The sequence below is a fragment of the Aotus nancymaae genome, unplaced genomic scaffold (assembly GCF_030222135.1).
Source record: "Aotus nancymaae isolate 86718 unplaced genomic scaffold, 86718_ANA_hifiasm-v0.15.2.pri h1tg000022l_1, whole genome shotgun sequence".
NCBI lineage: Eukaryota > Metazoa > Chordata > Mammalia > Primates > Aotidae > Aotus > Aotus nancymaae.
In genome coordinates, this window is record NW_026988435.1 from 30521892 (window position 1) to 30593980 (window position 72089).

The window sequence follows — 72089 nt, forward strand, 5'->3', positions numbered from 1 at the left end:
TCTATTGCTTGTTCTCATACACTGATATTCTGTCTGGCATTCCTATAGCCGGTCATAGTCAGGCACTTCCCTAGTATCCTACCTATATAAGCTCTTGTGTCTTCTGTATCTTCTGCCTCAATCTATTCATCTCCAATCTCTGAGCTCCCATCTTGAAACTGCCTAAAAATACAACTAAGGTCCTAGGAGCAAGGTGTTGCTTTGAATATCTTTGAGTATTCAAAGCAACATCTTTGAACAGGCAGAGGGATGGTAAAGGAGCTTGACAGTAAGGAAATGATCTAGGTACCAGACATATGTCTAGTAGGTACCAGATATATTTGGAAGATGAAGAAGATAATGCTTCTCAACATTTTTGTAGATAAAATACTCTTTTTAAATCTAAAACGTGGCTCAGCCACTATTTTTGAAAGCACTCTACGTATAAGTGATTAAGAAATATTCTTCCATGCTTTCCAAAATTTAGATGCTTTTCATAATAAATAACAACAATAAAATGTCTGTAACTCTAATTCAAGGCAAATCCCAATGGAGACTTAAATAGGGAGACAAAGCATTGTAGGCAGCTGGAAGTAGAAGGAGAAACCTACATTGCAGAGAATGTTATGAATGCACGTTGGAGTGTGGTCTTGGGCTAGACACTGCCCCAGATGGTTAATCATTCTGAGATTCGAGTCTCCTTATGTGACAGACATGGAAAGGAATTAGAAAAAGCAGGGATATTCCACTATGCTCCCTCACCTGTGTCTACAGAATAATATATAATCATTTATCTTGTGGGAAAATATGAATTTAATTATACAGATAAAACACTCAATAATATATCAAAAAAGACCCAACAGCATGTGAGACTTAGAGATGATTTGGACTTCACAAACATGTAGAATTCCATTTCTAAGCATCTCTTTTGTTCATTCTACTCCTAATCTAAAAGCTACCCCCATGACCACTTTTATGCGTTTGACTTTGTCTGACCCAACTTATTACCAATCTGTAAGGTAAAATAGCGAACTTAAAAAAGCAAAACAAAACAAAGAAACAACAACAAAAAAACAAAGCAAACAAACAACAACAACAAAAAACCCTCTTACCAGCAATTTCTTAGTTTTCTAAATCAAATTATCTGTCTTCTCTCCTTAAACAACAATCCTCCATGCTACCTCAGCTCTGGACTCTATTTTTACAGCTTGCCTAATTCTCCATAGTTTCCTTACCATTTTCATTGGAATTTTAGGATAGCTGTTGCTTTTACTCAGGGGGCTGACGCATAAGGGCACCTAAACGCTTCCCTCCATTTCTCTAATCTTGCGCAGTCAGTCCTCCAGCCACCCTGCAATCCCTCGCTCAGATTCACAGTCCAAAAGGATTTAAGACTCAGTGCTTCCAGAAACCGACAATTGAAAACAACCATCTAAGGTGCTTACAACAGTGATTGGCACTTGGTGAAACCTATTCAGTTGGTGTAAAAGGAATTGCAGTTTTTGCCATAAAAGGAATGGCAAAAGAGGAATTACTTTTGCACCAACGGACTAGATAATAATTAATGGCTACTATATCGTGACTGTTATCTGTAATATGGAATCTTAATACCAATCTCACCAGGGCCAAAATGCATGGGGAGAAATTTGTAGTAGAAAGTTTGTGGGGTGATTACTACAGGCCCTAATGCAATGAGAGGTTGAATAAATCTTAGCTATATTTTGATAGCTAGTGTATGTGTGTGTGTGTGTGTGTGTGTGTGTGTATGTGTGTGTATATATTACCATTTAAAAAAAATATAGATGTTTTAAATCATTTTGTTAAAAGTATACATCCTCCTAAGGAGAAAATTTAAAGTACCACAATTCTAAAATACTATTTGATATGAGAGGGAAATTCAGTGTTTGAAATGTATGCTAAAAAGTAATGATTTCAGCTTTAAAGGGAATTAAAGCTCTGTGGAAGCTTAATGTTATAAATGTTATAAAATAGACTTTTGCTAGTCAATTTTAGATTTTCTAAAAAGCATTTCTATGCACGCATAATTATCTCAACTCTTTATATCTGGACTAAGTTTAGATATAAAAAATAAAAATGAAGTGGTAGGTTACGTTGCTTGCTGTTTCTAGTTTAACACCAGAGTTTTAATAGTACACAGTCTTCAGGGGTTGACAGTCTGGTAAAAAGAACTAGAAGCAATAGTTTCATGAAACTTTAACTAAGGTAAAGTATTAATTATCTATGACAAAGAGGGTGAGCAATGATAGGAATTACAAAGAGCCTGGGGCTTCCCTGAGACCCGGCTGGGTGCTACCACTGTTATGAGAAAATTAAAAATAAATGGACAATCGTTTCCAACTCTAACACATATTATATGCAGTACATACTTTAACCTAGTTTACAATTTATATTTATTATGCCCACTGAAACCACAAAAGCAATGTTTAATTTTACAGTTTAAAGTCACACATAGGAAAATGCTTTACAAAATAGGATATTGTTCCTCAATGAAAAATATTACAGTATAGGTCCCAAACGGCTTAGTTCAAGTGGTTTACCTGAATAACAGAGCTGTTGTGGAATGCAGGCTACAAGACATAGTAATGCTTTAAATAGTTGATTAGGATTTGAAGGTTGCCGAAGCTGAGAGACACTTTAAACAAGACCCGTCTTAGTTTTCCAAGATTTTTGGTTTTTCAACTGCAGTATATGCCATTGCTTCTGGAAAATTGAGGGTAATAAGCAGCTTACAATTTACATCTTATATACAGTATGTAAATCTTCAATGATTTTCTCCACCATCAAAGCAAGTTTCAAGGTTTAAAAATCTCAATTATACCTACTTAGGTTTATTACTTGACTTTACTCACAGATTCTAATATGGAAACCAAATATTTGTGCCATTGCTTCTATCAAATGCAACATATTTCAATCTATTTAGTTATCTTCAAAGTCTATTTACAATGCATGTGTATGATTTCCTCTAATAGGTCATACAAATGTGTAAGTAGTGTTTGTCAACCCCTAATTGTAGCAAGATGAACCATCAATGTTTATGTCGTGCCTGAGTGTGTAATGCAAAAATACCATCCAGAGACTATGTATTTCTTAATCAAAAGTCTAGCTTTACAAAGTCACACAGTGTGGTCTTCTATTGTAAATATATTCTTAGTATAGGTAGACATGTTCCTAATATATTGTGAGTCGTTAAAGAAAAGGCTGAGATATAGTCACCAAGTGTTTACTATTAACTTAAACTATTGCAAAGCTTGAAAAAAAAATCAGGCCAAATATACATGAAAGTTTACGTGGAAGGCTGAGGACTTAGTGAATGCTGAAATATGACTCATCTAAAAGTCTGCTACTCTGGCCTGATGCTCTTCAAGTTTTAATGACCCCTTAAATGTCCTCAGATGCACATACATTTTCTGTCACTGACCACTGTTGGTCAAAACAATCATTGGATGGACTTATTTTCCAAACTTTGAGTATCTAGTTGTGCCCTACCCTGACAAAAAGCTTAGAGATCTTCCTTGCAAACTGGAAAATCATGTAGAAAAATAGTAACTCAGAAATACCACATTTGACATTTGGTCATGAAAGATGTTAGCACCTCAGTAAAAATTACAATTTTTCATTGGATGTGCCAAAGGAAAGTGAAAAAAAAGTTAAAAAGCATGCCCTGTTTTTCTGTTTTTTCTTCCTACAAATCACAGTTTTCCTCACAGTGTTAGACTTTTAGGTCACGCTGATGTGGCAGTACATTGTAGGATGATGGGCCATTACTTATTTTTTCATCTGGCCTTTACAGTCCACATGGTCTAGTTAGTTAGAGCCACAAAATAAGGACCAGAGACAGCAACATTATTGCTAAAGTGCAAGTATATTAGTAGGATGCAATTAACTGGGCTAACTAATGTGTATGTTAATGTCTTACTTTTTTCAAAACTGGCATCATCTAATAACATATTCCTTTAGTTTTCCCATAAAACCTGCATTAAGAATGGTATCATGGCCCCCAGCAGGCATTTGCCGGAATGAATGTTTTACTGATCTGAACACCACCTGTATTCCATTTTTTTGGCTAATACATGGTTTAGTTTTTCAATATGCTCTTATACATTAAATAAATGGAACACAATTATGCATTATAGAGTTGATATGCATCATGATATAATTTGAGAAATTATCCCCATAGATTATGCTAATAGATGGTTATTAGGAAGATTTCTTTCCATGTACTAGCCAGTTAAGTTGATCTATCTGTTTGATAATCTAAAACTATAGATTTTTGGCAAATGAGAAAAACGATAGAGAAAGCATACAAGTTCCTTTTATGTGTGTCTAAATGATACATTGTCTTGAATTTGGTTCTATTAAAGCTTTAGATGAGCATTTCTCTACACATGGCTATTTCATTTATTTAGTAGTTTTGAAATGTTAGCAAATATAAGATATTTGTATAGCATCATTTCATTATAAAGAGATTCGTAATATTCACTGATCATGCCAATGAGATTATACACTCTGCCAGAGACTATTAGAAAAATTTGATCATTATTAAATTCAATCTTATTTTACAAAGTATGAACTCTAAGTAACAGCATAAGTTCTGGACTTTGAATCTGTCTGCTGTCCTCACCTGAACCATTACAATGATCTTGTTAACAAGGATGGAATCAATGGGGAAATATCACAACCAGAGATTGGCTGTGTGTCCCAGCGTGCTTTGTCTTACTGCCAGGATCAGGCTTTGAAATCACAGAGGCAAGCTGATATCATCAGAGGTGACTCTGCCTACTTCAAGTCCTATAATCACTCCATAGCGTTCAACAGTAGTAGAAAAACATCACATTCTCTTAATCGACACCCCATATTTGTAGAAACAGTTATAACTACTAGCATCTGTTATACAAATCTAATTTATTTGTGCTTGTCTGTAGAATCCTACAGACACTAGAGACTAAATGATGTTAATTTTAGGGGGCGTTTCTAAAGCAGAAAAGGACAACACATGGTTTTATTATCATTGTATCCCTCAGAAGTTGTGTGTACACAACTTTCATCTAATATATCGACATCAACTTGTCCAAGTTCCTCGATGAAGTGAAGGGATCTGATTCGTGACTGTGTCTTAACATCTACAGGAAGCTTTTAGGCTATCTGTGAACCCAAATTTAAAACTTGTTTCATTGAGTGTTTCTCTTATTTGTGACTGGGAAAAATTAGTGCTAGTGTGATGTAGAAGACTTACTATCATAGCTACAAGTAATGAACACTATTAGTCATGAAAGATTAAAATTTCCTTGGAAAGAAAAATGATAGTATCAGAATAAGAATACATGAGGAATATATACATATACACCTGTTTCACACAGAAGCTTTCTGTAAAAAAATACAAAAGCAACCAGTGCTGTATATTATGTAAACTCACAAAGTGTAAAAGTGTACTTTATACACAAACATGAAGCATAAATTAAAAAGTAGAACAGCAAAACATTTTAAATATAGAAAAATTTGCACATTTTTTTGTTAAATAAGAATAAATAATTTTATCACACAAATTCACATACCAGTTGCAAAAACAATAAATTACCTTTTTTCAGTGCTGCAGCTTTTTCTTTGTGATTCATCCCTAATTCCTAGTTTAGTGGGATAAAACTGTTTCCACAGGAAGGCAAAGGAAGCTAACTTTATTGAATATATTATAACAATGCCCTTATATTTCTAAACAGCAAGGCAGGGCTTAATTTAAATTTTTTGTTCTAGAGGAAATGAATGTCATTGTTTTTCTGGCTCCCTTTGTACTTAATAAAACTTATTACGAAGTGCTTAGTTACATAAGTGCGATTAGATTCTTACAAACCTGAGCATTTTCAGGCAAATTCTTTTTTTTTAAGAAGTAGCCCCTAGCATCCTGAATTCTAGATATTTTTTTAAAAATTCAAGGTGCATCAACAGAAAGTTGAAAGACAGTACAAAGTCTGTCTGAATTAGATTGAGTTGTATAGAATTTTCCCTTTGTTCATAATTCTTGGTATCTATTGAACACTCCATTTCTTTGAATTTCAGTTTCCAATCCATATCATCTTCTCCAGGAATTTAAACATACATTCCTCAGTCAATCCAGTGAGATTCATAAGGAAAAGGTAGAGAAAACTACTTAAAAGCATGGAATAGTGGTTTATTTGCTCTAAGCTCTCTAGGATTGTTTCCATGAGAGGTGTAAACCATCACTATTTGGGGGAAACATGAATCATTGATATCATATTAAAAATTTATGAGTATAGTAAGAGAAGCAGAGTAGGAGACAACTACATTTATGGCTCAATTATTTTTTAATTGTTGGGAATATAACCACAAAAAATAAAAATAAATTTGGTCACATTTGAGTTACTTGATTAAAATTATTTCCAAAATGGAAAAAAGTAACATTAACCTCTCTCCTAATTCTCTTTGCACAGACAAATGGCAGTGGGATTATTATTATTATTATTATTTTCTTACTTATTTGACTAGTTGGCTTTCTGCCCTTGGCATTGTGTTATCTCCAACAGGTATAGGTTATCAGCCTTGTACAGGCCTCATTTCTCAAACTGATAATTTATTAAGAAAAAAAATGACCACATCTAAAGCAAAGTCAGTCTATGAAAAATCCAAAGGATGATTATTGGTTTTGTAAAACAATTATTTGTTTAAAAAGCAATTTCTTAAGAAAATACTTAAAACAGTGAGACATCTATTTTCCTGGCCCACTGAAATGATGTGATATAGTGATCAGTTACATAATTCTTTTATATTAAAAGTATCTTATAATAAAAATAAACTCTCATGAGCTTGTGGACCTCTAACAATGGTTCCCTAGCATCTTTATATGAAAATCTTTAACAGGCACATTTGGTATGATTACTATGATTTTTTGTAAAAAAATCAGCTTTGCAGTATTTCACAGAAAAAACAATCCCAGTGAAATGAAACACCTTAGATTTTTCTAAGCTGTGAGGTTGGTGATGAGGAGGTGTACATTTTACCATCTAAAAATATATTTTTAGGTGTGTGCTTATAAAATAATTTCCATGTCTAACTATTCAAATTTACAACCTACTTACACCTACCTAAACAGGCTATGGGAACAAAACAAGTTCCTGAAAATCATCACATTTCATCACTCAAACACTTACGGGTACAACCAAGCGCTTTCCAGTTGGGAAAAATCTTTAGTACAGTCAGAATATACTTAGATTTAAAAAATTAAGAAATTATTGCCTGTGGTGTGGAAACAGTCTTATTAATATTAACCTCTTTTCTACATTAACCACATTAATAATGATAACCATTTCTCAATGTGGCTAACTACCAAGTGATATTTAATGTTTCTAATAAACTAAGTCAAGAAGTACAAAATATTGTAGGTCTTACCAAACCCTTGAACAAAACAAGTAAGCGAACACAAATGCATTTTAAAGGCTTGCTGGTAAGAGGTATACCAATGTTGAAGATATTGGACATGATAGAAAACTTGCTGTGTGTTTTGTATGTATATTATACATTGTGAGACATCAGATGCTGGAAAGAGAAAATAGTTGTGAAAATACAAATTGAAAACACAGTGAAATATGATTTCTTTTCCTTTTAAATTTCCAACACAAGGAAACTAGTTTTTAGACTCTTGAGTACTGATCACACACACACACACACACACACACACACCCTACTTCTGTATCTGAAATTACATATTAATTTGGCTAGCTACCTGAAAAAAATATAGGCAGTCAAAGGTTTAAGTAAATGAACCCGTGTATGTATTCAAATGACTAGATACACTGAGATCTATTTACTTTTCAAAATTTCTCAGAAGATACTTGCTGTCAAAATGGTTGTTTGACTGAAACTTTACCTCCTGTAGTCACAAAATATACTAAATCTTATTAAAACAGCAGCAAGTTCTTAATTTCCAGTAAAATATCCACAGCTCTTTCTGGAAACTGAAGGAAGTTGAAATAGCTGCAGACCTACTTTGGTCAAACACTTTTTTTATAGAAATATATATATGTATATTTTAATAGAACCAAGGGATATAAAGTGACATACCAAGGGAGAATGTACTTACAAACAGTAAAAAGAAGCTACTGTGTATTATGGGTGAAAAATGATTATGATGCCGTTAAAGACATTCTAAAGAGGTAGGTGACAAGGGGGAGACTGTTCTGCCATCTTCAAATGTCCCCTGATTCTACATTCATCAGTGTTTCTTTCTTTCTTGTAAGCCCAGGGGGTGTTTGATAACTCCCAAGTGTTTCTATATTGCAAAGTCGCCACTGTCACGTGAAGCAGTGCACATCCTCTTTTGGTCACAGAGAGCAGATTCTGCCCATAAGTGGACTCCTGTTGACAATGTCACTGAAGCATGACTTTCTGTGCGTTCTGTAGACCTCCTGTTCACCACAGCTGCATCGGTGCTGAATCCTCCAGTTATCTTTGTGCATAAGATCATAACCACAGGCTAACATTTCTTCAGCAAGCATTGCTTAAATGCAGAAGGCCTTTGGGAGAGAGGACATCCTTTTGCTAACTTCCGGTTTCCATCCTGGCACTGCACTGTCCTGGTGTGCCAGCCTGTGTCACAGGTCCTAGAGCAGGCAAGCCATGGGCCTGTGACCCACTGCAGCTGCGAAGTGTGTGATCCCACTTTATTGCTGCCATGACCACTGACAGAGTTTACTTTTGGAGCGGACTTCTTGGGAACAAAAAAGCTGTAACGGACGTCTAATGGTTTAGTGGGGTCTGTTGCAAGAATCTGCACTATTAGAATTTCCTTCGTGGCAGAGTAGCCCATGCCATGCAAGAAGTCATCCCTGTGGCTCCAACCGCTGTAGTTCATGACTGTTCCATTGATGTCAATGATAGTCTCCGAAGTGGAGATCATGTACTTTCCATTGATTAGGTACTCACCGTTTTTCTTTTTGAGGGCTAAATAGGCAGTGAATCTAGTCTGATCTTTGGCTTTGAACTGTCGAACTTTTATGTGGGTTGCTCCTTCAGGGATCCTCACCACATCAGTGTAACCCTTACTGGAAGTAGAAATATTCACAGGAAGTGGGGGTGGTAGGTAAACAAAGGAGAAAAAATAAGTAAACACTTAACAAATAAACAGAAATTCTCTGAAAGTCTTTTCTTAACACACAGTTTTAATGTATTTAAGAGATTAAAATTGGGTTTAAAAATTATTTTTTATGACAAAATTGCATTTAGACTACAATATTGTATACATTTTAATTGAGCTGTTCAAAATTAGGATGATGCTAACAACCTGCCTTTATTTTAAAAATTTATGGCCAGGCGTGGTGGCTCATGCCTGTAATCCTAGCACTTTGGGAGGCCGAAGCAGACAGATCACCTGAGGTCGGGAGTTCGAGACCAGCCTGGCCAATATTGTGAAACCCCATCTCTACTAAAACTACAAAATTAGCCAGGCGTGGTGACGCATGTCTGTAATCCCAGCTACTCGGGAGGCTGGCGCTGGAGAATCGCTTGAACTCAGGAGGCAGAAGTTGCAGTGAACCAAGATCACGCCACTGCACTCTAGCCTGGGCAACAGAGCCATCTCAAAAAAAAAAAAAAGTATGCTAACTTTCAAGATTTATACAACCATTTTCATCCTTATCAAATCCTATTGCCTTTACAAATCTACTTTACGTTTTTTCTGGCACAAAATGGAATATATTTAAACATAAACTGACAGAAATATGCCTTCACTTAATCTCATATAATTCTGTAATGTTTCTCAAATTTGCCTGCACATTAGAATTAGGGGGGAATCTTTTAAATCTTCTGGAGCCTACCCACACCCTAGACCAATTAAATCCCGATCTTCCAGGATAGGGCACAGGCAAGAGTACTTTTTGAAACTCCCCACATTGTTCCAATGTGCACACTAACTTGGGATCACAGATTTAATTTGATTTTGGACTAGAGATGAGTAGAGTCTCTGCATCCCTTTCTACTAGAACTCTGGGTTTTGTAGGACAGGCCACTAAATGAAGCATACAATTCTGAAATTGGGTAATGATATTACTAATACCATCATAAAAGGGGAATTTTTTTAATGACTTAGCAAATTTTTCTGAATTCTTAATGCCCATAAGATATGATAGATTGAGAAAGGCTTTATGATGAATGACATATGTCTTCAAAGAGCCATCATCTGTTCAGGAAAATGGGCAAAGGCATAAATATCTTTAATACCCATAAACCTGTGATGAATGCTTGGATGGAAATGCTAATTAAGCAACGAGGGTGAAGTGAGGAGTCAACTTTTGCCTAAATTTTTGTCTTTTAAAATAATTTCATAAGGTCCCTATATATTTCACTTTCCTAGTTATTTAAACAGGAATATTATTGCTTGCTCTGTTTGACTGACTTGCAGACCTGAACTATCTCATTTCCGGTTCTTATTCACATGCTAAAAATCCAAGTGTGTTTCCTTTACTCCAGAATATCCTCTGAATTGGAGAGGAAGCTTATTGCCAAGGAAGCCCCCTGTCTACAGGCCAATCTATTCTACAGTGACAGCCAGACAGCTATTAAAGCTTCTTACAGTGTTGAATAGAGATGATGCAATGCGCAGGGCATTGCTTATTCTGTTCATTATTTTCATTTTTGTAGTACATTACAGATCAGACTTTGTTACAGATGTTTTTTGTAGTACCTAATATTACAGATGTTTTTTGTAGTACCTAATATTAATAGAGAATCCATGAAACTACGGTGGCTTCAAACAAAGTCAAAAGGGATGTTGGAGAATTCCTTGAGGCCAAGAGTTCAAGAGCAGCCTGGGCAATATAGGGAAGACGTTGTCTCTACAAAAAATGAAAAAGTTAGCTGGGGATGGTGGTGCATGTCTATGCTCCTAGCTACTGGGAGGGCTGAGGTGGGAGGATCACTTTAACCCAGGTCTTTGAGGCTGCAGTGAGCTATGATTGCACCACTGCACTCCAGCCTGAGTAACAGAATGAGACCCTGTCTTAAAGGAGGCTATGTTGGAGATAAATATGTCATCTTACACAAAAAGGGTATGAAATCGGGATATATGAAAGTATTTGAACAAGTTCACTCCAGAGCTAATTAGTGGCAGTGTTAGGCTTAAACTCCAGGCTCAGCTGGGCGCGGTGGCTCATGCCTGTAATCCCAGCACTTTGGGAGGCCGAGGCAGGGGCATCACCTGAGGACAGGAGTTTGAGACCAACCTAGCAAACATGGTGAAACCCCTTCTCTACTAAAAATACAAAAAGTAGCTGGGCATGGTGGCCCATGCCTTAAATCCCAGCTATTCCGGAAGCTGAGGCAGGAGAATCACTTGAACCTGGGAGGTGGAGGTTGCAATCAGTCAAGATCATGCCACTGCACTCCAGCCTGGACAACAGAGTGAAACTCTATCAAAAAAGAAAGAAAGAAAGAAAGAAAAAAAAGCCAGCTTCCTGACTCCCAATTAGTGCTCTTTTTCACTATGTCCCAAGGCATAAAACCCTGACCCTTGCCAGTCGTGTTATAGCAGTTAAATGAAATTAAATTCTGGGTATGTCCAGAGTTTAAATAATGCCCAGTAAGGAGTAAGGAAAATAAAGGATAAGGATAAGGAAACCTTTTTTTGGTGTTTATCCTTGTTCCTTAAAGCTTGTCTCATCTTGACGAGAATCAGCGTGATGGACAGTATTGCTGCAGGTCTTCAAACTGAGTTTCACAAGCACTAGTAAACCTGAGTATTAGTGCCCTGATTTTTTAGTGCCTTAGTAAAAGATGATTCTCTTGGTATTCCTGATTCCTTTTCTTTACACCCTGCTTGGTATCATTTACACTCCAGACACTGACCAGCTTCCCTGACTACCATAAATGTATGTGATTTTCATATAACTCTGATAAAGTATGGCTGGCAGGGCAAGGGAATCTTGTTTTGTTCAGGGCTATCTGCACAGTGCCAAGAACAATGTCTGTCATGAAGAAATATATTCATTTGTATTCAAGCATGCTGTCAGGGAAGGGATGTTTTAGTCAACTCCCAGCAAACAAAGTATGTGGTGATATCAACTGATAAGAGCTGTGAGGAAACAGAGTAAGGTAAGAAGTTAGACAGTAGTGGTGAGAATGGAGGAGGTATCTTGTTCATTTATGGTAGCTGCTATCTGGGAAGGTGACATTTGACAGCGACCTAAAAAGAATCTGGAAGGTGTATTGCTTATTAATAGCAGAAAGTGTTCCAGGCAGAGGAAATAGCATTCACATACCTGGTGTCATGTTTTTGAGGTGCCAGAAAGTCCGCTGTGGTCAGAGCAGAGCAAGGGAAAGGGACAGTGTAGAAAAGACACAGAGGAGGGAAGGGGTCAGATCTTTTAGCAACTTGGAGATTACAATACAGTCTTGGGCATTGACTCTAAGTAAGATGGAAGCCATTGGAGGGTACTGATCAAAGGAATGCAATGATCTGATTTGGGTAATAGCCTTGGCTTCCCTTGCTTGGTAAGATGAGATTGAGAGGCAAAGGGTCCAGAGGCCAGCGAGAAGACTACACTGTTAGTCTAAGCAAGATCTGAGAAACACTTGGATTGCAGTGGGAGTGGTCACGGTGGTGAGGGGCACCCGGATTCTGGAGATCTGGAAATAGAACTGACAGGATCTGCTGATGGATGAATGTGGAGTGTGAGAGAAAATGAGATGCGAACTATGACTCCAAAGTTTTGGCTTCAATAGTGGAAAGACTGAGTTGCCATTTACTAAGATGAGGAAAACCGAGGGAGGGGTGAGTTAAGATTAGAGTCATATTGTGAATAGGCTTAAACTTGATGAAATATTTTAATATGTATTAACCCATTTCATCTTCACAACAGTTTTATTAACTGTATGATAATAATTACTGGTATTTCCACTTTACTTTTTTTTTTTTTTTTCCACTTTACTTTTGAGTAAATCTCATGGTAAAGAAATTAGGTAACAATTCAAGGATCACGTGGCCAAGGAATCAGCCAAAGCTTGATTACAAATATTCCAGCCTGAGATCAATGTTCTTTTTTTATAAATCATATAAGTTACTATGGCCTCCATAGGTAATTAATTTTAATGACTAAAACAGATCATTTGTACCATAATATAATTTTGGTCAAAACAATTTGCAAGTGATTACATTGCATACCATTTGCTGCTATAATGAATTTCTTCATCTTTTCTTGTGAAAAAATGTGCAGATATAAGTTGTCAACACAAAAACACTTAAAATGCTAAATTTAGCATTTTGAAAAGGGATTTATAACCTTATATAGGAGAGAAAATATACCATATAGTATATAAGGTATTGCTTTTTAAAAATATTTTTGTTTCTAATATGATTCCTGAATTCTCTCTCTCTCTCCTTCTCTTTCTTTATTTTCACCTCCCTCCCTCTGTCTCTCTTTTTTTCTTTTCTTTTCTCTCTCTCTCTTTCTTTCTTTATTCCCTTCTTTCTTTCCTTCTTTCTTTCTCTTTCCTTTTTCCTTTTTTTTTCTCAAAATGACCTGTGCAGTCTAGGGTTTCAGTTACGGTGTCTGCTCTTCTCTGGCTTTCATCAGCCATGGAGGATTGGCTAACTCCTAAATTTTCAGTCCATCTCATTTTTAAAACAAAAGGTTGAAGTGATCATCTCTAAGGTGTTTTATACATTTTAAACATATAAAAATGTAGGATATAATTGGATATGCAGGGTTTTTGACATAGAAGGTCTAACACAATTAATTAGGTGAATAATTGTCATTTCATTAGCAAATAGAATTAGTAATGCATATTTTAACTCAAAATAAATTTTTCAGCCATATATTTTCAAATCACATCAGAGATAATTTATAGTTTTTTTACATTAACATGTTTAATTATTTTAACAGATTCTATTGTTGATTTGGTTTGTATATTACTCTCAAGTTACAGACAACACAGATATATTCAATGAATACCACTCAGCCTAAGAGTGATTTGGAGAAGAAGAGGAGAAAGCCTGTATTTTATCAGACTCTAGCCAACTCAGCCATTCTACCTGATAGCATATTTTATGCCAGAAATTGGTACTTTATAAACTTAAATATTTAAAGTAAAGTGTAATCTAGTACCACAAGAGGAAGAAGGAGACACACATTGCTGTATATATTTCTTTAGAGAGTGGATATAAACCAGGATACTTCACTATAAAATAGGATTGTTGCCCACACCATTGCAGTGAACTTACATTTTGCAAGGAGAAATGTTTTCTTAAAAAAAAACCACAGTGTACAGAGAATTTGTTTTGAAAAACATAGTTAAGATAGAAACCAGCCAATCTTTCCTAAATTGTTTTAGGAATAACAATAGATCTGCAAGATAGCACTAAAGTAGAATGTCACCCACTTTTTCTTTTCAGTTTTCTGACTCTGCAAGTTATCGACTCCCATGGCTACTGCAGTTTATCTGCTTCCAGAAGCACCATGAGTTTTCCCTGAGCAACCAGAATTTTACTCATCTCCTCTCTCTTCCTTCTCATATTCAAAATTGTTACCAGAGCCACGTTAGACCTCCTCCTATAGATAACTTAAGATGTAATATGAGTCCCTCTTTATCAATTTTGCAAGAGTCTAAAGCTTTGTTCAATTCATATGAAGGCAAAGGTTCCATCATATTACCTTTTCTTAGTAAAGGTTCCAACAATCTTTGTACAGCTGGAGTTGTCTCCTCCACATACTCCGCACTTGTCATACTGCAGCTTTGAGCCGATGATGCCATCACAGCCAGTTCTCACACACTTCCCTCGGACACAAATGGAATTACTGTACGGCCTACACTCAGTTCCATCGGTCACCTGAATGATGCAAACACATTAGCAGTGGGAAATGTGTGTCGGTATTTGCTCTTTTGGTCAACTAGTAAGTTCTTATTTGTGATTTTTTGAGTTTGATTGGCAGAGACAATACATTAAGAATAAAAGCCAAAAAACACAGTTTCCAGTAGTATCTAACTGAAAAATCCTTGACATATTGGCAGAAAGCATTCTCAGATAAGCCTAGGTTACACATATTCTCTTGAGTGTACCTCTGAATTAGTTAGGAGACACGAAGTACTCATCTACGTTTTTGTATGTATACTACATTCTCAGGGTACAATAGTGACTTTTTACAGTGATAGAAGTAATCTTTTCACTTAGTGTTTTGGACTATTATTTCTGTGTAAAAGTGAATATGAGCAGGCTTGAGAATGCAAAGATCTTTCTTTGTTGCATAATTATTATAATGACAAATTTTAAAATCTAAACTTGACATTCAAAGCTATGTCATGGTTGGAGAGCATTCCCTATTACGTGTTGAACTGTCAGACACTGAAATAGAGGCAACCAAATTAGTGTAGAAAAAGGAGTCTTGGGAAGTTAGAGGAACATACTTCTGGAAGAGACTACATATTTTGAATAAAGGGATTAGCGTATAAGTAAAAAGCTAGTTATAAAACAGTGTGTATATAGATTGTGGCTTATGCATGTGAGTAAGTATATTTACACACACACACATATATATAAATAAGCTTATACATTTTATATTTATGTATACAGAAAACTCTTTTTATGCATGTGCGGGGGTGTGTGTGAATTGAAGTAGAATATACTTCATCAGGTTAATAGCTCTGTAGATGGTGGTATTTTCATGTGATTTTTATGTTTTTATTTCTATGTAGTACTTTTAAATAAAAATATATTATTTTCTAATAAAACCATGATATTTAAAAAATTATATAAGTTGGACACTAGCTTGTTTTTCAATAACATGCTATAAATCTCTGAAGACCAAGTTTTAGAGGTGACTTTAAATGTAGCAACTATTTACAAATTTATTAATTGCTGTATAATACTGACCATAAGAATAAAACTCTGCTATAGATTTAGAAAACACTCACCTGCAAAAATAAGGCATATTCCATACACAAATATTGTACCATAGATAACTAGAGGGACATTGATTCATATTAAGGGTTCAAGACTTATTCAAAACCCTGAGTCAGAGGTATATGATCTTGAAACCCATCCCCATGGCTCATCAAAGGAATTCTTAAGTAAATAATAGAAAAGCAGAGAAAGTTTTCTTGCCTTACAATCTCCTTTACAATGGCGCTTAGGAAATACTAGTTGTTTTCATGCTTACTTTAAAGTTAAGGTCACACTTTGCCTTCCTTGACAGGGAGCTACACCTTTTAAATATAGCTTTTAAAACATTTACTTGTTCTGTTTGTGAAATAATTTTTATTCATTGTATAAAGTTTGAAAATACAGAAGTTATAGAGATGAAAATAAAAACCTTCAAAAGTCTAACTGACCCCAAACTAATAACTGTTTACATTTGGCATCTGCAGGCTTCCTTCAACCAAATAATTTCCACCAGTACGCCTACTGCTTCTGAACAGTTGGTGTGTAGTTACCTTTGGAGAAAACACCACATAATAGCCAGTGCCCTTGGCTCTGCAGGTCAGCTTACACACATCCCCTGGCAGGACGCCTGCATATTTGGGAACCCACTCCACAAAAGTTTTGACTCCCTTTGCATCCGACTGATAGCCATTTTTGGCCTCACACTGTTCATGACGAAAGGATTTACCTAGAAAACAAACATGTTACAGTATTACCTTATCAGTTCTACAACCTAGATATATTCTTGTGTGTTTAAATTAGTTAATTATAAGGGAAACATGCAAACATTGTTTTGTTTCCCCACAGTCTTTACTCACCAATGTTGATGGATTTCATCTAGACATAGCGTTCAAAATGGTGATTATTTATTCCAATTCTCTGAATACTCTACTGCTTATAATAATAACTTAAAAATCACATATGTGTTTGTAATTGATCTGCATATGGGTGGAATTGTGTAGTATAAGATTAATGTTAGTTTCCCAGCTTCCCCCATTCATTATTGCTAGAATACAAATGACACGTAGCATGTGATGGTTGCTGGCACTTGGGGGCAGCGTACCGTTGGGTGGGCAGGGTGTGAGACTGCAGGAGCGGTAGATGGCCCTCTTCCCTGTGCAGTAGCGTCCGTTGTTTCTGGGAGCAGGGTTATTACAGTGGCGATAGGCAAACTGCACTCCTCCCCCACATGAGCGAGAACACTGGCCCCAGGATCCCCAAGATCCCCAGTTGCCATGGCTTGATGTCTGAAATAGAAAATAGAAGATATTTTAACTCAGATGAGAGAAAAACATTCAAAATGTGCATTTGGAAATCACTTGCATTTAACGACAGAGTGGAAACTTTGTCACAGATACAGTTATATTTTACTGAATTTAACATGATCATGCTTTGGAAATGCAACACATTTCCAATTCTAAGCAGTTCATCTTTTCCACCCTCCCCACTCCAGTGCCAGAGGATCTGAAAGTGTCATTCTAAGTACTGAGCACACCACAAAGATTACCTCCTGGTTTCTAAGGATCATTTTAAATTATGTCATCTGATATGGTCCATTTCTATTAAAATCACTGAACCATCATAACTTTTTGTCCACTCTGATCTTGGATCTTTATTGAAATATATAATGCTGAAGGATCTACGTGACACTGGGCATTATTTAATTGTGTTTGCATCTCTTTCTCTCTTTAGCAGTAAAACTCTGCAGTCCCTTTGTTGATATGCCACATTCTGTCTGTGACAGACTCTATGACGTGTACATAAATGTATCGGACGGACCCAACTTGGCTTAATTCCTAATTAGATGTGACAGAAGTACACTCTGAAGTACACTCAGGCCATGCGTGCAGGCACACCCCTTAAAAAAAAAGAGCCCTTTTATGGTAACCTAAGTCTATTTCTCTGGACACATTCTGGGAGGGAGCTTAGAGATTCTGAAAGGAAGAATATGATCAACTGCTTTGCTGAGAGGGTATATGTACTGCCTCTGACTGACTCAGTCAAGCTATCTGACGATGCATGGTTGGGTGATACCCTGAAAGACACAGGCAATGAGCACATGATAATCCTCTTCCAGGAACTTCGCAAATCTTGTGGGTTGAGAGGGAGTATATATTTTACTCAGGCCTTGAAAATTAATAGGGCAGTCGCTGACCTGAAGTTGGACTGTGTATATGCTGGCAGAGGTGTTTCCCTGGAGCAGCCATAAATTATTTTAGTTCCTAAATTTAGATTAACTTATTGTCAGGGGGAAGAAAGTGACATTTGGAGCTCACCAAATATGTACAAGAACCACGTGTCAGCTCTGTTATGACCTTCTTACTGAATTTAAATACTTATATTCTGATAACTTTAGCAAGACAAGTTTGAAAGTAAACTTCTCAAAAGCAATTAATAGGGTCCTACATGGGGTCTCAATTGGACAGAATCTGAGTTACACAAGTGTTTCTTAAAAGATGTAATCTGCAAAGAAACCCCTAGTATCTGCATTTTCCCCAGTATTTGATCCCTGAGAATGGCCACTGCAGGTGAAAGAAGCAGGTGTAAATAGATCTCAAAAGGAAACGTTTTTTTCATTTCTTATTTCTTTGCCTTTTTTTTTTTTTTGGAGACCGAGTTTTGCTCTTGTTGCCCAGACTGGAGTGCAATGGTGCCATCTTGGCTCACTGCAACCTCCACCCCGCCGGGTTCAAGCAATTCTCATGCCTCAGCCTCCTGAGTACCTGGGATTACAGGCAGCTAATTTTTGTAGTTTTTTTAGTAGAGACAAGGTTTCACCATGTTGTCCAGGCTGGTCTCGAACTCCTGACCTTGTGATCTGCCTGCCTCGGCCTCCGAAAGTGCTGGGATTACAGGCATGAGCCACTGCCCCGATCCGGGAAAAACTTTTCAATTAGAAAATAAAGGCTTCTGAGGACAGTGCCCATACCCATCACAAGAATGCACTTCACTTCTTGGGTCTCCAGGCATTGGCTGATGAGAAAAATCACTTACTGAATAATATTTTTTCTTGGTTTTGTCCACACACTTGCCCTGCAAGCAGATTCTCCCCTTTCCACAAGGCGTCCCTTCCACGGCAGGCAGCTTCTTGGTCAGACAGACCATCTGGCCCTGGCGCACCACGGCACACCACAGGCGCGCACAGACGTCCATGCCGGGACACACGGAGTACTCGGGCCCGAAGGTCAGGTTGCACTGCTGGGCGGCATCATAGGTCTGTCCCGGGAGTTCTTCGGGGCCCAGAATCTGCTTTCGTGGTAGATCCAGCAAACAGTTACCTACAAGAATAACTGAGATTGACCACTGCTCTGTATTTAGGTTTCAAACCACTAAAATCATGGATCTGAAAACAAAATGTCCCGGCTGGCGTTGAAGCACGAGGCACCCACGAATCCACAGTGTAATGCTCTGGAGAGGGACTCCGTGGGAACAAGGCCGGGCACCTCATTGGGCCCATGATACCCTCCAGGGTTCTCAGGAGTGATACGCTCCGGAGTGTCTATAACAATGGGGTTGGCAGGGGTGTGATGAAATAAGATGGTTTTTTAATGATTAGTTGTGAACTTAGCCATTGTGCTAAGGCACTGAACAAAATTGGGATAGGCCTAGAGGAAATTGGATCATGAATTTTAGTAACAACTATAATAATGATAATGGTAGTGAAGCGTTTACTCTACCACTTTGAGAAACAGAGTTTGTCCTTGGCACTCTATTTGTATAACCCATTCTCCATTTCTAACTCACCCCTTCCCCATGTGCCTATCATGTCTCCTTTCCACTAATTCCATAAATAATAGCCAAGCTGGCTCCTCATTCATTCTTGCACACTCAACAAGCATTTGCTCAGCACCTACAATGTTCTAGAAACCACACTAGGTATTGGAAATACCGAAAAATGACTCAGATCTACCCCTCAAGGCCTTCCAATTAAAGAGATAAAGTGTTTCTCCCAGACTGATAAAAATTTTAATAAAAAGCTGTCAAGATTCGCAGAACAAAGGAGCAGTGAAAAAAGAAAAAAAAATTTTTGGTAATTTAGGATTAGTCTAGTCTTTATAGTCTTTTCCTCTTTGTGTCTATTTAATAGAATTGGTGTTTGTTGGGTATTTGGAGGGTACCTACTAAAACCATGTACGTGTCTCACTGCATCATATATGAAGGTATATAGGCAAAGGGGGTGAGATGGGAATTCTATAGAAGCTGAAACATGGACAATAAGAATCCAGAACATTAAATCTGCTTTGCTCTCTCTTTTCCCTCCCCATAAAGGCTTCCCTAAGAGTCCCTGTCCAGTGAGTTAACATCATTAATTTTCTTTTGTCACACATGTGCATAAGCATTGCCCATCTGTTTCTGTATTTTTCTGTTTACTTGATTTTAGGATTTACACAATGATTACAATAGCAATAAAAATAGCAAATATTAGTTACACACACTATTCTCCATGCTTTACATGTATTAGCTTATTTAATGCTCACCACCACAACCCCATCAGGCAGATTCTAGTACACATTTTATTTATCCTACAGATAAGAAAACTGAGGCACAAAAGAGGTAGACCAGTAGACCAGTTACCCAAGGTCACACAGCTGTTATGGTTTTATGCCCAGCGCTTGCCCTCCTCTTCAGATGCCATATGGCTTCTGTTAGCATGTGAGTAGCTGCCTGATTGTATTGCTGAAGGGCAACCATGTGTAAGGATCCTTTAGATGGTGAATATTGAGCTTAATGGAAGAAACACCCAATCTGAAGTCTTACTCTGGTGAAATACTAAATGGTTGAGTGCTCCTGGCTAAGTTAGCTAACCTCTCCGTAATTTATTTTCAAGATCTGCATAATGTTTCTCTTCTCACTGTGTTACTGTAAATGTGAAATTAGCTAACAAAGAATTAAGGGTGACCAGAAAAATACAAAACAATGGAATATTTAACAGCCTTTTAAATGTCTTACTGTTTTTATTCACCAAAAACAGTCATATTCAAATTCTTATGTTCCACTGAGAAATAGAATATTCAGCACATTTTAAGTATACTGTAAATTTTTAAGGAGTACATTCAAATTTCTTCAAAGTGAATATCTTAGAATTTGTCAGTCTGTGTTGGGGGCATTATATGAAAATGAATAAAGAGCAAAATTCCTATTTAACTTCTGAGCCAGAACGTTTGAAGAGGTGAAGCTTCTTAAGGCAAGTCAGAAAAAGCATTACAAATAAGTATCCAGCCAAAGAGAACTCTGGGAGAAAAACATGAAGTTAACAGAAAAACATCAACATCAAGTCAATAGGAAAGAATGATAGTAAAAGCTCACTAAGCTTTGTTTATAAGATAGAATGTGATTAGGGCTTCAGAATTCCATGAAAAACGTTATCTTCATTCTAGAATAAAAAAAGGAGTATTGTGTAAACCAGGGGTTGCTTGGCAGATTGCTGATGATAGAAGACTGTCAACAAACCTCTGAGTCTGCAAGAATGTTTTCCAATTCTTCAAAAGTGCTGTTTTAAGAAACTTCTTTTTTATTTTACTAAAAAGCACAGACCGTAAGACTGGGTAACTAAATATTAGCTAGGAAGTCTTTACCATGTATGCATGCACGTGGCATGGGTCTACATCATTTTTTCTGGAGCCAAAATAACTCACCACCTGACTATGTCACTAACACCTGTTCTACCTCACTAGTAGATGACAAGTGAAAAAAACGCATAATGCAAACAATTTGAAATAGTCTTCCAACAAAGAGACTTCAAGATGTGGCATCTCTTTACAAACCTTAATTTAGAAGTACAAGTTTTAAAAATAAATAACATGTTTGCTTTCTATTAAAAATAAGATATATCAGCTCTATAATTTTCTCTTAGAGGTAATACTTGTGGAGATGACCTTTTCTTGCTTAAAATAATTTATTTCAGAATTGCAATTACTGTGTTACCCCAGCATTCTCAGCTAGGATTTGTAGCTGCATCAATTTCTGTTTATGCCAAAGTATATATTATTTCATTTTTACATTGAATTATGTCCTTTTGCAACAAAATAGGTACAAGCATCTCTACTGAATGTTAGAAGGATGCCATGAAACAATAACAAAAATCAATACAAGAAACAATAACACAAATCAATATGAGCCTAAGTCTGAATCTCATAGTATAAAAGATTTAAAATCTAAGTAATAAGAGATTGGATATACATTTTCTATTTTAAAAAAATGTAAACAGTTTGGGGGAGGGGCATAAGCGGAAATGGGTCAACCTTTCGGTATAATTTCTAATGACCTCTGGAGGCATCCAGCCTACTGCTGATTTTTTTCTTAATCTGTTTTACTTTTATTCTCAATCACTTCTTCACATCTACTTCATATATTTTCAATTCACTGTAGTCTGAAATTTGATCTGGGCCTTGCTGTCAACATTTTGTGTTTGTTCTGTTCTACAAATTGGCGAGTTTCTTCCTCCCTCCCTCCCTCTCTCCTTTCCGTCCTTCTTCCTTTTTAAATTTTGTTTTAACATTGTGCATATATAAATGGATAGATTATAAAAGAAAGACCAGCCGTGGTGGCTCACGCCTGCAATCCCAGCACTATAGGAGGCCAAGGTGGGTGGATCACCAGAGGTCAGCAGTTCACAACCAGCCTGACCAACAGGGTGAAACCTCGTCTCTACTAAAAATACAAAAATTAGCTGGGCATGGTGGTGGGCACCTGTAATCCCAGCTACTCGGGAGGCTGAGGCGGGAGAATTGCTTGAACCTGTGAGGCAGAGGTTGCAGTGAGTTGAGATCAAGCCATTAGACTCCAGCCTGGGGGACAAAGAGCAAAACTCCGTCTCAAAAAAAAAAGAAAGGAAAAGAAAAGAAAGTCAGCACACTAATGTGTGCATATTGCATCCATGTTTTTACCATTCATGTTGAACCAAATGATTAAAATAAGACAAAAAATTAAAAAGTAAGATGCTGTGATTTGAGACGAAACTGTAAGAAAATGTGTTAGTCTCTCCATGGTGGCCGAAGTCCATTAATAGGTGATGGTAGGAATGTCATGCCTCCAGGAAATGGAACAGAAAAATCTCTAGTTTTATACATCTGACTTATAGTACTATTTGTCTCTCATATTAATGATTAATCGAAATTATCAAAGTTGTTGTTCTTTTTGTTTTTCTTTTTGCTTTTTTGAGATGGAGTCTAGCTCTGTTGCCCAGCAGGCTGGAGTGCAGTGGCGTGATCTCCGCTCACTGCAACCTCCACCTCCTGAGTTCACGTGATTCTCCTGCCTCAGCCTCCTGAGTAGCTGGGACTACAGGCGCACGCCACCATGCCCAGATAATTTTTGCATTTTTAGTAGAGACAGGGTTTCACCATGTTGGCCAGACTGGTTTCAAACTCCTGACCTCTCAGGTGATGCACCCACCTTGGACTCCCAAAGTGCTGGGATTACAGGGCGTGAGCCACCACGCTCAGGCTCAAAGTTGTTGTTCTTTATTATTTTCAACTTTTTTTTCGAGCACTAAAGTTATTCTGTCTTTTCTTCCTTTTCAATGCTCAGATATGAAATTAAGCATTGACCCAAATATTCATGATCTAGGAGAAATCAGTTAATGTTCCTAATGAAACTCATCCAAAGAAGCCTAACGCCACTGCTTACAATCACTGTTTGCGTCCTCTCTTCACCTTGCTGCCCTTGCCCCTCTGCTTTTAGGTCTTTACTTGGATGTCTAATGTTAAAAGAAAAATGGGTGCATTTGTCTGCTCTTTGATCACTCATTTTGGGCCCAGTGATAGATGAATGAACAAGGGCACTTCAAAAAGACAGACACTTTTTGTCCAAAAGCAACTCAAGGAGTCTGGGTGTGAAGCTGTTAGATGCATTAAGTACACTGTTTAGCAGATGTGATGGCAAGGAAGTTAAATTAAAGATTCTTTATGACAAAGGAGAAAATAATGTTTTTAAATATATAAGTCATCCCTGTAATCCAAGCACTTTGGGAGGCTGAGGCGGGTGGATCACCTGAGATTGGGAGTTCAAGTCCAGCCTGACCAACATGGAGATATCCCATCTCTACTAAAAATACAAAATTAGCCAGGCATGGTGGTGCATGCCTATAATCCTGGCTACTCAGAAACTGAGGCAGGAGAATCACTTGAACCCGGGAGGTGGAGGTTGTGGTGAGCTGAGATAGTGCCATTGCACTCCAACCTGGGCAAGAAGAGTGAAACTCTGTCTCAAAAATACAAAAATATATAAATAAATAAATTAAGTCAGTCATCGTTGCCTTAAACTATATGTCTTATTTGCACACTCTATTAAAGAGCATATTTATTATGAAAATCAAGATGCAACCATAGTGTTGGCTTTGAATTTTATTAACACCACCTTAAAAGCTGATGTTAAGCTTTCCTGGCCAGCTTTACAGTCTATATTTAACAAAAGATACAGAGAACTGGTTTTCCAATATCATTTTATGTGCAAAGTTCTGTGTTCAGTAAGTAGCTATAAAGTTAGCTCTTTATATTACATGTCAAATTTTCAAAACCATCTATAGATTTTCCTTAGCAACCTGTGTTGCGAATGTTCTTGAGCTGTATCTACAGAAGTGGTGGCCTTTCTCATCGTCTGGCACCGTGAACTCAGGGACACAGCAGACACAGCTATCTTTTTTTGGACTCAAGGTTAGGAAGCATTTGAGAAAGGAAATTCAATAACCTGCTTTCACTGCACAATTTCTTTGCCAGTGCTTACCTTTATTTCTGAGGCTCATACTCCTAGCCAGCTTGCCTAGAGCTAGCTTGTAAAAACACTGCAGAATGTCTACAAGTATCTTGGCCAAGGTTTAGCGGGGCGGTCCCATGAGACATGACTTCTCCTTTTCTGAATCACAGATCTGCAGACACAGTGACTTTAGATTGAGCACACTGGTTTTTCAACCATAACCTAATTGCTGCATATTTCTTGTTGGAACTAAATCAGGAAACACTCAGTACTAATGAATTTAAATTTGGCAGTGGACAAGTGCTACAAATGTCCAGCTACTTATGGCTAATAATTTTGAAAATAAATCAAATGCTTTGAATTTAATTTTACTCTCTGATCTCATTTCTCCAGTATTGATGGAGGTGAGAGGGGGAGGAATGAGATATTAGACGTAAATGGATTTCCCATTTATAATGTACTCTTTAGGTACCATTGAAAAATGGTATATGTGTTATGAGATTACCTGCTTAAAACTAGCAATTGCTTTTCTGCCTTTATAGTACTCATAGTTTAACTTTCCTAAATAACTGAAAATCATTTTTTTCTGTGTGTCAATTATTGTATCGTGCTGAAATATAGCACTGACTTGAGGGACTGTGCTGGTGAGACAGGGTTTTCGACCTTTAGAAAATGGTACCAGACCACTGTGACTTTCATGTTTTACAGCTGCTATTTACAGCTCTTCTCTTATTGTCAAATAATATCATTTCTTGCTCTCAGATTACCTGTCTAAAGTCTCTGCATCCTCACCCCTCATGACTATTTTATTGCTTAAAATGCTGAGTGGCCTAGAAAATTAGAACAGAAAAATGGTAGAACTGTAAAATATGAATAAATGGGCTCTGAGTAGAAGCCTATGTAGCTTCCTATGAGTAAAGTTAAAAGGTTTTATAATATAGTTTTCTGATATCATTCAGTCTTCTAACAAAGACGCATCTGTTTGTTATTCTATCATCTTGGGCTTTGACTGTCTTCTTATTCTCTCCCATGCTCTGTGGCTGAAATGTTAGAATCTCAAAAATCTCTACAGTGGGTTTAGTAGTTTCTTTGGCCACACTTTCACTTACATTGACTTAAGTCAGCTTTTTGGTTACAATTTAAAAGTTATTAAGTTATTTCAATTCATCTTTAAGTAATAGCACTACAGGGAGTACCACTGTTTCAATTCTGTAACTGAGTATGCTCTTTTGAAAGGAAATAAGACATAACTGAGCTTTGTCATTGTGCCACACTGCTTTTCTTTGTTTTTTTGTTATTCCAAACTTACTTTATTCATATTATAAGCTACTGATAAAATAGGATTTTTATTGAAACAAAAGACTGCCTAACCAAACCAACATATTCAAAAGTGAAAAAGTCTAGATTGGATGAAATAAAGTAAATAAGTAAGCTATAAGCATCTTCTGTTAAAGGAATTTTGGTAATAATTGAATTTATTTATTTAATATACATATGAGAAATTCAGATACTTTTTTATTAGTGCAAAGGAATAAGATCTATTTCTATTAAAATTATTTTCTTAGTTGTTTTCTATCATGAGTTCTTTGGGACAGAAACAGAGATAAAAATATGTACATTTGTTATGAAATCTTTAAAAATTCAGAGCATGGACTTTTTAAAATATAGAATTAATATTAAAAAATGAAGATAATGCCAAAAGCATTATTTACTGCATAGAAATTACGATCACAAATTCCATAAACATGAAATAAATAAATCATTTCAAAATTAGGAACAAAATTCTCCGCGGCATTGTAATTAGCTGACCTAATACTTTCAGAGGGAAAAAAATTTGGTCCCATTTTAGCCATAAGTATTTGCTGCCTTAGCAACTAAATCCATTCATTTAGTGATTCAAGGTTTAGCTCAACTTCTTGGAATGTGTAACATGTGATTTTGAAATAAAATATTAATGTTATTTTCTTTTCAGAAAATCTGAAAAGAAGTAAAACAGAAAAGCAATATTATGAGTGGAGACTTAAGATTCCACCCAAGAAGGACTTTATGAGATATTGATCTGATCAATGTAGATAGGATGACTATAAGGAATATTCATTTTAGGACTTTATCCACATTTAATCCACAATGTAAACTAAGCTAAACATAAAATTACCATTGTATTATTGGTCTGAATGAAAGCTTCATACATTAATTCTTAGTGTTGTTTCCAAGTCTTTAAATTATTGAGACATTCTTTCAACTAAAAAAGAACATTTTTTTTGTAGTGAGATATATTTTAAACCAAGCTGGAAATGAGACATATAAATATGTAGTAACAGGCAGCTAAAGCCTTACCTGTTCACCACTAATGGAGTAAAAATGAGTTAATGAACAGATTTTGGCTCCGTGGTATCAGAGAACTGTGCAGCCGAATTTATTTATGTCTGAAATAATTTGAATTTGCTATTTGTTCTGGTATTATGCAGCCACAGTTCAAAAAAGACAACATACTAAAAATTATGGGAATATTAAATCATAAGCTTTGTGGAACTGGGAAAAAGACAGTTTTCATAGATACTCTTTATTCAACTTTGAACAATACATCATTAGATAACTTTATAGAAAATTGTTATGATTAATAATTTCTGTCATATTTCATTTAACTACTAGTTTTAGAAAGATGAATCTTAAGAGAACATAAAAGAAATGAGAATATGTCCATTTCTGTAAAAGAGGAAATTTTGGCTACATGATCTCTGAAGATTCTTTCCAAGGCCAGTGTATCTACCCTCCTGTGTTTTTATTATTATAAAGTACTAAAGAATGCTAGGAAATTTGCAACAGCTTGTTTCCAAGATTACTTAGGGGTTGGGATTTATTATTTCTAAAAATTGTAACTTCCTCAGTATGTTCATATAATTTACAGCACTAATCCTAGTCTTACAGAATTTAATAAAGTACACTGTTCTCTTGAACCGTATTTAAAGGATGAAGCCAAATATTTTCTTTTGAAGTTCTTAAAGTGTTTTCCCATCATTCAGATTCTTTCCTATTTCTGTTCTGCAGTTTTTACTCCACTTTAAGGAGAATCTGCTATCAGGATGAAACCAAATTCTTCTAGTCAGTGCAAATCTAGAAAGCTTCCTCTTCTGGCTTTAGGTTGCCATAAAAAGAATCCAGTAGAATTGTCACCTACACCTTAACCGCACCCCTATAATAGGCCTGTAACAAATACTTCTGCAAGTCATATTAATAGCAAGGAAACCAAGATGTCTGCCAAAGTTCTCACAGGAAGCTAGTGGTGAAAGAAGGAATAAAAGCCAGGCTTTCAGGGCACTAGTGAGGCATTCTGTGTGGTCTTCCACACTGCCTCTCCTTTGAACTTTTTCAATTCAAAAGCCAAAATACCATAGCTAAAATGCCACCAAGGATGTTGGCAGCACACACCCACATATGATCAATTTCCTTGGTCTTTCTTCTGACACTATCCAAACAACTATTGTCTTAGAGGGCAAGATGAATATTTTGAGGATATAATGAAGTCAAACTCCTAAGAATCCCAAATTTTCTCAGCCCATGTTGTCCTTAATGATACATACCATGGCCATCATCCAGGAATTCTGTGATGGTGGCTGAAGTGCATTTGGACCAGGGCTTAGACGCATCAATGCTGGTAAGGATGGAAGACATTAAGCGCTTATCTTCTGTGGAACCAAAGGTCTCTTCACAGAATTTGGAATCGTCATGGGAGAGGCCAAGTAGATGTCCTAAGGGAGAGAACAGAGGAAGTACAAAAGATCTATGACTGTGTATTTCTATTTTTCTGTGATAATTATGCTAGGGCTTGATTCCCCCCACCCCCATTGTAGATGAGTTCACTTTAACTGAACTCTTAGGTGAGAACCTGAAGACTGGACCTCCAGAGAAATAAAGTTCATGTAGTTAGTATAGCAATTACTTTGGGTGAACATTTCAATGGAAACTGAAAAACTAAAAGAGTAGATGTTCCCATAATTCATCTGGATCACATATGCTTAATGACATGTGGAAACAAAGCCTTATTTAGAATCTAGCATTTGTGAGACAATTGTGGGATTACGTCATAGCCCACACCACATATCATTTTGATTGTCTTGATTTTCTCCCTCCTCTGATCAAGCCCCATGAGACCGAAGTGCACTTGCTCCCATATACTGTTGAAGCCTCTGTATTGAACCTAGTGCTGTGCAAGTCGCAAACAATTAATAGATGGTTTTTGAATGTCAGGGACTTATTTTATTAGTCAAATAAATAGGTGGCTAATATAAAGGAGGACTAGGGGAGACAAAGAAGAGAAGTGAAATGGGGAAGTTTCCAGTTTCATGCAAAACTAAGCTTGCTTCATCTGTTCATTTCTTTTAGTGATTTACTGAGTTTTGAATGTTTCCTATTCTCACAAACATATAGCTCATTTTGACAAAATACCCATTTACATTTTAAAATGTCTAAAATACCAATAACATGGAGTTCGAGAGCTTGAAGAGAGAACACCTTGGTTTCCCAAGTGATTGTTGTGACTGTTCAAAACCACTCAGCCAGGTGATATTTGTGCTTAAGCCTATCAACCATGTTCTCTGCAATCCCAGTCAAGCTAGATATTATTTCACAGAGCCCATAATCACATTCTTATAATCCAAGTAAATTGTTTTTTATTATATAAGATCAATTTTCATACAGTCTAAGGATAAAATGATATTCCCCCAACAAACTTAAAATGCTATTTAAAACATCTAGGACAGTAGTTTGAGCAGTTATAAACTCTAAAATATAGACAGCAAATCATCCTAATAGTGTTTTTAACAAAGCTTTCTAGAATCATACACAAACCACTGAAACGAATGTAGAAAACACTATAGCAAACAGATGACTACATTCTTCTTGGGTTCTTGAATGGCAAATGCAGAAAACTTTGGCCATCCTAGCAAAAGAGTCCAGTGTGCACCAATAAAACCCAACAGAGATGAATCTTCCACTTTAGATTCTGACTACTTTGGGCCAACTTGTTAAATCACCAACACCTCATAACAAAATTGTCCACTGAGCAACTGACTGCTGTTATGCCTGAAATTAAGTGGCTAGGGCTCAGTGACCTTCCAAGTCTCCACATTTTTATGTCATTTATTCAGATATTTACTTCAACAATATTTACTAGGCTAACAAGTTTTCTCTGGGAAGTCCTCCCACCACCATTTAACATTTTGTTTGGTCAGTAGCATAAACGTGCATGATAGTCTATGTAGAAAGTATGTCCTAATTAACATGCAAAGGAAGTTAGCAAGGACTCATCTGAGTTTTGAGTGGTTAGTTGAGTTTTTCAAGGAACTCATTGCTTGCAGAAATAAAAACAGACTATTTTATTCATCTACTATTAAAAATGACTTAAAGTTACTTAGTACATGAAATACATGTTGATAATGCACTCTGCACTCCCTGAACTTTTCCAAGATAGAAGATTTATCAACCAACACTGAGGGACATGTGTGGAAATTTCACACTTGAGTTTTTTCCTCTGACATAGAAGAGAGAGAAGAACAGTGTCCCCAAGTGACCTCTGCAGCATAATATGTATTTGAATCCAGGTTTTATACTTAACAAACATGACCTTTGCATTCTACTTCATAGGATATTTATATTTATTTAATGGAGTAATAGTTTTTTTCTCCAAATCTATATAAATACAGAGCACTTTCCATATTTTTTATTATTATATCAAGAGATTTTCACTTCATTTGGAGGGTAGATTTTAGAATTCTGATTTAAAATATAGGCCACACAGCAGACACCAAATTCACTTTGAGGGGCCTGAGAAAGTACCTCAATTTTTTCTTTCAAACAGAGAGGTGAAGCATGTAATTTTAAAGGTTTCAATTATGTAAGCAAGTCAATTTAATTTTTAAATATTTTGGCATCATTTATGAATCTTTTGGAATGCTATTTATATACTATTATGACTTTTATGCTCCCAAAATTTATTCATTTTCCACCATAGCTTAATTGCCACTGAAGATGAATAGAAGAAATTCCACTGGAAAAGACTGCCATTCAAGCATGAACAAATCTTAGTTTCACCTCAGCAAGGGGATATGAATTTTGTAAGATCTCCAAAAGTCAGGCAGAAACAGACTGCTTAGAGCCAACTGAAAGAGATCAACTCTTTGGAGGGTGAACGAACATTCCGTCCTCCATGAAGAAAGCCTGACAGCTGTCTGGGAGAAGCATGCTGTCTCATAGGCAGTGAGAGTCCTGGGCAATGTGAAGAACACTTAAGCACCCAAAGTAACAGGCAGCCAGTTCCAGAGTAGCTGGAACCAGGGCATGGCGAGAGACCCACGTGACTTCCCTTCAGGAGCTGGACAGGATATGAAAGGGAAGATCAATGTGTGGGATGTTTGGATGCTCTTCAGGAAAGACGTGACACACATTCTAAAGACTGCAAACAGCAAAAGGAGTGGTATGAGCCCCCAAGCAATTATGCTAAGACATTGACTCTTAGTTGAAATCAGCCTTGAAATAGCAAAAGTCTACATAAGTATAAGCACTTTTGAAGGAGTGCTCACAGTAAAGACAGCACACTATGATACTGAAAGCTAGCCACCAGAGAAAATCCAGAATCCTGGGAATTTAAGATACAATGTCACAGCAGACAACTGTGTATTTCAAGTAGGGATTGTGAAGGGGAATTGGAAAAGCTAATAGCTTTGAAAACATCTGCCTTTTCAGAAAGAGTTTTTTCATAAATCATTCACAGAGATGTTTAAAATGAATGGTGTGGTTTATAGATGAAGAATTTCTTGGACGAGCAGACCTCAGGAGCATTAGCAGCAGATAGGATTAGATATCCCTGTCCCAGGGAGTAAAACAGCACATGAAGAATATAAAAGAGTGTGAAGAAAATGTGTACAATGCCAAAATTAATTTGTTGTTTACATCAAATTGTATTTTATGATGAGTTTTTAGAGCAATACAGAGCAACAGAGTTAGTTGAGGGTGAGGTTTTAGAGGAGGCAGGGGGATAGAATCCAGAAATCCATATAGAATGGCAATCCTTCCCCTTGGAAGGAGAAAGATTTCTTTTTGGAGAGTCAGTGTTGCAAGAGAAGGGTGGGGAGGACTCAAAGCCATTTTGACAGAGATTTGAGAAAGCTCCCTCAGTAAAATAGGACATGAAACTCCTAGCGAGAGAAAAGGCGGAGGTGGATTTAGAGGTAACTATCTGCTGTCAGGATTTAAAGCAGGGGTAGTAAGGTCTTGATTTAGGGAAGAATTAATATTTGTGTTTAGGACCACTTATAATCAGCAGACATCCAAAAGTTCTAAAAGAAGTTTGCTTGAGCAATTTTGATTACAATACTATCTTTCTCAGCTATCTTTAATACTTGATGATGTAATTGGAAGTTTGTCACCTAAAATCCTGAGGCAATTAAGGACCAAGCACACTTGTGTAATAGATGTACTTGTTAATTGCCTCTGTATTTATATGTTAAATAAGATTTTAACTGGGAAGGGGAGACAGAAGCCAGAGTGAAATTCAGAGAATAATGCAACTGTCTAATCCATGAGTATTTTCCAAGGGATAGATGCCTCAGAATTATATTTTTCTTTTTTTTGAGACGGAGTTTCTTGTTGCCCAGGCTGGAGTGCAATGGCAAGATCTCGGCTCACTGCAGTCTCCACCTCCCGGGTTCAAGCACTTCTCCTGCCTCAGCCTCCTGAGAAACTGGCATTACAGATACCCACCACCACACCCGGCTAATTTTTTGTATTTTTAGTAGAGACAGGATTTCATCATGTTGGCTGGGCTGGTCTTGAACTCCTGACCTCAGTTGATCCACCTGCCTCGGCCTCCCAGAGTTCTGGGATTAGAAGCATGAACCACTGTGCCCGGCCAGAACTGTATTTTACTGTTTGAAATAATTAGTACAAGCTAAGGTGTAAATTGTGTTAGACATTGTTGATCTATTCTTAATAGATGTTAAATCATATCTTAAATACAACAGTCATGCTGAGTGTCTGTCAGCAAGTAACATCAGAAAGGAGTTTATTTGAATTAATATAAGAAAATAAGTATAATGATAAATTATGTCAGAGCAAAGTCTATAGGGCTGAGAGTTTGAGTTACATTATTAGCTCAGAAATAGCAAAACAACTTTTCCGGCATGAAAATCCTCTTTTTGAATTGGCAAAGGGATAACATTTTACAAAATTTTATCTTTGATATTCCCAGTACAGACTTAAAGAACACCTTGCTTTCTAAAATTTACAAGAGAATATGGTGTTAGAAAATCTGTGATAATGGGCAGCTAGATGAAGACACATTGCTTAAAAGGAAACTGTTGGTTCAGCTTTTATTCAACTCAGGTATTACTGTACAACTAGGGCTGACTTATAACATTAACCTCAGGAAGGAAATTGGTTGTTTTTTTAAACTTTGGTCTGCAAATTAAACAGAATTTCAAGCTCTTGTCTCCTGATCCCAAACTGACCAATGGTCAAGGGGACACAGTACCACATCCTAAAAAAATGTCACAAGAAGCTCTGTAATGTGTTTACTTGGGAAAGCACTGCTCAGATGAAGCATCTGTTTCTTAATGAGGTCATGTTTTTATTTTACCTAATTTTCCAGCTGGGATTATGGAGGTGCAAGGTCTTGCCAGGGGTTGAAAAGTGAGTCAATAGCTCGCATGGGATCAGAATCTAGAATTCTTGAAGAAGGGAAACATGAGATCCAATAATTCGATCATACATGTTTATTCAAACACAAATCTTTACATAAATGTGATAAAACTCTTGAACTCCCATTTCAAAATGTTAAATATGAATGGTAAATGTGGTATCAATTATGTAATTTGGAAGGAAGAAGCTCTAACTTTTTCACCTTATAACTAGCTGTGTCAATATCCTTTTGAATCCATTTCAGAATTATATCCTTTAAAGTAAAAACTGTCTAAAAAAACTTTCTGGAAGGGTAGAAACATCTTGAGCTCTGGAGCCAGATGGATTGGGTTTGAATCTCACTTTAGCAGTATATTAGTTGTTGATCTTAGGTTTAGAAACTACCCTGTGTGTTAGTTTCAATCTCTCTCGGGTGACACACTAATAGTACTTACCACATGGCATTTTGTAAGAATTAAATGATATGAAACATGCAAAATGATTAGCATATGTGCTTGACATATATCAAATATATACTTACCTCATGGCATTTTATAAGAATTAAATGATATAAAACATGCAAAGTGATTAGAATATGTACTTGACATATCAAAGAACCACTGATTGTTAGCTAACTTTATTGTCCTCATTGATATTCTGGGATTGTTGGATTGTTATATACTTTTACTTATGAGTATTCTTGTTCTCAGTGGGGTGTGTGTGTGTGTGTGTGTGTGTGTGTGTATGTATATACACATACATATATATATATATATATATATAGAGAGAGAGAGAGAGAGAGTCTTGCTCTATCACTCAGGCTGGAGTGCTGGAGTGCAGTGGTGCTATCAAAGTCCACTGTAACCTCCATCTCCTGGGTTCAAGTGATACTCATACCTCAGCCTTCTGACTAGCTGGGACTACAAGTGCACACCACCACCCTTGGCTAATTTTATTTATTTATTTTTTACTTTTTGTAGAGACAGGGTCTCACTATGATGCCAGGGATAGTCTCAAACTATTGGGATTACAAGCATGAGCCACCACACTGACCAACAAACTTTGATATTACTAGACACTCTTTATTCGGGAGGGAAGAGGAAATTTCCTAAATATAAAAGAAAAAAACATCACTCAGCAAATGGTGATAGATTTACTTTTTATGCTGCCTTCAATTTGCTGGTTTCCACACGTGGCAGATAAACTATAGGTTTCCCCCTAGAGAAACATGAATTGGAATTAAGTTTTTAAAAAACTGATGATAGACACAAAATCTCTCAATATTGCTCAACATATAGAAAAACGTATTCTCACATGTCATCTGGGGGCCAAGAAAGACATAGTGTGGCTTTGCTCCAAACTGCTTGTTGATTAAAGTGATGGGTTTGCAGGTAAATATCAAGTTTAATTCTAGTTTCCTTCTCACTTCACATCTTACAGCCAGTCTGGACATCTGATTCTGTGTACTTGGCTTTGGTCTGTGGTGTTTCAAGAACCTCTGCAGCTTCTCAAAATACAGCCATGTTTAATCTAATCATCTACAGGAACAGAGTCACACGCAGATCAGCACAACCAGAGAACACCTTTTAACCACACCAGAACACAGGCAGCTTTGCTGTTGTGTCTCAACCACTTCCTAAGTCTCAGCTGAATATTTGGTCTTGGCTTTTTAAGTTGCCTGAGTTTAGCTTAGGAAGCACACTGGGGTCTTTCACAGTGGAGAGATTCACTTAGTGCATTTTATAATTAACTACTATAAAGCAGAGCTTTGGCATGTTTGCAAATTATGGATTTCATTAGTCTAAATAAAATCAGATTGTTCCTCCTAGCATATTAGAAGCTGGCCCAACATCAATAAAATTATTGTTTTTAAGAACCATGTGTGCAGCAGGTGAAATCTTTATTATTACAAGTCAATAATAAAAGTTTGACAAGTTAAAATATAAACTCAAAATGTAAACTTACATTAACTTGAAAACTTTCTGCAGTTCACATTTGGATTGTAAAGTGGCTGTAAACACATTCCTGCCTCCACTCAAGGAACATGGATGGGGACTGTGTTTTTGATAGTTTGAAGTGACTTTCTAAAATGCCTTAGCAATTTATAACATTCACTTGCATATAACATAAGAAGAAAAGCAATTTATGACTGCCTATCCAGAGTCGATGTCAATCAATATCCATCTTCCAGAAGTCCGTATTGGCATCAGTTGATTAGTTACCTTCATAATCTAGCTGCTTTTTTGAAAAAATTAGCAGGAAAAATGAAGTGTTCTAGTTATCAAATGGTACATGATAAAAGTAACTTTTCATAATTGTTCACTTTTAACCTATGTCATTTTGACTTTAAGTAATCTAATGCCATGGATAGAAATGGTGCCAGATAGAGACTTTAACTCTGCCTCTATTTACCTTATGTGTTAATTCTCAAGGTAAGTTTTTTTTTTTTTTTTAGGTGGGAGGCTCACTCTGTCACTCAAGCTGGAGTGCAGTGCTGTGATCATCGCTCATTTTACTCTCTATCTTCTGGCCTCAAGCAATCCTCCCACCTCAGCCTCCCGAGTAGCTGGGACTACAGGCATGCACTACTATGCCCAGGTATTTTTAAAAAAAATTTTGTAGAGGCAGGGTTTCCCTATGTTGCCCAAGCTGTTCATTTTCAAAGAAAATTTCAATTCCATTTATTTGTGTACAATATATATATGACTTTCTATTTTAAACCACTATGAAGAGAAATAGGAAACAGTTGGGCACGTCCATGAGAACCTGTAGGTAGGTTAATGAAAGTGTTTTTCTTGCTCAAATATATCCTTTTACTGCTTATAGAAAAAATAAAGTAGAAAAATTATGAGAACAGCCTGGGAATCCTCTCACAGCTTGTGTTTTGAGCATAGTAACACATTCACACTGTTTGCATAAAGGAAATTACACATTTTGGAATGAGGCTCAAGCAAATTAAAAACAGTGGAAAACTGAGCATTCAAAACATCATTTTCATATACTCAACTTCCAAATCTAGAAAGTCGCAAATGTCTAGTAAAAAGAAAGAGGGATGGTGATACCCCATCTCTACTAAAAATACAAAAATTAGCCAGGCATGTTGGTGGGTGCCTGTAATCCCAGCTACTTGGGAGGCTGAGGTAAGAGAATCTCTTAAACCCTGGAGATGGAGGTTGCAGTAAGCCAAGATGGCACCATTGCACTCCAGCCTGGGCAACAAGAGCAAAAGTCTGCCTCAAGAAAAAAAAAATACCATTCAAGACATAGGTATAGGCAAAGACTTCATGAAAAGCAATGGCAATATAGCCAGAATAGACAAATGGGATCTAATTAAATTAAACAGCTTCTGCACAGCAAAAGAGACTATCATCAGAGTAAACAGGCAACCTACAGAATGGGAGAAAATTTTTGCAATCTACCCATCTGACAAAGGGCTAATATCCAGAATCTACAAAGAACTTAAACAAATTTACAAGAAAAAAACAACCCCATCAAAAAGTGGGTGAAGCATATGAATGGATGCTTCTCAAAAGGAGACATTTATGCAGCCAACAAGCATATGAAGAAAAGCTCATCATCTCTGGTCATTAGAGAAATACAATCAAAACCACATTGAGATACCATCTCACGCCAGTTAGAATGGCAATCATTAAAAAGTCAGGAAACAGCAGATGCTGGAGAGGATGTGGAGAAATAGGAACTCTTTTATGTTGTTGGTGGGAGTGTAAATTAGTTCAACCATTGTGGAAGACAGTGTGGTGATTCCTAAAGGATCTAGAGCTAGAAATACCATTTGACCCAGCAATCCCATTACTGGGCATATACCCAAAGAAATATGAATCATTCTATGAAGACACATGTACATGTATGTTTATTGAGGCACTGTTCACAATAACAAAGACTTGGAACCAACCCAAATGCCCATCAATGAGAGACTGGATAAATAAAATGTGGCACAAATACACCATGGAATACTATGCAGCCATAAAAATGGATGAGTTCATGTTCTTTGCAGGAACATGGATGAAGCTGGGAACCATCATTCTCAGCAAACTAACTAAAGAACAGAAAATCAAATACCGCATGTTCTCACTCATAAGTGGGAGTTGAACAATGAGAACACATGGACACAGGGAGGGGAACATCACACACTGGGGCCTGTCAGGAGGTGGGGGGCTAGGGGAGGGATAGCGTTAGGAGAAATACCTAATGTAGATGACGTGTTGATGGGTGCAGCAAACCACCATGGCACATGTATATCTATGTAACAAACCTGCACATTCTGTACATGTACCCCAGAATGTAAACTATAATTTAAAATTTATAATTTAATTTCAATCTTACCCAAGAGGGAAGATTGCAGGAATTGAGGAGAGTTAGAATTGAGAGCATGGTCAGCTCAGACTGAGAGCTTCACAAGGCAATCCAAAAAGCACAGCACGGGAAACAGACCAGCAAACTGCGCTACCCAACATCTCACTGGCTGGAGGGGCAAGACTGTAATAATACACAGATGATCAGGAAATCTTTTGTCAGCCTATCTTTCCTAAATGTTGAAGGCTTATTTTTTATAACACATGTTCATAATATTTAGGCAAAAAGTGAAATTAAAGAATAATAAAGAGATTAGAAAATAAACTGAATGAAAGCCAGATTCCTTTATGAAAGGAGAATTGAATCCATATTTCCCTACTTCCAGACCTTAAATAGCTCAGATTAGCCCATATGTAATACAAAAAGGAAGTTAAGTAGAAAGTGTTTGATTGGACAGTGAATCACAGGGAATTCCAATGAAATAAACAAAGATGGCCCAACCAAAAAATTTAAGTGGACACCAGGGCACAGTCATATATCAAAGATTTAGGTTTGAGTTTTCCATATAGAAGCCCACATTTCTCAACATTGTTTTCTTGTATAACTACGTCTAATATTCTTGTACTATCGAGAAATGTTTTTACTGTGTGTATACACACACACGTATATATTTAGTTTTAATATAATGTTTGTTCTTATCAGCATCTGGCCTTCTGCCTCTCAGACTGCTGCATCAGCCTAGTAACCCAAGATCCTTGGCTTAGGAATTCAGGAAAGCTTGTAAAGGTGACCCTGCAGGGCTCTTCACTTCAGCCTACTTAACTTGAGGTCAAAGCAGTCCTGAAGAAGCTACATTTATTGCCACAGTGTTTGACTTACAGGGAAATCTCCCAGATGCAGTCAATGTGTGAAAACCAATCACTACAAGAAAGCAGGAGAAAGGAAAGAAATTGCCCTTCCTTTAAGGAATGTGGAATCTTTTCTTTTGAAGAGCAGGATTTAGAGCCCATAATCCTGTGGATGGATGATGCCAACATTCAACTCTGCTGCTTATTCCCATGATTTCTCCCCTCCACCTGTGACGAATCAACTTCAGGGATTTGGAACCTTTCTTATGGGACTCCTCTCACTCTGAATGATGGTGATTAATTACTAGTGCACTTTAAAAGTCTCCTCTATTTAATTACATCCTCTTGAGTATTTGGACTAATTCCTCTTAGTTTCCGCTGCAGATCCGAATGTTGCCTTGAGCAAGTCTCATGTTTCTCCTGCTTACTCACTCAAGCACATAATAGATATGTAATAAATATTGATTAAGTTTCTGTATTAGGCTGTGTTTTTATCAGTAAGGATTAATAGGCATAAATGAGAGACATAATCCCTACCCTGGAGCTTAAATGGCATGTGTTATAAAAACACTTTCAGGTTGACCAGCTCTTCTAGTGCTGCAGAGAAGAGTCATGCCTCCTCATTAGCCCACCTTATAGGGAAGAAATGAAGACTCAAAGTTACTAAATCACTTGTCTGAGATAAAACAGAGAACCCAGAGACAGAGCTGGGACTCCACTCAGATCTTTGACTACTGAAGCCAAAGATGCCTAATTAATAAGACACTGAATTAGTCACAGTGATGCTCTTGGATAGTTATTTACGTTTAGGTTTTATGTTTGTGGTTTTCTGCTTAGGAGGTAAGAAAGGTGTCACGAGCATTAATGTCATGCTTAAGAATTGACATTTACTGAATTCTGTTTTACTGGGGCAATATTGTGAATTATGCAATTACACTGTACCTTGGATTAGAAGTTATTTAACTCCCCAAAGAAAACATAGGAGTTAGAAATGGATGCTTTGTGAGAATATTCTCTGCCTATTAGGAATGTTAAAAAGTAGTTTTAATTCCCATTTAAAAGTTATAATTGTAACCTTAAAACAATCAAAATCTGTTTAAGTCAAAATCTTTTTCTATATATGGCAAAAGGTACAATAATGATCAAACCATGCTTTGCTCCCAAAAAGGTAATGCTGAGTTGATACATACATTTAAAAAGTAAATAAACTATTTAACTAAAAAGCAAAATATAAGTACATGTGGATATAAATAACACCTACTATCCAAACTCTATCCAATTTGTTCCCCAAAACAACTCCCTGAAATAGGCACTAGTATCCCTGTGTTTCAGATATGAAAACTGGAGCTCAGAGAGTTTAAATAATTAGACCAGTGTGACATAGGTAGAAAGTATTTTAGCAAAAATTGAGCTCATTTAGGACTAGATGTTGGAATTAGACAGAAAAAATTAGACACAAACATTGTGTCTAATTCCAACATCTAGTCCTATATGTACTAAGCCAATTTCTCATACGCCTAGTGAACTAAGTCAATAATTAGGAAGCACATATTCTTTAATTTGTGAATATTTTTAGCAATCAACTCAGTCCTATATTTATAGATGTAGGATTTAGATGTGTTCCTTAGAACAAACAAATTAGGTAAGTGAAATTTTAAAGTAAACCCTGTTGAGTGTCAAGCTTGGTTTCATTTGCCTTGCTATTAAGAACCAGACAGAAATATTTACCATAAGCCATTGATAACCTTTGACAGGAGCCTACAATTATCACTGACAATGAAATAAAACATGTTAAATTTCTGTGTAAACTGATTAGCCCTGGATGAGTCAATACTGTTTCCAGTAACTTCTAAGAGGGACATCTCTGCATACCAAAGTTGCCTGTGACAAATTTCATCCAGGGGTCATTTAGGGATGCTTAAAAAGATAGTAAAAAGACAGTAACGGTAGCAAATTTCTCGTGAACTTTTAAATGACACCGTAAGAAGAGAACAACCACTGTGTTGCTGACTTTGCCTTCTCTCTCTCTCTCATATTTGTTAACCCTAAAAGTGCAAATATAAATAAATTAAATCCCCAGTGGTTCATGTGAACCAGGAGAAATCTGGAATTAATTGCGCAGTATTTTGGTTCCTGTTGCAGCTGTTACAAGTGTTTGATTTGGTGAGGGAAAAGAAAAGGCGCTGCATACCGATTTCGTGAGCCACAGTGAAAGCTGCGTGGAGGCCATCATCTTCAATCACAGCACAGCTGCGCTCTGGAGAACATATGGTCCCAACGTCTGCCATTCCCAGGGTGTCACATGAATGATGCCCACATAAATCCTGCCCGAGAGAAAAAAAGAAATCATTAAAATCAATTTACATCCAGAAGGAGCCGCCATACAGCCACTTGCTTACCCCAAATGGCAAGACGGGGATATGTTTACGGTATCACCTGTTCCTCTCTGGAAAGGTTCCAAAAGCAAACTCAAGGCAGAGACTCCTCTAAAGTACTCTGGGACCCAGAAACACAGAAGGATAATGGAACTCAATTACATTTAAAAAGATGTCTTAGGATTGTAGCTTGTCTATTACAATAGCACCCACAGCCTTAACAAAGCTGTAATGCATATACGTCTCAGATCACTTTCCCATATGGTCATGCTTAGGAAAGTCTTAAAATTCTGATGAAAATTCATGCTAAATTTATCAAAATCTGGCATCATAATTTGTTTTCTATTACAGGGGCAAACTGCAACCAGACATCTGCAATAGAGTATAAATTTATTAGGAATTTGGATAGAAAACTAAATTTTATTCCGTAATTCTTTGAAAGGTCATCTTTTACTCACAAAATGAACTATAATTGTATAGATTGTGTCTACTGAAATCTGTGCATTTTTACTCAAAACATTTAATGTAGCATTTCTCAACCTGACAAATCTGCAGAAAATATATGCCATATATAAGTTGTATGTACATGAGTATATACATTTTTTCTGGTAAAAAGTCATAGCTTTTCATAGATGTCATATAATCTTTTAAGAGATTCTCAAATAGGAACATTACCCCACCCACTAATGGTTAAAAATGATCAATTTAGATGAAAGGAACCTCAACAAGCCCCTTAAGATATGAAACATAAAGAGAAAACATAAGCCACAAATTTTGACATGACAGATTCGTGATAAACTTTCCCTTTAAATGCTATTTGAGTATTAATGAACATTAGCATTTCTTGTGCTTGACCACAATTTTCTCTGAAAATTTACTAATAACGTGCCCATTTATATCCCCAAAGAGCAAGATCATGTTTCTAGTAAGCCATAGTTAATAACTTCAAAAGGAATAGTTTTAAACATATATTAATTATTTCAAGACTTTTATTAATTAAAATAAACGTTTATTACATTTTATAAAAGAAGTAGTTTATTAGTTAAAGTAATAAATGTTTCTTATTATACAGCAATCATCTTTGTATGCCTAATTTCCATACTCTCCAGCTTATATAGTAGGAACTCAACAAACGTTTGCTTAATTGAGTTGAATTGTGACCTACAGTCATATGCATTATAGTGCTCCCACATCTTTAGTATGCTGTATGCTAGCAGAACGTCAACAGGCTCCAGACAACCAGAATAAGGCGATGTGACTGCATAACCAGTGCTCCATACTCAGTGGCAACATACTCTTCTAACCCTTTCTTATTTTGCTACATAAAAATCCAACCAAGGTGAAAAGTATTTAAAAGCTCAGTGGTATTCTCTCCTCTTACTATGTTCTCAGGTCCTTATTGTGTTCTGTTTATTATGAGTTCTCAGCTAAGATAAGTTACAGTGTGGCCATCATGTTACTGTAGTTTTAGACAGTGGAAATCTCAGACAAGTAGCCTTGGTTAATCATGTCACAAAACCAACAGCCTTCCAAAGTTTCCTGTGGATCTTCACATGTCATCCCATGGGATACCAAATTACAGCTGTTGCGAACAAATTAGTAGGTTTTCAAATTGAAATTGGAACACACTTTTGCATAATAATCAGTCTTTGAGATAATAATATAGTACAATACATTTTTAACCCCCTCCCCTGAAATCATTTCAGTATCTCTAGGACCAAAAACCTAGGTCATTATGACTTAAGGGAGTTGCTAGACACTGTAGGTTATATCTGTACACAATTTTTAAAAACAAGATTTATGTTTATATCACAATTTGGGGTTATCTTTAATAAAATCCAAGAATTACATATTCCTTTCTTACTCTTTATGAATAAGCTTGGATGAAGAGCCACAGCAAAGGGAAATGGCCCTTCTGTTCTGGATAAAGATTAAACTAGATCCTTAATATCTCTCTGTTTACTGCTAATCAATTGCTCATTAGAGGCCATCAACCCTCCTTGTCATCCTTGAATTGGATTAAATGCATTTGGCCTATTGCCACGGAAATGTGACAAAATCATGAACAGAAGCACTTGTTATTTTTTTAACCACACTGATTAAACTCCTTGACTACTCAGCCACACTATATATTTCTGTACCTATAATTATGTAAACTGGCAACCTTTCTATTTCACTCACATAATTTCAAATCTTAGCAGTACAGTTACAGTTTCAGCCTCAAGATTTATAATGAACATCTGAATTTCCTTGTGAACAATGTTGATTTCAATGAATTAAAACTAATATGCATCAAAATGTTAAGAATACAGCATATCACATTCATGTCTACATTCTGGTGATGATTTCTAACAACATTTATAGGTATAAACCTTATTTGAAGTTTATAGAATACTTTCTTAAATTATTGAATTCTGAGCAGGGGTAAATATATTATTGAGGCAATAGCATATGTATACATATATGTATACATAAATACACACATGCTATTATATATATGTATACACACATATACATATATGAAATACACACATATATATGCTATACACACACACACACACACACACACACACACATACATATATATACATATATAAATCTAGGTCTGGAGGCAGAAGATACCGGAGAGATGTGAATCACATACAATAACATGTAAGAGGTAAACGCATTAAAAGTGCTGATGAAAGCTTATCTGTTTGTTCAGTGTAGATCTGAAAGTAAATCATATCTTTGTCATATCAAAGAAGGCTTGTTTTGTGCAGAATCAGTATTACCATTTTGTGGAGAGTAAGGCAATAGAAGATTTAGTAAAATATCAAGGTTGCAAGAGTATGCAGAGATTTATCCAGTGGTTTTGTGGTATGGTGTTGGCCAGGATACAAGACTGAGACATTGTATCTAACTCAGAAGTGTATTTGTGATGGTCGGCACCACCGACAGAGATTTGATAGAAAGGTCATTGATACTGTGACCATTCACCAGGTATGACCTTTAGAAGGTTATAAATATGGCCAAGCTTGTGATTTATCATAGAATTTTGAAGCTGTAATAATACCCAAGATCTACTGGGTACTTCTTGGGGATGGGATGGGGGATAGAGCCAGCAAAGCATACTGCTTTGAGAAGCAGATGCCCAGAACATGAATGCTGACACAGGTAGATACCATCACAGCTGCAACAACAGCTGAAATGAAGAAAGAATACCTCATAGAGGAGTAAAATAACAGCAACTTTGTTTCTATAGATTTTACCTCTTGGTAAGGGCAAGCATAGAGCACAAGGGTAGAGCATAAAAGAGAGTTTAACTAGGTTTCAGATATCTACCCATCTGTCTACACAATTCTTAGTGAAGAGAGATTAGTGATAGAAGAATTAATCTGGCGTGGTACATATTTTAGTCATAAGTATTACCTACACACACACATGCGTGCACACACACACACAAGCATATTTGTTTGGTGGATCTGGTTCTTAAGGAGTCATTTGCCTTTCTGGCTACCTATCCAGCAATCCCCAATAATAAGGGTTTTAATTTTAGACGTCAGTAGAGACTACATTAATTGGAACTGTTAGGCCAACCATTACAATGACCCATTTTATACAGTCTCTGTCCTTCTCTCTTGATATAACTATGGGATACCAAACACACAGAGCCCACATAGGTTAGGGGCCCAGGGATCCAGGAATATTTATTCCTAAAACAATTATCGTGTGCCTACAGTCTGCCAGACACTGTGCGAAGTGCTGACACTGTGGTAAATAGATGAAATAAGATCTGATCCTGAGCTTTAAGGAACATCATGATCTAAGGAGCTAAACAGATATGTCAAGAACAAAGCAAGCTGTGACTGCCATTATGAACAGATCTTTGAGGGAGAACAGAAGAGGCATTGATGAACTCTCCTTGAGGGAATCAATAAAGGTGTCTCCACATAAGTGAGTGGATTTGATAGCCTGGGAGGAAGAATATTCTGGCAAGGAAAGACTAGTGGAAACACAATGGAATGGTAAAAGGCAGAGTCTTTTTTGGGAATGACAAAAGGTTTGTTGTGGCTGGAACACAGGATCTGTTGAGTCGAGGGTTAACAGGGAAGCTGGAAAGAGTCTGGGCCCAGAGTTCTAAGTCAGGAAGTTTTCTCTGACAAATATGAGGTAAGAAAGGGAAGAAGAGATGGAGAAAATTGGAGACTGGGGGTAGGGGAGTAGATGCTTGACTGAGTCATTTTGGTAAACAGAAATGGAAGCTGGTTAGAGACAATAAATGGAAAGTAGATTGTTTTTAATTCGACGTTGTTAGTAAAAAGCACTGTGTAAATCATTTACATGCTTTGAGACAAAGTTCCTTCATCATTAACATAAGGAGTTTGGTCCGGGTGATCTTTACGGTTTGTTCCAACTACACACATCTTGTCATTAACTAAAAGCATTCCAATTTATAAAGAAATGAAAGCTCTGGGGCATTAAATTACCAAAATCTCAAGCTTGTGCATACTGAAGCTGAAATTGAAACCTATATCTAAACACCCAGAATCCTGAATTTGCTTCACCATGATTTTGCTAAATCACCACTTATGTTATTCTTGACATTAATCTTATCCTTTGTATTCACAATCTGCACTTGGTCAAGCAAATTTCTTTTTTGCAGCAAATAAAGAATAGCCTGGGTTTGTCTCTATGCTATGTTGGAAAAAACTTGATAATTTAGAGGTATACTAAATATGTAAAATACACCGTGAAAGATATTCCAGAAAACAAGAAAATGGAAGTACTGGGTAAGAAAACTTGTGACATCATTAACTCGCCTCCATCTCTCACCTGTCACATCTAATTAGCCACTGTAAGTCACTGTAGTGGTCCTCTATTTCTCATCTTTTCCATTATTCCTTCCTGTCTGAATTATCACCTGAGACTTCTAACTGGTCCCTTTTCCTCCTGTAACTTCCCTATCTACATGCCGTAGTCAGTTACCTTCTTAGAGCACAGATCTTATTAGATTACTCCAGTCCTTCACATCAGCCTTAGCCTGGCATTCAAAACCTTGCACAATACAGTTTCAGTCTTTCTGTCTGCCTTCACTGTACCTTCCTGCTTCATTCTGTCCACTATTGTGTGCATATCTCATGAACATTTTGGCCTCTGAACTTCTGCCCAAGACATTCCCTCTGCTACAAAGAATTTTTACTTACATCCACCTTTTCCTAAAATTTCTTGACCCAGTCTATGCCTCTCAATTCCTAATGCTACTGCTTTAGTTTAGACCACCTTGAGCCTCCTCTTGAAGATTTTTGAAACAGCCTGCTCACCCAGGATCCAGTCCACTACTTAGACCAAAGGGCTCATTTCAAAACACACCTCTGATCATTGATGTCTTCCTACTAATGTTCTTTTCATTGATTGCCATTGCACTTAATTTACAATGAAGACTTCTCAGCACGGTGCAATAGACTGAATTATCTCTTCTCCAAACTCATATATTTGGAGATACGGCCTATAGGGAAGTAAATGAGGTTAAATGAGGTCATGAGGATAGGACTCTGATCAGATAGCATTAGTGTCCTTAGAAGAAGTGATACCCACCAGTGTTCTGTTTGTACGTGCAGGCAGTGGAAAGGCTATGTGAGTACACAATGAGAGGGTGGCCATTTACAATGCAGGAAGAGAGCCTTCACTAGAAATCAGACTGGCTAGAATCTTGATCTTGGACTTTCCAGCCTCCAGAACTGTGAGAAGATATACTTCTGTTGTTAATGCCACACATTTTACAGTATTCTGTTATGGTGGCCAGAGCAGACCAATAGACATAGTGGATAGTTTATTTTTTTTTTAATAAATGGTTGTTTTTATCTTCTCCAGACTAATCTATTACCATTCCCCATTGAACATGATGGTTTGGCAATCTGGTTAACTCCCACTCTTTCTTCAAAATTGAACTCAGATGGGGTCAGCAACCTTCTAATGCACTTCCATAATACCTTACAAATATATCTACTGTAAGAGTCATCATGCTGTACAGCAATTACCATTTCTTTGTCTGTTTCCAGGAATAGATTCTTAAGAAAGGGGCCACTTTTTAAACCTCTGAATCCCTCTCTGCCTATGAGGAGCATATTACATATTTGAATAAACTAGTGATAATACTTTAGTTTAGAGAGCAGCAAACAGGACTGTCTTCTCTGTCTGCCATTTGTTAGCTGTTACTCTAAGAAGATTACCTGTTTCTCTTCATATGAATTCCTTGTCCGTCAAAATAATTATACAATGGTTGCGGATTGTTGAAAGGATTAATTATAAAATAGTTTGTGGCCATGGATAGTACATAAGAAATGCTCAGTAACAGCTGGTTGAATCCAAATCCAATCTATCCATCCTTTGAGGACCAATTCAATTCTACATTTGCAACGAGACCTATATAAAGGTCCATAAGCAGAATTAACTGTTATCTTCCTTTTCCTTTCACAGACTTTGTTTATATCTTAATATGGCATTTATCAGAATTTTCCTAACATTAGAGTGATTGACAGATATATCTGTTTCCTCTCTGCTGTTAATAAGGGACCAGGTATTTTCCATCTCGCTACCTTAAACTACATGAGTCTACACATAGGAGGTGCATATAGGCAGGCACTGAATAGATTTTACCTAACATCCCTCACAGCTTATTGTAAAAATGTTAACTAGAGCTGCTTACTCTGCTACCAGTTTCCCCATTTCTGAGTTATTCATCCTTTTATTGATTAGGATTGACCTATAGGCTGATTCCTTGACAAGGGTTCACTTTTGACTTTAAATGAGATTTCAACTCAAATACGTGACTGAACTGGTCAGTCTAGGCAGCAAGCCAATAAGAAAAAAGCACATCCTTCTCCCTCTTTCAAACTTCTGGTCTTCCTCTAGTGCCCCCTGTTGTCAGAACCAAGCCAGGAACCACTTGGTAAAGGAGAAATACCATGTGTGGAGATCCGGCCCCAGCATTGTAAGGAGGAATGTAAAGAGTTTTAGCTGAGACAGTAATCTATCAACTGGCATATTGATAGTTAATGAAAGGGAATTAAGTTTTTATATTGCGTAATCTCTTGGTTTGATTTCAATTCAATGTTTTCAATCTATGAAAGAGTAAGGTTTTTGCTGCTGTCATGCAGGGGTGGAGGAATGTTAAACAATTTCCTATTTTGTTATCAAGCAGGTAGGCTTTTGTTTCTAAAGAGCGAATGGTCTAAAAAAATGACTGTAAGAGTTTGTCTTTAAAGAAATTATTTTAAAATAAAAGAGGACGTCCGGAACAAGGAAAGAATTCTGGAAAGCAAAATTAAATCCTGGGGAGATTGGATTTCTACTGTTTGATGGCAGAAGTGGTGTGAATTCCAGCATTAGTGCCATTTCAGAATGAAAACGGCTTCTATGCCAGGAAATTGACTGGTGCTAACTCTTTCTAATTAGAATAGTACTGGAGTGCTGGGTACAGTCCTGACAGTGAAGTGTGTTCATTTGATAAATGAATTACTGGCACTATTCTACTGACTTCCAGATGCAACATTCAAGGTGGCCTGAGTTAGTAAACAGAGGTAGAAAACATATCCTCACACATTCGCTTCATGCCTGAAAAACAAGCAATTTAGGAGAAGACATCTGGACCTAAATTTGAACAGGACTCAGAGCCCATCAAAACATGGATTTGATGGCTTGGCGTCTGGCTGCTAAGCAACGTACTTCTTACATTCAAAACAGAATTGTAAAAGTAGAATCTTGGTGCCAACTCTGGGTATTTCTCATTGAAAAGGAAATAGCTCTGAAAGTTTTCTTCAGGCCTTAAGATACCTGATTTTCATGAGCTGGAAGACCTCAGATCTTCTCTCCTCCAGCCTTCTTGTTTTCACATTCTGGAGTATTAGGCAGAGATTAACTTTCCTTTGTGAAATACTCTCAAATGAATGCTGCATAAAGGCCTTGAAATATGTTTTTCAGCCCCCTAATTAGTAGCAGTCTTTTAAATTAGGCACATCTATTTCAAATACACATGCATTTCAAATATTTGCTTCTTGTGAAGTTAGATGTATATACTACAGGGGCAGCCAACCACAAATGAGATTTTCTTTCCTAAAAGTATGCTTCTGGTTGGCAAGGAAACCAGGGAGGGCCCATGTGAAATATTTTCCATGTGTAGACTAGTTTGAAAAATGAATGTCCTTATAAACTGAGAAAAATTAAGATGGACCATTAATTTATTTCTCCTTTGCTTTTTATCTATTTAAAATATGCTGTTAGGTTTCAGACTTCAGAAAAATAGGAACAGTGAACTACCCAAACAAAAAACAAATTCAGAAAAAGCAATCTACAAATCATTGAGAATCACTGCCCTGTTTTCTGGGAAACAATTAAGAACATTATTGGGCAGGAGGTAGGAAGTAACAGACCTTCTATTAATTTTTATTTATTTTAAAATTATGAAATGTGGATTTGTGTTTAAAAATGAAAGTGAACTACTAAAATGACCTACTCCCTTGGAGCAGTATGCTTACAAAAGTATTTCTTCCTCTTTCTTAAGAGAACCTCCTTCCATAAACTCTCCAGAGACTCCTGCTTGGCATCCTCTTGTGATGTAGCAAAGCAAGGAAACCCAGACATGGAAAGTTGCTTACCAAAAATAAAAAAAATATAAAAAAATAAGGAGCTTGGAAACCAAACAAGAAAGGGATAGTTTTACAGAACCTCACTTTACAGAGGAGGCTACAAACGAATGTTCTACCATTTCAAAGACTAATATGTGGAGGAATTAAAAGGTGGCTTCCAGAAAATCACTTAATGAGGAAAAAATTTTTTTCCATTGTGCACAGGACTGAGCACTGCCTGGCTCTCCCCAAACTGCCGCCCTCCAGCATCTTTGTTTACATGTGGTTTACATTAATGCCCCCCTATGAACCACAAGTGTTTCTCTACTACAAATTTATCAACACTTTCCCTTCATACCAGAGGTGTCTTAGTAAAAATAGAAGAATTAGGTAATGAAGCTGTGTGATTCTAAAGTCTCCTGCAATCCATCATGCAATTTCTTATACTTGTTCTGTTTGCTTCATTTCATACCATGATTTTACATCATACTTCAAAGTTTGTAATCTTTTATCTATTCTGGATGGGTCTCAAACACTTAAAGAATGAACTTTAAAAGTCAATTACCAGGCATTGAAGAGGCACAACTTAAAACTGCCAGTCAGAGTAGAGTTGTGACAATTGAGGCTTAGAACTATACCCAAGCCAGGCCCCAAACCAACCCAGACTTTTTGTGTAAATGTCACACAAACGTGGTGGTCAGTGTGTAAATAGATACTGCATTCTCTCCAGAGCCTCTGAGCCTTAAAGATCCATTTCTTTTCTTCCCCATAGCCATCCTTCTTAAAAGGGGGAAATGCTGGGAACACATTTCTTCCTCCTGTCTTGACTCTTCGCCCAGTTCTTCTGCACTGGGGCTTTGGAAACATAGTCATCCAAAACCCAAATATGCAAACGGGATGTGACACTCCCTAGGCGGCGGAGTTGGCCTGGGCAGTGCCTGCGATGCACTGGTGGACTAAGCAAAGGAGCTGTTAAGGAACCTCACAAGTTTGTCCTCTCAGCTGATTGGGTCTCTACACCCTGCTGGCCCGCCCACATTCCTCTCTTCCCAGGAGCTGAGATTTCACGGTGGACTTGTAAGAACTCCATTAGGAATCCAACCTGGAAAAGGATTCCTTTTCCCTTCCCATGTGAAGCAGAAGGGGTTCTAGTAAAAAGGTGTGGACATTTACAAAAGAAGGCCATCGGACAACAGTGACTACTGTGAATGAACCATCAAGGTTGGACATTTTTATTTTTACTGTAAAGAAGACCCATGATCCCAAAGGCAATCTCGTTTTCCTTTCTTTTCCACATTTAACTGTATCATTTCCCCAAGCATTCTAGTGCCTTCTTATGTTTACGTTCCCAAGCCGCAATACCTCAGACTAGATGACATGCAGCATTACTGATTCTTCATGATTACTTAACCAGGTCTTGGCATTTAAGGCAAAATATTCTGTGGGGCTAACCTGAATACAGGAGCAGAGTTGAAGGCTGGTTGGATTTCCTGCAAGAAGCAGTTAAACACATCCACAGCTGCAGGAGGTTTGTGGGAGAAGCAAAGCCACCAGCAAGATCCTCTCTGACCTACCTCCTGATCCCAGGGCTGGGACCCCCGCATCCCGGCTGGACCTACCTCCCGAGTAAACAGGATGGCTGCGTCGTAGTGCTCCTCGTGATCATCTCCCAGCTGGTTGTGTTGGTGCTGCCACTTGCAAAAGTTCTTGAGCGTGGTGGCCGCGTTCTTGCTCACCTCCAGGCTCTTGTCCTTGTCGCCCAGCACCACCACCTTCACCACGGCCAGGCGGATGTGGTTCTCGATGCTGGCATGGCTGTACAGCCTATTGGCAATGGAGGCCAGGGTCAGCAGGTAGTGCTGCAGGCCCCGGCCATACAACCGCGCCATGGACGCGTCAGCCACCAGAAGCAGCTCCACCTGGCGGGCCCGGGAGATGGAGCGGCGCCGCCGCCGCCACCACGTCTGCGGTCCTGGACCCCCAGCGGGCGAGAGAGCGGAGTGGTCCAAGAGCTGAGAAGCCAGTGCTTCGCGTTGGCCCGGGCTGCTGTGTGCCGGGGGACGCTCGCGAGGCTCTGGCGTGGACGTGGGGGTCTCGCAGCTGGCTCGCTGCGGCAGGGCCTCGAAGCTGAAGCCCTCTCGGGTGTAGACGTGCAGGATCCGTGTGGACCCATCCCCGTACACGCGCCCCGTTTCCTCCTCCGCCCAGGGTCCGCGCAGCAGCGGCTTCAGGATGTAGCGCGCGTGCTTGACAGCGAAGAAGCCATCGAGACCCCCACAGAGGTCAAAGACAGCCAGAGAGCGGGGACTGCCGTCCACTGTGCCCCGGTAGAAGCAGTGGCTCCGGTGGCGCCAGGGCGCACTCGTCCCGCCTCCTGCGGGCACGAAGCCAGCAGTGCCCACCGAACCATCCTGCTCCAGGTCCAAGAGGAACCTCCGGCCGCCCGCGTAGACGAGGTAGCCCACCTTGCCGCCGCCGGAGTAGAGTTGGTCGATGTTCTGCACCAGCCCCCTGCTCCTGCGCCGCTGCGCCAGGGGGTGCGGGTGGCCGGGAGGCTCGGTCCCCTCCTGCACCTCCTCCCCCTGCCGCCGGCGGGGCTGGGCGGCTGCTGCAGCAGTCGGAGGCTGCCCGGCTTTATCCTGGGCAGGTGCCGCGGCGGGGCCGGCCGCGGCCAGGGGCAGGCGGAACGCGCACAGCAGCAGGGACGCCCACCCGAGCAGCATAGTGCGCTGCCCACAGGGAGGGGCTGCGCGACGGGGACTTTATGGGTATTTGTTGTTTGCTATGAAGTTACCGGGGCGGGGGATGGGGACACACACACTTGCTTGCAAGGTTGAGTCAAGTGTCGGAGGGAGGGGGCCCGGCGGCAGCGCCAGCCTGTCCCGGCCGCGGTGCCAGCGTGCGAACTTTTCTTTGTTGCTTGGGAAAATGTTTGGATTTGTGCTCCAGAAAGAGGAGGAGGAAAAAAGAGAAAGAAAAGATTCAAAAAAAAAAAAAAAAGTCGGATAGTGGAGATTCAGCATATACGGGAAAAGGAAAAAAAAAAAAACAACAGCAACGAAAAAGCCACCAAATGCAGACACGATAGCTGCTCCAAGAAAAGTAAGGAAGGTACCGCGCACCCGGCTGGCAACTGGTGCGCGCAGCCTCCCGCCCCCGCTCTGCGCTGGACTCGTCGGCTGCGGAGGTTCCAAGCTCCGGGGCCCACTTCCTTTCTTATTTTGTGGGTTTCCTTGGCTCTGCTGGGACCGGGAGGAAGAGAAGAAAGAGAGGGGGAAAAGCCATAAAAATTAAAACAAAAACGCAGTGGGCAGCCTGAGGCGAGCTGGCAAAGCGGCGTGTGTGTGTCCCTCTGGCTGCGGTGTCTTCCTACCCGCCGTCATCCCCAGTCGGCCGCTGCGAGCGCCGAGAGCAGCGCGAGTGCTGTGAAGATGCGAGGAGGTGGAACAATGAATTTATAGCGGCATGCCATCCTGCAATGGCAATTTCAACAATTCGTCACTGCACACTGCCTCTTAAAGGGAGAGCTTCCCCCACCACTCCCACCCTTCCCGGTCCGCGCCTAATCAGACGGGGGAGGGCAAAAGAGGAGGGTGATCTAGGAAAGGGAGACCAAGTAGGAGGAAGGGACTGGGACCCGGAGAGGTGGAAGGAGGGACGAGGAGGAAAAAAAAAAAAGTAATGGAGCAAGAAAAACAGATTTCCTTGGCCACTTTTAAAGCCACACGGCTCCGGGTATGTCTGATATTTCACAACCGATTGGGGTTGGCCAACCTCGGCTTACCTCATCTCCTGAACGGGTGTTTTGGTGTATTTTTAAAGTTATTGAGACGTTTCAAATCTCTCCCTGCCTCCTCCTTGCCTGCTTTTCTCGCCCTCGGTGGGAAGTTCCTGCTGCAAAATTTCCCCCTTTGCACACCGGTGCGCTAGCAGACCGTGCAACTCCATCCACTCGCCAGAGCTTCTCAGCGTCCGTGCGTCCCCTACCCACCGCGTTCCCTTCGCTTTCTCCCCTCTGTCCCGGCACCTGGTTTCTTCCCTCTCCTTTCTCCAGCATCTTCCTGCTTTGACGCTCCCCGGATTCGGGCTCCGGGTGACTAACTTCTCCCGGCCACCAGCAGAGCTGCTGGGCGGTTGGAAAGCCCAGGGCGCTTCCTGGCGCGCTGCGGAGCCCTGGGGCAAGAATGCCCGCGTCCTGGGAACTCCGTAGCTTTGTGTGCAAACGGCGGGCTCCCCATTTTCTCCAGCTCGCCTTTCATCAGGGTCCACAATCTGTCCCTTAATCCTGGCCCACTGGAACTTCCTTTGCTATGAAAACGCAAGGCGAGAAAGAGTTAACTCTTAAAGGGAATTCCGCTCATTTTTTTTCTTCCCGAAACATTTAAAAATTTTGCACTCACACTTTTTACATTTTTGCTTAAATGATAATTAAGTAATAAATTCCTATATCTGTTTTTGTCTTTTCTAAAGCAAGCACTTATGCCCATAGACCTTGACCTACCTTCGTTCTCAGAAATTCCTTTTAGAAGAAAAAGAATACTTTTGGCGGAAGGAAGATTGGTGCTTATTAGTACGCGGATGGCATTATCACTGCTACTCATTTTCTCTGTCCTCTTTGTTTCCTCTAATTATCATTCTAAGAAGGGAGAAGGAAAACCCGACGACTTTCTAACCAATACCTGGTAAGGATTAGAAGGTCTACCTACACTGAGGGGTAAGAGCTCCGTCCATCCCCCAATTATGCTTCAGGCTAATTAACTAATGCACCAGTGAAAAATGAATGTGGTGTAATTAGCACATTTCCATCTTTTTCTGCGTTTAACTTTGGTGATGCTGGGAATAGCAGGGCGGGTGCCTCAATGGTTCCCACGCTGATCACTTTCTCTGGGAGGGAACCATGAGAGTCCAGGGCTGGATGGAGGTTCTTGGAATGGCAATAATTTCTGGAAGGATTACAGAATTGCCCGACAACGATGCCCATTGCCTTGTGCCTGGAACACCCTCTGGAGTCATGTGAGAGGCTGACATAACATTTTGTTTTAACTTATCATTGGGGCCTAGGACATCCAACAGCCCCTGATGGGTTCTGACATACATCAGGACCAGGGGGGAAGTTAACTATTGCTGAAGGCCATTGCTTGATAATTCCACAATGCCTCAGCCTCTCAGTGGCCAGTTGCCCCAGGCCCATGCTGCCAGCTGGATGGGTCAGGATAGGAGGTTTCAGCAATATTCTCTGTCCCACCAAGGCCTTTGAGCCTTGGGTTAACCATTCTCTCTCCCGTGGTCCTTGCTTTGCACCTACGAATAGCAAACTTTATATTTTTAACCAGTTACACTGAAAAAAGTCTAATATTTGGCACTAAAAGCCATTTGTAATACAACCTTGGTTCAGTAAATTTAACCATTTTGTCATTGTTCATCTCAAAGAATCATTTTGATAGACAGGCATTTTAGGTGTCAGTGGTTTTAATTTGTTAATTACAATTCTTTTCATTCACAGACAGATTTGTTATTTAGGATTTCAGGAAATTACAGCAGATTTTCTTTTCTTTCTTTTTTTTTGTTTTTTAGATGGGGGTCTTTCTGTGTCAGGATGGTCTTGAACTCATGGCCTCCAGGGATTCTCCCACCTCAGCCTCCTGATTACCTGTGATTGCAGGCATGAGACACAGTGCCAGCTTGAATTTTCTTCTTAATGAAGCTTTTCTGCTCTTTCACAAACACTGTGCTGAATGCTGAATCGGAATTTTATGCCTTTATATAGTGATATATGTAATCAGTTTATTCAAATGTTTAGAAATACATGGTGAGAACAGCATAGACACAGATAAAATTCCAAACATGAATATCAAGCACAAAATATTTACTAGAGTCACATATTCACAAGGAAATAAATGCTAAATCTTATGAATACAATGAGTGAATTCTTACATCTCAGAAAATGTCTCTAAATTTTTTTTAGAAAGTAACTTGGAGACTTTAGAAACTTCATTTGGTAGTATTTTTAAAATATTACACTAGTGGATTAGGATGAGCTGCTATGTTGTGGAAAAAATTACCATCTGTCAGTCCAAGAAAGTAATTTGCACTGGATAAAAGTAGCTGAACTTTTTATTTTTACAGTAGAAAGAAAAAATATTTTTCTTTAAGTAGACTAATTGCTACTTATTCTAAGTAACAATTTTATTTGTGCATATTTAAAGAGAAATTTCCACTGCATTTATAGAGTATTATGATCACAAATACCACTGATATATGACTTTACATTTCCCAAATGGAAGAAGGACTTACTACTCCAGAATGTTAGAATTTATCTTGGAGATCAGGTAGGGCAACTTCCTCCATCTAAGAGTGAAAAGCTGAGACCTAGCGCCCAAAATGGCTCGGCTGTGAATAAAAAGTCCACTAGGGGCCAAATGTCCTGAAACCTAAATCTCCCAGCCCCTAATTGGGCTCATTCTACAGCATTTCTTACAATGTATCCAGTTTAACAAATATCTATCAATGTTCTACGGCAAAGTGCTTTATGAGGCTCTCTATAGGCATGAGAAGATCAACAAGTCATGAGTAATGTTTGGAGGAAGCTCACAACTTAGAGATGGAGCCATTTGTGTAACAGATGCACAGAATGCAAACTGGAAAATGCAAATATAGAGGGAGAAAAAGCAAGAGAATAACTCCTGCAGGTGCTCTGAGCCCTGTATTTTCAATATAGCTCCACGCCGTAGGATTTGTATACCCTTTAAGTAGTATTTTCTCAAATTTCCATTTGCTAAAGTGTCATTTCCTACTCCCCACCCCAAACTATGATTTTAATGGTAAGAGTGAGGAAATACCTGACAGTAAAATATTCCCTTCCAGCCAAACACCTGCTCCTTACCTCCCATGTAGAAGAATTACGGTCTCTCAACTCTGCGTTTTCCTTTCCCACATCAAGATCTCTATCCTAGGCCTGCTGCATTGGAAACCCTTTTAATATCAGCACCTTCGGTAGTAGCAAGGTATATGGATTCTGTGGGTAGGATCTCCACTACTAAGCGCCGCTACTGCATGGGACTATTAATGAATGCCTGAGACTCTGGATGAGCTTTTTCCTTTTGTGACACTCGCATTGCAAATACTAGTTTTTAGAAGGCTTTGTTTCAAAACCAAAGGTTACACTTTGAGAGTGACTCTAGCTTTGATATGAATTCTTCATTTTTAGAGGTTGAAACTACATCTGAATAGTCCTTCTTCCCTCCTTTTCCAGCTCTTTTCCTCCCCGTCTATCCCCTTTGACATTTACAATGGCAGAACATGCATCCTGATGCACTAATGCATGTGTACCCAATCTCATATGCATTAGTACACACAACACAGGGCAGCATCCATGTGGCACACACATATTCACTAGAACTCGTGTTTCCCTCTAGACTGCACTGATGGATTAATAGAAATCCTAATCAGAGATCAGATAATAGGAGAGGGGATTAAAGCAACCATCCCCTGCCCTCAGGAAGAACACTTTCTAGAGACCTGTATTGTAGAGGTTCCTTTTTTTACCCCTCTCAGGAAATGTTACTGAATGCCTGATAAAACTCAAAACCATCTTCTCTGCTATTTAAGACATATTACAAAACAAGCTATCTCTTGTGATGAATAACCTACACTTCAGAATATTAAGAAATTACTTAATATTATAGAAAATACATTTTTTGAAAAACCAGATTTTCATTTTTTATACAGCATAATTTTATACTATATAGAAGTCTTCAAATGAATAATGTACATATGTATTATTTTAAGGCATACAGGTGTTATCTGTAAAGTAAATCCAACAAGTCATGCTTTATGCTGACCAGCTGTGAAATGTTGTTTTAGCTTTTCTCACACAATTATGCACATATTACTTGCTTTTATGAGTTACTTGAGTTCTATTTTTTCTTTATTTTCCAGAAATCATCAAAAATCAAACCTTACTAGAAACACATGGAAAATCAGGAATTTCCAGCAGAAAGTAATTTGAAACATTTGAGAGTTTTTTTCCTCCACTTCATAATGGCAAATTTCAAGCAAAGATTTCAAATTACTTACTGAGCAGTAGCTGTAATTGTAGTGAGAATTGTTTCTCAGTCCTATAATTATATATATGTATATATTTTAAAGTTAAGGTTATATCTTAACATCACCTTGCTCAAGCTCTAGAATATTACATTCTTACTCAAAACTATTTGGCCTCTTATGTTCAATATATTTTTCTGGTAAATGAAGTAAGAATTTGAAGTAAGTCCAGACAAAGCTGATAAATATCATTTGGTTGCAGTCTCACCCCTGGTAAGTAGGGAAATGGAAACTGTAGCTTCTTGATCAATGTGATTATCTCCTACCCACGATCTTGGGGTCATTGCAAGTTGCTTATGTGGTCAGTGGAAGAAGACATACAGCGTCTTTTCTCAGGCTGTCCATCCACTGTTACATACCCTCTCATACACACTTTTCTTGGTCAGGTACTAATAAGTGAAAGAGCAGTTATCTGGGTTACATTTCTAGACCTGGGTTCAAGTGAATACATTACATTTTTTTTCCCACTTTATTTTTCTTAGGATGTGTTTCTCTTCCTACATCTCTGTTTCTCACTCTTTTAAATAAAGTTGGAAACAGGAAGTGACAATGCATTCCAGGAACTCACCATCAACTCTCCCTCCTTCCTCCTCCCAGCTGGCCCAACCTGGACCTGTTGGAAGCTTCTCTTTCATCACTAGATGAAATGCCTCTGACGTTTGAAAATATGAGCACATGAGCTTGAGGCAGCAGGAAGAGAGGAAGTGGGCTTTGACTGATTTACAGTTCAGGGAACTAACTCTTGCCCACAGCTTCTGGTGTGGTTCTTTCCAAGAGACTGACTACCATTTCAATCCTCTCAATCCATCTATACCCTTTCCAGTTTATGTTAGTGAGAAACAAGACTCCTCTATCCTTCAAGGAAGTGGAACATCAGATTATTTTCAGAATAGGGGTGGAGAGGAAAGGATTCTGTTGTGGTGCCCTCATTTGTGAGACTCAAACTCTTGTTCATAATCATCTTCTCAGATAAATCCCCACCAGATCTGCCCAGAAAGTTTATCAGATCCTCAATGGCCCATGTTATTTTGGGTCCCAATGTTTCAGGTGACTTTTAAATGGCACCTGAAAAAGTTAATCTTACTAGTGACATTATAGAATTTATTATTGATAGTTGCTTGTAAGTTACTAAATTCATATTTATAACCAACTCTATAATCTCTAGTTTTTTTTCTTTGCATCTTAGACTCACACTTATTTCTGATAAGCATTAATCAAATAGGCAATTATTTCATTCATCTATTAGCTTACTAGGTGTCTTTCCTTCTTTTAGAAAATTCAAATGAGGAAAATGATGTCGATTGAATCTAAGAAAGGCAGAGGTATTAACATAGGAAAAATGGCCAGTTTGACACAGAGAAAGCCTCTTACATATGTTACATAGTTAAGCTCTACAGAAATTTCAGAGAATCCATAAATAACTTAAAAAATGTGCTGATAGAGCATTAAAGGGCAAAGTAACCTGATTAAAGTCTCTGCTAGCTTCCAGGCAACCAGTTTACCTTCCAAAAAATGCAAAACAATGTCTTGAGATTATGAGATTTCTTTCCCCTCTCTTCTCTCTCTATCGTAAATCTCATTTTTGCTTGGATTGTTGACAGGAGTTTAATGGTTGGGTCCCTCCTACATGAATCAACTTTTTGCATGCTGAGGATAATAATGTCTCAGAATTATTTTTGGCTAACATCTCTTCTTTGCACATTTTTTTCTTTTCTTCCTCTTTTTCTTTCTGTCTTTGCCATAGAATGTATGTTCTGTGGAACTAGGGACCATGCCTGCCATCCTCACCATGGTATTTCCAGTTTCTAGTTCAGTAACTAGCAAATTGGAGGCATGCAAAGACACATGTAAGCTATGCAAAGCACATATGTTAACTGCTTTTTAAAAATATGTATGCGGGTGTTTACTGATATTTCCCTGTTGCCCTTCTTTACTATTCTTTTTATAATAATGAAAGCACACCTTTTCAAAGAAAGTCAGTCCACGTGTTTGAATAAGGTTGATTGCCTTCCCTCAGATCTGGACACTGGATACTAAGCCTGACAGGTCAGAGTGCCCCGTACTTCTGGCCAGAGCTGCTGGTTTTGGAAGAGCTCTGCCCACTGGACATGTACTCAAACCATTAGCCAAAGCACCTTTTCTCTGGGATCAGACAATCCAAAGATCACATATTAAGAAGGGAAGTCAAACTGCTGTAACAAACACCTTTAAATTCTCAGTGGTTTCATACCAAGTGTATTCTTTGCTACTGCCACTGTCTCCTGTGGGCTGATGGCAAGCACAGTGGTGGTCCATGCAGTAGGAGCTCAAGCTTGCTCCATGCTGTAATCCTTCCCCATCCTTAACCAGCTGCCTCCAAGGCTGATGCAGAAAGGGAAAAGAGAGAGTAGTGAAGGCACACTCTCCCTTGCTTGCCTTTTCCCAGAAGTAGCATACTTCTGATTCATTATCAGAAATATAGTCCATATGGCAGTAATAGCCCTATGGCTCCACCCAGATGTAAAGATGGGAGTGGGAAGCTGAAAAATACAAACCAGTAGTGAGCCAAGAAGAAAGAGGGAGAAACATCTCGCCAGTCTCTGCTGATTGCCGTTTTATCTCAGAGATTCCACCAAATGGGAAAAGTCTAAGAATGAAGATGAACAGAGAGGGGAAAGGGAGAAGAAAGGAGAAAGTGAGAAAGAGAGGAGAGAAAAAGGAGAAGATAAGTCATCAGGATTCTTGAATCCAGTGATGTCAATAAAATCCCTTACTTTTGTTTAAGTAAGTTTAATTAGGGATTCTGTCACCTAAAGCAGAAGTAACCTGGTTAACATGCTACTTTGTCCAGGCCTGTTACATCTAGCCCCTAGATCAGTGCTTTGCATATAGTAGACAATCTAAATATTTTGGGCATCAAAGAGCATAAGAAGGAATACTCAATATTAAGATATTGAGTGAAAATTGTATATAGTTATTGGTGTGATGTTAACTAAGAGCTTATCTTTTATATCATTCCTAAAAATTGTAGTCTCAGGTAACTAATAAGTGCGCAACATTTATTCTATTATTGTACTTCCTGTTTTTCTGTTCTGTCACTTACCTATGAATGTCACCTATCTGCTGGTCTATATCAAAATTGTCAACACTTCTTATCTGTGTTGGTATAGTAAATATAATATTTTTACATTTATAATTAATCAAAACCAAGACTTCCATTGTATTCCTATTATTCTAAGCTTGCTTAATTTTACTAAATACTGTAATTATCTGCAAAATCCTAGAATGTAAGGACATTAACCTTCCTCCAATGTTTATCCTGAAGAAATGTTTAGCTAGCCCTCCTCATCTCGCGTCTGACCTTGCAGTATAGAAAAATACTGATCATTGTGGCTTTTAAACCATTACAGCTAACTGCCTAGCTGAACATCATAACAAAATTCTACCAAACGACAAGGCATGGAAGGAGAATATTCACTATGTGCTAACTTTCTGTATGGTTGAGCACACCCTGCCAAAAACAACCAGCCAAAATGCCTGAGTTTATATCCTAGCATAGATGCTATCTGGGATCCTGGGGAAATTATTTAGACACTTTGTGTATTTTTTCCTCATCTGCAAAAGAGTGACAATTATAACACATGCCTCATTGGGTTTTTATGAAGATTAGTGAGGTTAAGAATTTGAATATGTGTGAAATACCTAGTACATAGCAAATAAATAATAAATGTATTATTGTTATTTTAAATTACCCACTATGGCAGTTAAGGGTCTTGTTTTAACTCTTTCATATTCACTTAAATTTTGCCTCAGAGATTACCTCTGACTTTGTCCTGAGAGAATCTTTTGGAAGACAATCACTAAGGCTGTGAGGAATAAAGAGTTTAAGACATTCCAGGTACTAAAGCTGGAGAAAAGCCTAATGCAAATAAGTAGAAAATCCAAAAAGGTGTCTAAAGATGCAAGACTTGGTCTAAGTTAAAGAAAAAGAACAAGAAATATAGCTTAAGAAAGTAATCATTACTATCAGTAACTCAGTTTAATAGAAACTTTTATGTTCTAGAGCTCCATACCCCAAAGAAAACTCAGAGAGTGATATGGTTTGGCTGTGTGCCCATCCAAATCTCATCTTGAATTGTAATCCAAATTGTAATCTCCATGTGTCCAGGGAGGGACCTGGAGGGAGGTGACTGGATCTTGGGGCAGCTTCCTTCATGCTGTTCTCTTGATAGTGAGTGAGTTCTCAGAAGAGCTGATGGTTTAAAAGTGTGTCACTTCCTTCACTGTTTCTCTCTCCTGCTGCCAGGTTAAGATGGGCCTTGCTTCAACTTGGCCTTCTGCTGTGATTGCAAGCTTCCTGAGGCCTCCCCAGCCATGTGGAACTGTGAGTCAATTAAACTTCTTTCCTTCATAAAATATCCAGTCTCAGGTAATATCTTTATAGCAATGTGATAACGGGCTAATACAGGTAGTAACAAATGTTTATTTCCTTTGACTGATTGTTCTGGCTGGGACTTTCAGTACTATTTTATCTCGAGGGAAGAGTCAATGACTCTCATCTTTCCCACAGCATAATGTCATATTTGACCCTTAGGATTAGTGTATATGGTATTTACATTTTCAATCTCTGAGTGATTCCCTGAAGAACTTAGATGCATAGAACACAGCAATTCATAATTTGAAATGTGGTCAGCCTATGCAGTTGCATGGCATTTCTTCTTCTGGGTTTTGTTGGTTTGTTTGTCTTGGTTTGAATATTTATTATTACATAGCAAGCAGCTAAGGTAAGGAGATTAAAGCAAATGCTAAAGCCACAACTCTGTTTCTTTAAGAGAGATGCTCCTCAGAAGGTTAGCTGTTATTGTTGGTGGTGGAAGTGATGAAAACATAAGTAAGTGCAAGACAGTTGTGTTTTAAGACAGAAAGTAAAACAGATAGGTTTGAAAAGGGAATTTAGTAATGGCTCAAATGTACCATGGAAATAATCTCAATTATGCTGCCCACAGGTAGAAGAAAAGGTGGTAGATGAGACAGCCCCTCCAGGCAGTTCATCCGTTTCAGAATTCACTCATCAATAAATGCTTGGTAGAAGTTGCAAATGGCCAAATGTGTTTTAAAACACAAAAAACACATCTGTAAGTTTCCATTAAAATGAGGCTGAAGAGAGTCAAGAGTGCAAACATTTCAACAAAGCTACAGGTGGTGAAGGCAAGTTGTAGGCAGCTAAACTAGGCACACCTGTAGTGAATGTTGCTTTTAAACTTCCAAAAACATTTTATAGTTTCTGCTACATGTGACATCAACAAATTCATTGTTTGATTTACTGCCCCACATGTGTTCTCTTGATGAGAAGAAACTCATAGATGAGAAATAGTATGTTTAATAAAGAAAATACTGGCTTATGTTACAAGAGAATACTTCCCCAAATATTCATTCATGCGATGGGTAAGAAAACACGAGGATTTAAGGAAGCCAAGGATAAATTGACTCATCTACTTTTGTGGCAATGCAGCATATTTTGGGATTAAGACTCACTTGTTTTCCTGTTCTGCCATTTCCCAATATTAAGAAACTTGAATAGGAACTCGCTGAATGTTTATTGACATTCCATTAAAAAGAGCATAAGGCACAGCCAAAAAATTTTTTTTCTTCAAAAATGTTCACAAGTATATTGGGCTAAGGTGGTATTTTAAAACATGTGGGTTCTCAATATTTTCTTGACATATCTATAAGAGTAGGAGAGCATATTTTGTCTTTCTTTGTGTTTCTATTGACCAAGGAAAAATAAACTTCCAACCTCTAGAAAGCAGTGAATCTCAAATATTTTGGGGCCCTTTTATTCCTTTAAAAATTCTCAAGGACCCTAAAAACTTTGGTTTATGTGGGTTATATCTACTAATAATATTTACCATAATGAAAATTACAACTGAAAAAGTAAATATTTTTAATAACAATAGCACAATTATCATATGCTAATGTAGGTAATATTTTTATGATAAATAATTACATTCCCCAAAACAAAAAAAATAGTGAGACAAATGTGGTTGTTTTATGTATTGACAAATTTCTGTATAGAAGATAGCTGAATTCTACTAACTTCTTCTGTATTCAGTCATTTTAACATCACATGTACTCTCCAGAAAACTCCACTGTAATATCTTTGTATTATTATAAGAACATTTTTTAAATCTTGGAGCTCTCCTGAAAAAGCTTCACAAATCTTGCCCTAGAAACTCGCTACTCCACATGAGCATCCCCATGACTTAGAGCTGGTTAGAAATACAAAATCTCAGGCTAGACCCCAGACCTACTGGATTTGCATTTTCACAAACTCTCCAGGTAATTCTCCTGTTCAGTAGTGAATAGAAGGATGCTGTTACTTCGTTTCCATCTCTTCCTGACTCCCCCCACCCCAGGGAAAAAGAGGAGATCAACTGATTGGTGAAATAAAAAGGTAGACAAATGTCGGCCACATTTTCCAGTTGAATGTAATTAATATGGCAGAAATCACTGGGCATATGTGGCCTTTTTGTGTGTCGGGGTGGATAGAGGGTGAGATGGATCTTCTGCGCTTAATGGTTCATGTAGCAAACTGGCTAAATGTCTTGCTCTTCCCATAGCAGCTCCCAAGGCTAACCAAGGAAGTCAGGACAGAAGGATAAAGAATCATGTTAAAGCCATCCTTCAATTACACTTTCCCAATTATATTTTGATCTGTATCCTGTTTCTAAGTTGGTTCAGAAAGGGAGAAGGCTGTGATAATTTGCTATTCCCACATCTCTCTAAAACTAGCAAATATAAGTCTTCTGTGCAATGCGTAGCCCAGTCAGTGTATGTGCTCATTAAATGTTGCTGCTGCTATTGGATGTAGAAGAATAGTCTAGAACTTAATATTAGTTCAATTATTCTCTTTCATTTTTTCTGAGACAAAGTCTCACCTTTTTACTCAGGATGGAATATAGTGGTACAATTATAGCTCATTGTAGCTTCGACCTCTTGGGCTCAAGCAATCCTCCCACTTTAGCCTCCAGAATAGCTGGGAATATAAGCACATGCCACCACATCTGGCATTTTTGTTTTTATTTAGTTGTAGAGATAGGGTCTCATTATGTTGCTCAGGCTAGTTTGGAATTCCTGGGCTCAAGTTATCCTCCTGCCTTGGCCTTCCACAGTGCTGGGATTACAGGTATAAGCCATGGTACACAGAACAATTATTCTTTTACTTTGAAAAAAATAGACTGTAAATGTTTTTACAAGAGTAGATATTAACACCTAGGATCAACAAAACACATAAAGTTTATACTTTACATCTAAGTCACAATGATAAATATATAAACTTACATTTTAAATTTATATTTATACATGTTTATATCCCTCCATTCAAATATGCAATGAATATGGGTAAGATAAAATATGAAAAGAGAAAAATAGAAACAGGCATTCTCTAAAGCATATCTCTTTAGATCAGAAACAGAAACTCAAAGTTATGAAGTCAGAGGCTTTCTGGACTCTGTGATAAGCAGGCAATGGCATCTAAGCGTTTGGCCCCTGTGTGCTAATAGAAACAAAAAAAAAAATGTGCTTTAGCGCAATAAATAAAGGGCTGAAATCTGCCTCACTACTTAAAGCTCAAACTTAAATCTTACTGCTGATACCTAGATTACAGTAGGAAGCTTACGAAAATGGCAACTAAATGTTATCTGCAACAATGTTTTGTTGCAAGCTATGGTCCAGGTCAGTAACAGAACCAAGCTCAGAAACCATAAGCTGAACCAACAAAACTAGAGGACTAGTGAATACATCTGTCACATCCCCAGTGTCTCCTCTGGCAGAAACATTGAAATCATGCGGTATTAGGGTGTTAGAGCTAATGACTGCTAAGCAGAGATGGGTAAGTACTGAGGAAAATTTTTTTAATAAACCAAACCTTCCTATCTAAGTGCACAAATGATATTATACAGAAATAAAATGCTAAAATTACAGGCAACAAAATCATAGGTCAAAATATAAATATAATTTCAGTGGAGGTTGACAAAAATTTTAAGTAAAGTTTCTGAGGATGTTTGAAGAGATAAATGAAGAAATAAGTTTGATTAAAAAGAATAGAATATTAGGTAAAATTAAGGTAAGATAAAAAGTAAGAGGAAGCATAAAAAGGAATAAAGTCCAAATCTTGAAAGTAAAAAATACATGTTTTAAAAATATAAAAACTATTTTAATGGATTCCATAAACTGTGCATACAGTTGAAGTGAATTAGTGATTTGGAAGAAGGTGACTTCATCTAAAGTTTTTCATAATAGAGACACAAAATACCAGGTAAAAGATGTATATGTTAATAAGAAGGGCAACAATAGAATAAGGGAATGAAGGGAATGATAGAAAAGCAGTATTTGAATGGAAAATATTTGATAATTTTCCAGAATTCATTAGATCAAAACTTTACTATGAATGCAAAATGAATTAATTAAAAATAATGCTAATTTAGACTCTTTGTGTTGAATTTTACTAACAAGAGAGATAATTCATTTATCTTAACTGCTTCCAAATGGAAGAGAAACCCAGATTAACACATTTTAGGCAATTTTTTGTCAGCAAAAATAGATAACTGAAAACAGTAGATAATATCTTTAAAGGACTGAAAATTTAAACTTAAATTTTTATACCCAGTTATATTATTTTTCAAGAATGAAGACAAAATATGCTTTAAAAAGTTTTTAGAACTAAGAAATGTTACCATCAATGAATAGACCTTTATAAAGGAATTGTTAAAGGATAAAACTTAGCAAGAAGGAAGGTCAGCACAGAGAAAAGATGATGAATGCAAAATTGATAAAATACATTGATAAATATATTGAATTTTGACATAAAGGTAAAACAGCCCAACTTGTATGCTTTTTCTTATTTTATTCAAGGCAATAAAATGGAAGAAATTATTATGAACTTTAGTATAGAAACTTTCCTGAAGAAGCTTCTAATGGCCAAAGATGGAACAACTTGAAGAGCAAAATAAGAGGTTGTATAGAATTGTAACTCAATAAGTCCATATTGCTATGAACACGCTATTAAACAAATAAAAGGAAGATAAGATGCAAGTTTCCCATACAGAAGAATACTACATACCATGTCAACACTCCCTTCCTTCAGGAGTTGGAGCTTAGCACTCTGTCCCTTGAGTATGGGTTATTCTTAATAACCTGCTTCCAGTGAATAGAGTGTGGAAGGGGAGAAAAGTGTCTTTATACCTTGCCAGGGGATCAAGATTAACTACATCACTGATAACTAATGTGAATAATATGTACTCTTGATATGATATGATGAAAGTGAAAATGACACTTTATCTTTACTGTCTGTCTTCCTTTGAAAAACCTTAGTCAAACCATGAGAAAAACACACTGCTAAAATTGGGCCAATGTTGCTGGAAGTTTAGGAAGGAATACAAAGAAAGGAGAGTTATGAGGGGTTCAGAAGCCTTTTTAGTGAAATTGAAAAATAAATATACAAAAATAAAATGAGGGAAAATGAAGGCTTGATTCAGGTCAAATTGGAGGGACAGAGAGAACTAGTGAATTTGTAAAACTTTAATAATGAAAAGAGAAGAGATAGAAAATTGTCAAGTAATGTGTGGCAATATCCAGACAGGATTTAACTTTAATGTTACAAAGTGAAAACTACCCTGGACAAATTGAAATGAAATGGAAACATATTTTGTGAATGGTGATGCTGTTTTGGAAAATTTGGGTTTTCTAAACCAAGGTTGAGTGCCTGTACATAGGACAGAACTATTAGGTAGCATATGGCTCCCTTGTTTATGATTTATATATGATGTTGATGGGAAATGGTTCCCTTTTTAATTTTTATTTTTTTAAGAGCAATCCATCATCTCCAATGTTGTAGAGAAGGCAAGTCTACATAGTATAAGTATAGGGTGGCCATAGGAGCCTCGGATTCACGATCTCAGTTTTCTCCAAAGAGGAGGCTTGGAAGAGAAGGTTTTTACCAGATACAGGTGTGGTAAGAGGGAATTCCTAGAAAGTACTGAAAGTTAGAGTTGAGGACTATGTACTTTGCATCAAAGACATCACTCTTACTGAATTTTCTCATGCTCTAATAAATTCAATGAGGCACTTGTCTTAACTACAGGTGGTTCCCACTTACAGCAATTTGACTTATAATGAGTCATATGCTCAGTGCTCTGCCAGTTACTCAAGAGCCCTGGCAGAATGCCACACACAGTTACATCATTGGCACTGTCTTCTTTCTGACAGGCACCAATATTTAAGACCCTTTTGCTTGGATCCTTGACTTCAGATGACCTCTTGAGAGCCTTGCAGCTTCCTCTGTGTGGGTTCTCTTTGGTACTTGTTTTCAAACATTCCTTGTTAATAATCAATAATAACAATGTAGAATATATTGTATAAGGCTTTGCTACTTACCTTTGTGCACATATCTTTTCATTTCATTTTGTACTAACATCAGTGAACAAATATATATTGAACACTTACTATGTGACAGTCATTATAGTGGCCGCTTTAAATAGATGAGTGTATTTAATTCCTTAAGAGACCTATGAGGAGGACATTATCAATTGTATTTTGCTTAAAACTACTGATATGGTTTGGCTGTATCCTCACCGAAATCTCATCTTGAACTGTAGTTCCCCTAATCCCCATGTGACATGGGAGGGACCCAGTGGGAGGCAATTACCCTTGTGCTATTTTCATGATAGTGACTGAGTTCTTACGAAATCTGATGGTTTTATAAGAGGCTTTTCCCCCTTTGCCTGCACTTTTCTCTTCCACCACCACGTGAAAAAAGTGTTTGCTTCCCCTTCCACCATGATTGTAAGTTTCCTAAGCCCTCCCGAGCCATGAGGAACTGTGAATCAAATTAACATCTTTTCTTTGTAAATTACCCGGTCTTGGGCAGTTCTTTACAGCAGCATGAGAAAGGACTAATATAGGGACATTTAGCTTTGAAAATGCTGTCTGACTTGGGTAAAGGCAAAGAGCTTGTGTATTGGAGAGCAGGAAATAATATCTAAGTTTCTTGATTCTAAATACAGTTCCTTTTTTACTGTACCATTTTGCTCCTCCTTAGGAAGGCCCTTTACTGTTAATTTTTAGCTACAAAGTCCTCTAGCAGTTATACTTTCAATCAGATTTGTGTGTCTTATTATTGCATTTGTTCAAGCATATTAGCTTCTATATATGTAAAATTCTTTATACTATACAATGTATAAGTTTATGTTTAATGACAAATAATCTTAATACAATTATGCAATTTTATTTAAAAAATTGAGCATCAGGCTGTTGATTAGGAAATAATCCCTTATTACAACATTGTACCTGTAAGAAAACTAGTCAACTTGAGTCATTTCATTTATAGCTGGAGTAATTAGCTTTATATTCAAGCACTGTCTCAGAATGATCTAGGAAAAGAATAGAGAGTAAGGTCTGTGAAAGGGAAATATCAGCTTCATTTTTGGTTGTTGGGTATAGGCAATATGAAATTAACTTGAAAGAGACTAAAACATCTAGCTGTTTCCTTGTACTTTGAAGCTGTTGTTATCAAGGAAAACTCTTAATTTTGATGGGTTTTCATTTGGAGATGTGAGTGGGCTATATTTTGAGGTCAGCTTACTGTTCACTGTAGGGGTTCAGTCAGGGTGGTGGAAGAAATTATAAAAGAAAAATTATAGAGAAAAGGATACAACTTTCTTAGAAGTCTGGGAGGTTTTTGCAAAATCCTGAGGAAGGAATGAGCCAAAGGCAATGGTTCTTACCCAGAGGCAATTAGGCAGGAGTAGATACAAAGGAATGTAAGGGAGTTTATCTAAAGAGCTTGTTTACTCCGGTGGTCCTAAGACTGACCTTTGAACATCCACAGGAGCATGACTGCACTCTACTCAAGGTGTCAGCAATGTTCTTACCCACAAATGGTGTTTGCTTTAGGCCTTGGAACCTGGCCTTTAGTCATTTGTAGGACTGCTCTCTCTGGGGAAGGCAACCATGTTAATTATCCACAAGTGTGTTGACTCAAAGCCTCTGTCATTAAATCTGGATAAATGCCCACAGTGCCAGCTTATGAGGGCCATGGCTGCTGACTCTTTACAGCACCCTCCTTTGGGTCTGTAGCTGCCCAGACCCCTAGCCTGCTCTTTCACTGGGTATCTGTCTGTGTCTGAGTACATTTGTTCATCCATCACTGGGTCAGGATCTGTGGGTTAGATCCAACAGTTCACCAAAAATTCTCAGAGATTCTTATTACCTTTGTGAATTTACATGGTCTAAGGTCTGGTCATTAATCTTGAAGAAAAGAAACTGGGCCTTTTATCTCCCCAGTTCACCTACTGTTTTGGTGCTGACAGCCCTCCTTGATATGCACTTTCTTTGGGATATTAAATTTGCTGATAAAGTCAGCTGCTCCTTTAGTCCTGGAAAACATTTTTGTCCCCTCTCATTTTGTGTTGAGTCCAATAATAGGGTCAGCAGAGAATAACCTTTTATCCGGGCTAGTAGTAAGATTCAATATATATAGAAATGTGTATGCTTTCCCCTTTCCCCACTACTATTTCTTTTAAAAAATCCTTAAAATATTTTCAAAACCAGAATAAATTACAAAAGAAATTGTTTACCTTAAAGATTCAGTGTTAAATTATGAGTTATGTAACATGGGAAAAAGTTGAGGAAAACATGGTAATTACCTAGAATAACACTTTAGTTGTTAAGCAATGGTAATTCTTAAATGTTTTTTCCAGGCTTTAATTTTATAATTTTATTAATTGTATTTTTTAACCACCTAGAATTTCAAAAATGCTAAAAGGCTTAAGGTGAAAAAGTAATGTCCCCAGGTACCTCCAGATCCACTAGTTTTATTCCTCAGAAGCAACACTTGCATTTTCAAACTGTTTTAGCTATTTCTTTTAATATTTATTTTCACAATGCGAGGTGTATGTTAATAATGCTATTTCTTGATTTATCAGTTGCAGTCATCACCTAGTGACTTCTCACCATAGCTAAAGACTGATCTTATATACCCTTCCCACTCATTTCTTTTCCTTATGGAAAAAGTATATCCCAATAGAGGTAAGTAAAGTTTTGGGAAAATTGTACAAAGAGTCCACAATTACCCCCATCATTCTCTTTTCAGTTAATGACACTAGTATTCATTCGTCTGCTGAGGTAAGAAGCCTTGGATTGCTTCTCATTCCTGACATATATTTGGTCGGCAAGTCCAGGCATTTACACTTCAGAAATAACTCGTAAGTTCGTATCCTTTCTGTCACCTCTGTCATATTATCTCCTCTGGGGTGTTGCCATTGGTTTTTTAACTGGTCTCCTGGTCTCTGTCTGATCCTATACTAGTTTCTTCCTATATAAAATAAAATCATATCTCATGAACCCCTATTGGCTTACTGCATTAAAGATCTTGAGAGTTCCCCATTTCTTACATATAAATCCAGAATCTTTAGGACCATACAAAAAGTCATCCGCAATAAAGCCCAGATGACCTCCTAAGTTTCATTACTAGCCAACCTTTCACTTATCCCCTACTTCACTCAAATACAATCCTGTTTCACATTGTGAACACCTGTTACTCTTTCATTGCCTCTGCACCTTTGTATTTTCTGTCTAATCGCCTTCTTTCTCTTACTTGTCTAGATAAGATGAATTGAATCTGCAGAAAAATTTTTGACATGACCTTGACTCAAGGAGAAAGTATTCTTTCCTCTTTTGTGCACTGTTGTTTTGTAAAGGATTTTAATTATTTCTGACATGTCTCTGAACCCCACAAGACTGTGATCATCTCTGGAGAGATTTCTGTCTTTCTTTATTTCTGTCTTTCTTTTCTTTGTACCTGTATTCGTTTTCCATTTTATCTTTAACAAATTATCACATACTTGATGGCTTAAAAAAAAAAAACGAGGCCGGGCGCGGTGGCTCACGCCTGTAATCCCAGCACTTTGGGAGGCCGAGGCGGGTGAATCACGAGGTCAAGAGATCGAGACCATCCTGGTCAACATGGTGAAACCCCGTCTCTACTAATACAAAAAATTAGCTGGGCATGGTGGCGCGTGCCTGTAATCCCAGCTACTCAGGAGGCTGAGGCAGGAGAATTGCCTGAACCCAGGAGGCGGAGGTTGCGGTGAGCCGAGATCGCGCCATTGCACTCCAGCCTGGGTAACAAGAGCGAAACTCCGTCTCAAAAAAAAAAAAAAAAAAAAAAAAAAAACGACCAAGTTCTGGAGGTCAAGAGTTTAAAATTAGTATTTTTAGGCCAACATCAAATCATCAGCAGGGCTGTGCTCCCTCTCAAGGCTTTGGGGAAGAGTCTATTAAATATTTCTTCTCTTTTCCTTGTGGTTACAGGCATTTCTTTAATTGTAGCTGAATCAATCCATTATTTCCCTTTGGGGTCGCATTGCCTTCTCCTCTCTTGTCAAATCTTTCTCTGTCTCTTTATGAGGATGAATGTAATGGCATTTAGGACCCCACAAATAATCTAGGATAATGTCTTTATCTCAAGACCCGTATATTAATATATTTGCAAGTACCATTTTTCCCCCAGATAAGGCAACAT

General features: G+C 37.8%; 1 protein-coding gene across 2 annotated transcripts; it reads right to left on the reverse strand.

Moving 5' to 3' along the window:
* Window positions 1–2372: 2372 nt before the first annotated feature.
* ADAMTS5 (ADAM metallopeptidase with thrombospondin type 1 motif 5) lies at window positions 2373–53540 on the reverse strand. 2 transcript variants are annotated; one of them, XM_064380077.1, is made up of 9 exons: window positions 53211–53540; window positions 51046–52899; window positions 40637–40769; window positions 28192–28359; window positions 18911–19194; window positions 16980–17163; window positions 16429–16604; window positions 14652–14827; window positions 2373–9050 (listed from the first exon to the last, which is right to left on the reverse strand). In XM_064380077.1, exons 2-9 carry the CDS (start codon window positions 52147–52149, stop codon window positions 8483–8485), a joined length of 2793 nt encoding a protein of 930 aa, XP_064236147.1. In that variant the 5' UTR covers window positions 52150–52899; window positions 53211–53540; the 3' UTR covers window positions 2373–8482. The 2 variants fall into 2 exon arrangements, with proteins under 2 accessions (XP_064236147.1, XP_012289390.2); XM_012433967.3 differs by lacking the exon at window positions 53211–53540 and having other exon boundaries at window positions 51046–52977.
* Window positions 53541–72089: the final 18549 nt, after the last annotated feature.

Coding starts and splice junctions, on each gene's coding strand:
- ADAMTS5 (XM_064380077.1), bottom strand. CDS start 52,149: ATGCTGCTCGGGTGGGCGTCCCTGCTGCTGTGCGCGTTCCGCCTGCCC. Junction 40,770..51,045: donor CCATCCTGTTTACTCGGGAG/GTAGGTCCAGCC, acceptor TCTCTCGGGCAG/GATTTATGTGGGCATCATTC. Junction 16,605..16,979: donor CACACCCTGCCCACCCAACG/GTACGCTGCCCC, acceptor TTTGTTTTCTAG/GTAAATCCTTTCGTCATGAA.